We start from the raw sequence: 72,089 nt of genomic DNA on the forward strand, positions 1-72,089 counted from the left end.
CTACGCAGTATTCTCTCCTCTTATTTATGTGATTGCAGATGATATATGCATGGGTGCTATTTTTTATTTTTATTTTAAGAAAAGTGGGTGCTAATGGTTTAAACTTCGAGAGCAGGTGAATGCTAGATTGTTTTCTTAACATCTATGTCTGGCATGTATTTTTCGTTCTCTTATTTGGAAGGTGTCTCCAATGTATTGGCCTATTTTCATCAGAACTCTGGAACTCAACCGCATATATGTCACACTTGGAATTACAGTATATATGGGACTATGACGGAAATTCAAAATGGAACTCGGGTTCAGATGCTCCCTATAATTGGACCAATCGGTTGCTGCCAGATTGGTGTTCGCAGGTGTATTTCCTGCAGTATTTTCAGGTGCAGACAGAATTAGAAACAGTGGGATGCCCCACAACCAGCCCGCATTTATGGCATTGTTGCCCGTTGCAAAGGTTCCATTTCAAATGACAAAGTTTTTCTCCTAATAAAAGAAGGTGAAAATGACACAGAAACATAAAGGGAGATCTGAAGTGCATTGGCATTCAGAAATTCGTACTGTCAAACAATGTACCACCTAAATGACATCGTTCTCCTAAAGAAAAAGAAAAAAAAGGTGAAAATGACACAGTAATGGGGAAGAGATATATGTAGTTGAGTGCATTGACAGCAACAAATCCTTACCATGCTCTCAAAATATATTGTTAACCCACCTCCAACAATTAAGTGTAGCTCAGCATATAGACGACAAAGGCACTGGTTCCTTACATGGCAGCCTGGGGAAATCATTGTTCCAGCCACCTTCAAGGATACATGTAGCTAGCATATATGTGAAATTAATCCGTAACAGTAATATCATTAGGGATTTGAAGCAACATGATTATATCATCACCCTTGTTGATGATATACGAGGTAAAAGAACACGTGCGTTATCTGATTGAATATTGTGACATTCTTGCAAAATACAAAATTCAGCATAATATTACATGTACATCAATATAACCAGATGTTAAATGACTCTTTCTCTGTTCTTGCAGGACATGAAATGTGTATTACAAGTTAGCTTTCCTCTAAAAGCATTGCAATCTACTTTATGTATTATTGAAACAAACCAGTCTAATACTAATGGCACTGTCGTAGTGTAGCAGATAAACTGAAGTATGAACACACCACACCATTTATCAGTTGTCGCCAATTGGCTTGGGAGGGCGTCTCTCTATTGGAACTACTTGTGCAGCACGGTCCTGTTTGGTCTTTGCAATGTCGGTATATATAACTTACCCGTTCAGTACCTGTTACACAATTTAGCATCATATACCTTGACAAGATATGTGAACACTCATGATTATTAAAAAAAAATACCTAGTACAAAGCCCAAAGTGTAGAGAGCTGTAATTAACAAGGTTCTGCCAGATTGTTGTCCTGCCCAGCTCCCATCCTAGAGTAAATGATATTGAAAATAGCATGTGATTTATACAGGCCTTACATGATAATTGTCATATTACAAAACAAATAAAATTATAACTTGCAATTGCGTGATAACTCGAAGATACGTCTCTTAAACAAATCATCCCATTCGCAAAAAAAAAAGTTACTTCCCGCATGGTCGCTAAAATGGTAAACCAATGGTAAACTTCAAATGCTAAATTCTCGATAATACGTATCATTCTACGGAATAAATTAATTAATGGTAAATGTTAAGAGAACTATTAAATAATCAACAGTTATGATGATGTGGAGAAATATTTTCTATAAAAATGTGGAAAAAGAGTCTCCCATAACTGAGAATAAATTAATTAATGGTAAATGTTAAGAATACTATTATAGAATATTGCGCACGAGAAACTTGAGATCCACTGCTGTCGAATAACCAATAATTGTGATCAACATCAGGTTCCCAACATGCCTGACAAACGCATTATAACAGTGTATTTTGCTGAAGTAAAAAAGATCGTCGTAAGCAGAAATACTACCGAGCTCTTGAACTGGCTCGTCTTTGCACCCTTTCAAACCAGAGTAATGTCCAGGTCTATTTTATTAAAGTCCGGACTACGGCAGCACGCCCTTTCCAGCAGTGGCATTCTTCAGGTATGCAATGAGATCAGCACGTTCCTGAGGCTTCTTCAATCCAGGGAACACCATCTTAGTCCCAGGAATGTAATGCATATGAAAACAATAATCAGAGTATCAATGTACTACATTCTGCAAGTTGAGATTTGACAACACATGGCAAAAGTATTATCAAGCATATGGCGGGTAAGGTTCAAGATATACTGATTATTACGCATGCATTATTGTCTCTTAGTAAACGGGCATATAACTGGGAGATACAAAGAGCTCTATGCAGACTGGGTAGAGATCTATTTGCATATATTCAGTTAAATGAAGCAGGTAGACTACCGGCGCATGTACACTACAGTATACTTCGTTAGAAAAAAAAGTTATAGTGTATTGGCTAATTTTTCATTTCTAATCAGGGATCCTCTGCCCAGAAATTAATTATGTTTCATTTATAATGGATATGATCAGTGGATATGATGATAATTGTGGGAACAAAATAGGAAATGGCCAGGCTATTCCTTTTCCTGCACCCTGCACGCATATCTAACAGATCTTCTATTTTTCTGCCCCGTAAGACGCGAGTAGAGAGCCCTGTATTCACTTTCCACCGGCCGAAAACTCGTCCGAGCTAGCAGACCCCGTATCCCCACCCCTTATTTTACCCCGTATTTTAAAAAATGCAAAACCGAGGAGAATCATAGATAGTTCTTCACATAGATCATAGATAGGATATACAAAACTGCGCGACTGCATCGCGACTTCTACAATGCTAGGGATGCGCCTAGTCGTCGAGGATGGTGATCGGAGTGGTGGCGGCGGCGGCCTCCCGAGCATTCAGCTCCTCGACGGCGGCGATGGCCTGTGCTGCCTCCTCCGCGTCGGCCTGCGCCTTGTCGGCGGCGTCCTTCTTGGACGCGGCCACCGCCTCCAAGAAGAGGGAGTCCTTCCCCTCCTCCGCCTCCTCTTCCTCGTCGCCGGCTCGCGGCGCTCCTCCGTTGGAGCTCCCCTCCCACGCGGCCTTCCACGCGCGCTGCTGCTCCCACGCGCTCCGCCACTTCTCGAATTCGCCGTCGCTCATCGGCTTCAACGACGGGTCGACCTTGTGGTAACGGCCGCCCTCCGCGAAGTCCCGGAGCGTCGGCGACATCCACTCGGACCCGACGTACTTGCACGCTGCACACCGACTCCCGGCGGCGGAGAATTTGCAGTGGCAGCGCCACACCTCCTCCACCGTGGCCGGCTCGCGGGAGTGCTTCGATCCGGCGGCGGGTGAGAGGCTGCTCCTACGTTGTGCGCTCATGGCTGGCGGCGGTGGAAATGCGGCGGCGCGCGCGTGCGAATTGCTCGCCGGAGTGGTGGCAGCGCACGGCGGGGCTAGGGTTGCGAGTGAGGGGTTGGACCCCCACTCGCACCTTCACCCTCTATTTGTAGGGGACGGCGGGGTGGGTTTGACGGGCCCCGTATTCTGCCGATACAGGCCGACCCGAATACGGGGCCTGCTAGACGGCCCATTTCACCCTCACCCCCTATCCCGCCGGAATAATACGGGGTACGAGCGTTCTAAGGGGCCTGCTAGACATGCTCTTACATTACTGATGGGGTGATTATGGCTGCACCTACTCCAGAATTGCACATTTCAGTCCAGCGAAAACTGCTCCAGTTCCGCAAGGCCTTGAATTACCCTTATCAACCCAGGTTATTTGTAACACTATAGATGGTTATCAATTGATCGGTGGACTCTTTGCAAAAAAAAAAAACATGATGATGGTTTTTCAATGCCTAAGTTCGTATTGGTGTACGAACTGTGTCTTACAACCGTACATACATGTTTGCTCAACGCACGGTTACTGTATCATGTGCTTAAGAAAATTATAGAGCATTGCTCACGAGATACTTGAGATCTACTGCTCGGTCGAATGACCAAATAACTGATGATCAACAACAGATTCACAACATGCGGACAAACGGTCATTATACAAGTGTATTTTGCTGGAAAAAAGAGACCATCATAGGCAGAAATACTACCGAGCACTTGAACTGGCTCGTCGATGCACTCTGTCAAACCAGAGTAATGTCCACGTCTATTTTATTAACATCGGTACTACAGCAGCACGCCCTTTCAAGCTGTGGCACTCTTCAGGTATGCAATGAGATCAGCACGTTCCTGAGGCTTCTTCAGTCCAGGGAACACCATCTTAGTTCCAGGAATGTACTGCATAAGAAATTAATAATCAGAGTGTTGTCCAGAGATCATACAAATGTATTGCATTCTGCAAGTTGAGATTTGACAAAAACATGGCAAAAGTATCAAGCACATGATGGGTAAGGTTCAAGATATACTGATTATTACAGCATGGGATATAACTTGGAGTAACAGGTTGTTCTGAAGAGACAAAGAGAACTATGCAGACTAGGAGGAGATACATTTGCATATATTCAAGTAAATGGATAAGCAGGTAGATAGAACATATAGAAAAAAAATAGGGAAGAAGTGCACACAAAGAAACAGGTACCAAAGTAAAATGAACTCGAGACATAAACTATCATGAACTGACCTCCTGGACTCGGTAGCTTAAATGCATACGAAGTTCAATCAATCCTACCAAAGGACCTTCCAAAACACTAAATTCAACTGGGGAATCCTACCAAAGGACCTTCCAAAACACTAAATTCAACTGGCACTCCCCACGTAAAACAATGTGATTGGCAACAGGTGCGTTAGAACAATTCCTACTGATGACACTAAATGTGATAACGGAGTGAATGAAACTTTTGATTCCAAATGCAGATGATAGAGGCTATCTGAAATGTACCACCGATGACAAATATGAAACTACAACAGGATATGGAGAGTGAGCATTAACCATACCTTCTTAGGATTAAGCAGGTAGTCATACAACGTCTTCTCCTCCCAAATCACAGCCATGCTCTTGTTGGCCGTAGAGTAAGAGTAACCAGGAGTCGTGCCAGATTGCCTCCCAAACAGACCATTCAGGTTAGGCCCTGGATAATATCAGCATGATGGAGACTCTTAGGTACATCTACGAAATTTGGTTAAACAAGAAACTCGACAGTAGCAAAGGAATTTGGTTCCAACCAGTCATGGAACTGAAAGTGTAGAGAATATTTGTGAGAATAATGTAGAGATATTTGTGAGAATTATTTTCACAAAACTGAAAGTGTAAAGAAGACTGCGGAATAACAAACTACCGCCAAGTCTAATCATAGAACTGAACATACATACGTGCATCCCAGTTTCCTGAACTGCTGCATATAAATTGTTTCGCTAAATCACATACAGAACAATATCAAGACATTGCTTAATTTCAAATTAATCATACCTATAAGACTATAAGAGCAGCATTTCCAGCAGGCCCCCAAACCGTAAACCCTAAATAGGCGTATCCAGGTCACACCAAACGCGTTTTGCGGGCCAATATGCTGTTATGCGAGCCGCGTTTGACGCGTCTGAACTACGCGGCCGTTTTTCAGCCCGCAACAAAGGGTTTTGCAAAATATCACAATCAATCAATAGATACAACAAATATTTCATAAAATACAACAATCCAAATTATTAAAACAAATGTGGCGAACGAGATCTTCCTGCAGCTGTTTTGCTGACTCATCACTCTCAATCAGCCGGTAAGTTTTAAGAAAAGCCTGTATCCGGATTTCTAGAAGGTTTGACCCGAGTGCCAACATTATCAAAGAAAAATGATAAGTTCAAACCCCTCTCATCCTCGATGATCATATTGGGTAGAATCACACAAATGGTCATGATATCGCTGAATGTATCCATATCCCAAAATCGGGTTGGTCCTCGGACTATTGCAAATCTAGCTTGCAAAACACCGAAAGCTCGCTCAATGTCTTTCCGAACTACCTCTTGTGCTTTTGCAAACTCAGAGCTATGTTGCCTAGTGGTTTTCACAAATGTGGCCCAATCCGGGTATACACCGTCGACAAGGTAGTATCCCATTGTGTACTTCCTTCCGTTGACGGTGTAGTTGCAAGCCAGGGCATCACCTTTAGCTAGCCGGGCAAGAAGATGGGATCTATGCAACACATTGATATCATTAAGAAAATCGGGCAAACCAAAAAAAAACTATGTCAAATCCAAAGATCCTATGATGCAACTGCCTCAAGAACGATTGTTGGTTTTATGCTCTGGCCACAGTACAAGTTTTGCCAAGCTTTTGGACAATTTTTTCATGTCCAATGCATACAATCTATGTTGCCTAGCATGTCTGGCCAAACTTCTTGTTCGTTCTCCACCATTAATCTAATGGTATCTTCTTCATTGGGAGCTCGAAGATACGAAGAGGCGTGCGCGACGACGAAGATTCCAGCCGATTGGTTGGGGATTCGCGCGTGCCAGCAAGCGAAACGGACACAGTAGGGCAGCGCGTGTTCCTGCCGATCTGAATCGAATGGGGCGGCCCGCCTAGGCTGGGATCTGCGGCGGCGCATGGTGGTGGGAAGGGGAAAGAAGGAGCACCTGAAACTTCCTTCGCACCAACGGGAAAATGGATGAGGTTCGCGCTCGTACATCCTCTCGAGTCCGGGAACTTGGGTTTCCGCGGCGCGAATCGAGATAGCTCGGATTTTATTTTTTTTGGTTTGGGATCTGATGCGGTGTCTAAACCGTCCCTTCCCCACCCACACCACCCCCCTCCCCCAAAACCGGAAATGGATGGGGTCCAATGCGGGATCTGGTAGAGATGCTCTAACTTCATAAAATGTGGGCTATAAAACACTTGCTAACGGTAGAAAAATCATTCTGGTCCTGATGGATATAATACATCTTACCATCTAGTAATAAGGGGAAAAAAAAGGCACACATCCGGCAAAGTTAGGAATCCAACAACACATTCCGGAAAAACGAATACACCAATTTCGCGAATCCCACAAAACTCGCTCGTGACCAACCAATTCCTCAAATTGCCGCCAACAGAACAACCGGGATCCAAACGCGAACGACCAAAGTTGGGCGATCCTTCCCCCAAGAAACAGCGCCTCGCGTCAGGGCAGGCCAGACCACCGCCGACCAAATCGTAGCCAATCCCCAAACGGAACACCAACGTCGTGATCGCGGCATCGTGCTAAAATGAACGAGGCATAATTGACGTTACCGGCAGATCAGGTCTGGCTCTCACCTTGCTTGTGGCCGGCGCCCTTCTCGACGGTGTGGCACTGGGCGCACTTGGTCTTGAAGATCTTCTCGCCGGAGGCAGCGTTCCCCGGGGGCGCCTCCGCGAACGACGCCATCGTCGCCGCCGATCCCGCGCGAACGGTTGCCGGAATAGGGTTAGGGTTCCCTCGGATGGAGGAGCGACTGGCAGAGGCTGGAGGCGGGCGAGAATGGTGATCGTTCTGGTCTGTTCTGGTTCTGCCTGATTTAAAGCGGTACGAGAGATTACGAGAAGCGTGGAGGACCGCAAAGTACGCCGAACCCTATTCACCGCTTAATGCGGCCCCTATGTGGGGCACCGCACAGGGGCGAGAATGGATGGGCCGGCCCATATGCGAGGTGGACGTTAGTTTCTCGCCGGTTTTCATTTTTTCCTATGGTTTCTACAGGTGTTTTGTCCGGTTTGTGCTGGTTGGTTTCTGCGGTTATCTCTGCTTTTCTATTCGGTTTTCAAAAATGTTCGATTTTTAAAAATGTTTAATTTTAAAATGTTTTATTTCGAAAATGTTCAAATTTAAATATTTAAAAATGAATATTTTTAATTTTGAACAATTTTGAAATATGAGCATTTTAAAATTTTGAACAATTAAAATTTTGAACAATTATATTTTTTGATAAATTTTCAAATTTGTACAATTTTAAATTTTGAACCGTTTTCAAACGAGAACAATTCTAATTTTTGAATAGTTTTAAAATTTAAACAATTTTAAATTTGAACATTTTACAAACAAAAATCAAAATAAAAACCAGCTGAAAACCAAAAAATGTTGGACATCGGTCGCCCGTCAATGTGTGGTCGACCTAAGAGCGATATGTGATTTAAATGGGCCGGTCCCATCTTATTCCGGGATGGCCATCCTCGACGCGGCTCCGATCCTAGTCACCGCTTAAAGCGATAAATTGGAGCCCCGCAAAGTACCGTACTACCCCCTAACTGAGACTTCTGCCGTGGAAGGGTGTTCATTCGATTTTTGCCTGTGGAGAACTTTCTGGTCCACTCAGCCCGTCAGAATGACTCGGTGTCGTGGAAGTGGAACGAAAGCTTTCCGTCAGCAAGAGATTATGGGCTTAGAGCATGGGAAACTTTCATGTCCATCTCTTAAAAACAAATTACATGAATATGCGGATAATTTAAACAAGGGAAACAATTCTTAGATCCAAGTGCTGGCAGTAAAATCGGGAGGTGAAAAGGAACAAATCAGGGAATGAGAGCTTTGTAAGAGGAGACAGAGAGCATGATCGAAGATCAACTGACGAGGGCCTCGTGGAGGACCGGCGAGCTTGAGAGAAGAACACGATATGCAATCGGGCCATGATCCCACGACATGCAACACCCTCGGTACAATGAAAACAAAGGCCATCGGTAGGCAGTGATTTCCACATCAATAGACCATCTTTATTTCTACAAACGAACTAGGTCGTTTTCAGTTACTTTTTCTTACACGTCATTAAATTTCGTATGTGGAGCATATTACAGACGGCTGGGTGTATACCATTGTACATACCCTTAACTAGCACTAAAAAAATAAGTTATGCAGAGCTTGGCTAATTGAGGGTAGCCCGACAAAGGATGAAAAAAACCCAATCCCACCCCACTACTGAAATGGAAGGAACCGAGAGTGATCGATATGGCAAGTAATGATGACATGCATCAAAGAAGGAGTTTAAAGGAGAGTGAACCCAAGGATTATGTTTCACTCTCAGGTACTCTTCCTCCGCAACATAAGCATCCAAAGAAGAATTCTACTTTGAATAGTGCAAGAACAAACACGGGTCGATAGGATTCAATGATGAGAACCACCAGGAATAATGAGGACGTACTTATGGACCTATCGTGGGCTTGGCAACGGCACGACAATTTGGGAGCTTCACGGGGCAGCGGATATTTTCCCTATCCATTCTTTGTATAGTGGAGACACAAATTCGAAAGATTATGGTGGCGAGTTTAGCAGGAACATTAGATCATGACAATGCTTTCGTTGTGAGTAGTTCAGGACGCGTAGTGGAGGTCTAGGTATCTTTTGAAACAATGAAATAAATATACTACCTCTATATGTCCATAAAAGATGTTTTAGGTTTTCTAATTGAAGTATGTAGATACTATTTATTGTATAGATACATACATGTTTAGACAAATCTAGGACATTCTTTTATGGACGAGAAGGAGCAGATGTTTTTGCCTTACTCACGGTACCACATTGATGTGGCCACGATGATAACGCGTGAAGCACACGTTCGTTGGGAATCCCAAGAGGAAGGTGTGATGCATACAACAGCAAGTTTTCGCTCAGTAAGAAACCAAGGTTTATCGAACCAGTAGGAGTCAAGGGTCACGTGAAGGTCGTTGGTGACGGAGTGTAGTGCGGCGCAACACTAGGGATTCCGGCGCCAACGTGGAACCTGCACAACACAATCAAAATACTTTGCCCCAACGTAACAGTGAGGTTGTCAATCTCACCGGCTTGCTGTAAACAAAGGATTAAATGTATAGTGTGGAGAATGATGTTTGCTTGTAAAGAACAGTAGAGAACAGAGTTTGCAGTAGATTGTATTTCGGATGTAAAAGAATGGACCGTGGTCCACAGTTCACTAGTGGTGTCTCTCCCACAAGATAAATAGCATGTTGGGTGAACAAATTACAGTTGGGCAATTGACAAATAGAGATGCATACATATCATGATGATTACTATGAGATTTAATCAGGGCATTACGACAAAGTACATAGACCGCTATCCAGCATGCATCTATGCCTAAAAATTCCACCTTCAGGTTAGCATCCGCACCCCTTCCAGTATTAAGTTGTAAACAACAGACAATTGCATTAAGTATGGTGCGTAATGTAATCAACACAAATATCCTTAGACAAAGCATTGATGTTTTATCCCTAGTGGCAACAACACATCCACAACCTTAGAACTTTCTGTCACTGTCCCAGATTCAATGGAGGCATGAACCCACCATCGAGCATAAATACTCCCTCTTGGAGTCACAAGTATCAACTTGGCTAGAGCCTCTACTAGCAACGGAGAGCATGCAAGAACATAAACAACATATGTATGATAGATTGATAATCAACTTGACATAGTATTCAATATTCATCGGATCCCAACAAACACAACATGTAGCATTACAAATAGATGATCTTGATCATGATAGGTAGCTCACAAGATCTAACATGATAGCACAATGAGAAGAAGACAACCATCTAGCTACTGCTATGGACCCATAGTCCAAGGATGAACTACTCACGCATCAATCCGGAGGCGGGCATGATGATGTAGAGCCCTCCGGTGATGATTCCCCTCTCCGGCAGGGTGCCGGAGGCGATCTCCTGAATCCCCCAAGATGGGATTGGCGGCGGCGGCGTCTCTGGAAGTATTTCCGTATCGTGGCTCTCGGTAATAGGGTTTTCGCGACGGAGAGTTTAAGTAGGCGGAAGGGTAGGGTCGGTGGAGGCACGAGGGCCCCACACCATAGGGCGGCGCGGGCCCCACCCTGGCCGTGCGGCCCTGTGGTCTGGGCGCCTCGTCGCCCCACCTCGTATGCTCTTCGGTCTTCTGGAAGCTCCGTGGAAAAATAAGACCCTGGGCGTTGATTTCGTCCAATTCCGAGAATATTTTCTTTGTAGGATTTTTGAAACCAAAAACAACAGAAAACAGCAACTGGCTCTTCGGCATCTCGTTAATAGGTTAGTGCCGGAAAATGCATAATAAAGATGTAAAGTGTGTATAAAACATGTGAGTATTGTCATAAAAGTAGCATGGAACATAAGAAATTATAGATACGTTTGAGACGTATCACACGACTCCTTCTGATTCAGAACCATGAGGACTAACTGAGGACTCACATGTGTTTACGGAGCGCCACAAGACTTGGATTATGCTAAAAAAAACATTAAAAGCATCATCACTATTACTGTGGCTTTGCATCAGAGATTTCAATGAAGTACTCATATGTAAGGAGCATATCGGTATCAGTGATAGAAGTAATACTCATATCCATACATTCAGGGGAGATATATGTGAGCTGATGGATCTTGGCTACACAGATTTATCATGAACGTTTTTTTTAAGGTAGCTGGAGGAACCTTTTGGAGGGTTCATATAAATCGAGTGTTTGCCTTAGCTAGCTGGGGCAAGCATTATCCTTGGCGACCTTATTCATCACGAGCCACAAGATGATCCTTCTTTGTCAAGAGCCACAAGTTGCATGCACACCGCTAGCACATCTGTTTAGATACGAGGCTATGTGGGAAGCTCATCGGAGCTTTAAACCTTTAATCAAGAAGATGAAGGGTGCATGCACGACCTTGAAAGGAATTTGAAGGACTCTTGCATTACCTCTCATCATGGAAGGACTACCTTTGGGAACGTCCGCAAGGATTGAAGAATGAGATGGCTACATGGCAAGCTTTGCCGGATAGAGTTGGTTCGAATTAGAAAGATACAAAAGATGTGGAGAGGCTTCTTGAGCTATGCCATATATATGAAACGATGTGTTTGAAGCTATCATGTATTCAATGGCTATCTGAGGCTCTCTGAGGCTGACAATAACACCAAGTTCTTTCCATATGAGAGCTGCTAGCAGGAGAAACAAGAAAAAATGCATTAGTCGCCTTGCCCACCACAATGGTTGCTACCAAATTAAGATCAAATGAACTACTAAGCGAGCTAACAAGAGAGTTTCACAACAAATTGTACACCAAGGAAGGGATCTCTCGGGATGAGGAAGCACTAGACTAATTTCCCAGATCTATCACTGATGCCATGAAAGATTGCACCATTTGAGCAGTTGGAAGTAAAACAATATCTTTTTTTTCAAATGTATCTTGTGAGGGCTCCACGGAGTGATGGTTATCAAGCCTAGTTCTTCCAGAAGTATTGGGACGTTTGTTGGGATGAAGTAACAAAAGTCGTGCTATGAATATTGCAGGGGTGTGATAGCTCGGAATCAATTAATAAAACTTTATTGTTTTGATTCGGATGGTGGCTAATACAAAGGTGTTGGGCCAATCCTTTATAGAAACTTTTACAATATTTCTTCTAATGTTTTGGCTAATATGTTGAAAGATTTTTTTTGTCATAAATTATCTCGCAAGGACAGTTAACCTTTATCCCTGAAAGGTTAATTATGGATAATATCATTAAGAAGATGATTGCCTTTATTTCATGATGCTAAATGGTGCTAAGGATCATCAACTCTGTGCGCTGAAGTTGGACATGCGGAAGGCATATAACCGCGGCGAATGGACTTATCTTCATGTGATAATGATCCACATGGGGCTCGCCACTACTTATTACGAGCCTAGTCTCATCAATATCTTTCTTGATGTTATTCAACGGTTCTTCCCTAGCCGAGTTTCGGCTTTCAAGGGGGGTTGTGCCAAGGTGATCCAGTATCCCCTTACCTATTCTTAGTTGCATAGGGACTTTCTAGCCTCGTAAAACAAACTAGTCATTCATCACATCTTTAGGGTTAAAGGTGGCCCCGAACTGCCACTTGTTTGTTGATGATAACTTGATGTTAGTTAAAGCTAGTGAAGAGGGAGATATGTCGACAAATGAACTCTCAGGTAAGTATTGAAATGCTTCATGCCAACGAGATTATTTAGACAAGTCTCATGTGCTCTTTAGCAAGGGTGTCCATACGCACATCGACAAGATGAGAAGTATATTCAAAATGTCCCCGGCGAGACACTCAATCAAAAATATTTCAACATGTCATATGATGTTAGGAGATCCACGAATCATGCATTTAAATATCTCAAGGACCGGATTTTAAAAAGGTACAAGGGTGGATAGCTAGCACAAACCCTTGCGCCTGTTAATTAGCAAGAAAGCTCTTATTAAAGTGGCATAGGCAATTCCCACATTTTCAATGCCTTGCTTCAAATTACCAAGGGGTCTATGTTTGGCTATTAATTCAATGATGTGCAGTTTCTGATGGGGCGGTAAGAATGGTAGCCGAAATTCTAAGGAGTTATGGGACTTTGCGACATTGAATAATTCAACTTGGAAATGGTGGCTAGGAATGCTTGGAGTATCCTCTGAAACCCCGAGTCACTGATCGCAAAAAATTCTTGAAGGCATTATATTTTCCAAACATGGATTTTCTTGAGACATCACTTGTCTCCTCACCATCACAACTTTGGTTGTGCTCTCATGGAATGTCATGATGCCATGAAGCAAGGTCTGATCCGGTGGATCGTTGTTGGGGAGTACATGCATTCTTGGAACCGCACGTGGTTACCTCACGATTTCATGCTACGACCACTAACCTGCCCCAAGGAGGGTCCAACAATGAGTGTGGCATCTTTCATCAACAATACATTAGCATCATCTTGGAAGCACAAGATGCCTAGAAAAAACCTTCTACTCATGGATGCTGAAATGATCTACTCAATTCGCTAAAAAATCACATGGCGGATGAATGACTTCTGGGTCTGGCATTACTAGAATAATGGGATATACTCACAGTTGATCGGCATATCACCTCTTAGTATAAATGGAGAAGAGGGGGGACTGGTTATAGGGACGATCTACGGGCTAAAATATAGTTGGGGAGAGAAAATCTTGACAACGATTGTAGAGATTTCATGTTCCGTCTAAGCTCCTTGTTTTCCTTCCGCGGTTGGCACAACAAACCTTACCAACTGGACATGTTTTACTCTGTAGACATATGGAATAATCAATACATTCTCAATTTGTGGTGAAGTTGATTCATGGAGACACTCATCAATTAACTACCTGATCTCAAGGTGTGCGTGGGCGCTAACGGACAAGAGATTCACGGAGCATATGTGGTGAATGAAGATCCATCGTCGAAATAATGGTAGTTTGAAATGATGGAGACAATATCTCATGATGAATTCGCAAGAGTGGTAGTGACTATGTGAGCTATCTGGTATGCTAGGAGGAATATCATAAGAAAACAAATATGAGAGCCCAATGTCTACTCATTTGTTCATCCAAAATTACCTCCACGGCCTCTCCATCAGAAAGGGCGCAGGAGAAGGGAGGTATGCAGCAGACACATCCTAGGTGGACCCCCCGAGTAGGTTGCACGAAGATTAGTGTCGATGCCATTGTGGCGAAGATCAGCACCGATGAAATGGTAGGTGAAGTTTGCAGGAGGGTTGTTTCTAGTAGTATTGGATGTCAAGTTTGTCTCATTCAACCTCCTCCTGATGGTCTTTGTATGATAAAGTGCCATGTTTCCCTAAAAAGGGGGGCATACAAGGAAGGTGGAAGGGAAGCATAGCCCATGGGAAGCCAATGAAAGCGGCTCATGTCATAGCTAGATTTAATACTATAATACTATATATTTGTATTTGGGTCGATGACCCTGACTTTCTCTTTAAAACTCTTATGGACGATGTTACTTTTATGCGTAATTAATAAAGAAGTCATGTTGGACTTTCCTAAAACAAATGTTTCCATTTGCTTGCCCTAAAAAAATGGGGCTCATTCCACACCTCCAAATAAGAAAATTTTCCATAACTCGAAATGCGCAAAGCTATTTCAGTTTTTTTCACTATTTATTTGTCTTGGACTTTTCTTATGTATTTTAGTCCATATATTTGTTTGCTCTAGAATTGTTTTACTTTTCTTCGTGAAATCCGTTGTTGCTTTTTTCTCCGCGACTGCACTTTCAATATAAACCAATTGGAAATTTTGAAAATGCGCAACCTTTTTTGGGTTGTTTTTCTTGTAGCTGTTGTTATTTTTAAGCAATTTGTTTTGTTGTGCACTTAAAATGCGCAAAATACTTCTTTGGTGCTCATAAGTATGTTTTTATGATTCATTTTAGATTTTAAAAGTTGTTGATCGTTTGCACTTGATATATGTGCTAGTTGCACATTTGCACAATGCGTAAATATATATTTGTCACTGAATACGAATTTCATAAAAAAAAGTTGCATTTTACTTTTCCACTTTTAAACTAAAAGTTTGCACTTTCACAATGATTTTTTTTGTTAATGAAAGTAGTAGGCAAAATGTTTGATCAAATGGGAGTTGAGAGTATGTGCTGAGTTACAGACTGTGAACAAAAAAACAAAGCATTGAGCACCACGGGCTCGTCATCCGCCGCATCCCGAGAATTGCATGCACGAAAAAGTCTTCAGGGTGAGTCTCGAAGGAACAAACGAAAGAGCCCTGCAAGGCTAGCTGCGAGCGCGGCGACAACACGACGAAGTAGGGGCAACGGACGCCTCACCACCACCACCAACACCACCACCACCAGAGCATGGCGTATAGCTGTATCTTGTAGCGCGCGACGACGAGCTAGCCCCCAGCCACGCGCTGCCGCCGCGTTGCGGTGCACGAGACCGGCGCTCCGATGCCGCTGTCGCCACCCGGCCGGGCCGGTGCGGCAAGTTTGGCGCGGCAAGCTGGCGCTGGTTAAGACAAGATTTGCTGTTCTCGAAGAAAAAGAACGAGAAGATTTGCTACACAGGTTTCCGGTGCAAGAGAAGATGTGCGTGCGTCCGACTAGGAAGATTCAGCCGGGACCACAGTAGATCGCCAACACAATCGCTCTAATTTTATTCATGGAGTAGTACTGTAGTAGTACTACTGTACAATGGATTTACACTTGTTCAGGCGCATTTACTGGACACACAAAAAATCTCTGATCACGGTACAGCCAGGCCGTGGTGAACTGTTGAGAGCTGAAGGCGCAAGTGAATGTCAGGTTGGCAGCAGCACGCGGAAGCACATCATTTCCGCTGAGAAAGTTTAATCAGAGAATGGGCATCACGAGATGGAGTACCAGAAGTCTACCGTCCCCTTCTTCTCCTGATGAAGCTGGCCAAACGTATGGTTCCGAGAAAAAATCATCATAAAAAACCCCAGAACAAGGCAGCAGCCCCACTGATAATAATAACCGGGCGATCCCTCCATGCCCCAGCTCACATGCATTGCTGTACTAACAGCAAGTGTCAGCATGTAAACACACACCCACTAGCGACCCCAACTTGAGGGGAATCCTATGTGCTGCTGGTACGTACAAGCAGCACACGTTCTCAAGAGAAGCTGTGGAACAGAGGGCAGTAATCTTGGCAGAAAATGGGACAAAATGGTAGCCACTAAAAAATATCAGAGACAACATCCTCCCAGTTGACTGTGTGCAGCACACAGATGCTTTGGATACCAGGCAGCAAGCATCTAGATCACGCATGGTGAACCAAAATACTAGTATAAACATATATATGTGAACACCTGCCCACAGGTGTATTTTATATGGAATATCCGCAGACCTACGCATTGTTGTCAAAGCATAAAAAGACAGGCGAGCAGCAAAACAAAATCAAATATATCCAGGGTTAGCTAGTGACAAAACCCACCAACAGGACGGACAAGCTGTCTGCGGCTAGCAGCCACAAGAAGTCTCTGTAGACATCTAGGAGCAGTAGATTTCAAGTGACAGATCCAGGTGAAAGTGAAACATCCTGGGATGGAAGATGAAGAATCAAATTTCTGATCAAACATTTCATGGGTGCTACTGCATTCCGCCCATGCCATTTATATCAGACAGCTTCTTTACAGACGGTTGATTCAAATACATGCTATGCATAGCTGTCATGGAGAGAAGCAACAAAGGCATAGACGACAAGATGAGCCCCATTCCAGCCTAGGCCACGGTGGAGCGTATTAGCTAAGATACTCTTGTGGGGTCAAGCAAACCAACCAAAAGTGAACTCCAACTCATCCTTTGCCAGCCAATGCCAGGTGCACGCACAGCTGCTTGCTTAGCATTTTTTTGCAAGATCTAGCTACTTGCTACATTCATAAGTTGGAACTAGACAAACTGATCTAAATGGATGAGTCTTGCTACTTGAAAACTTTACAAAAAACCTTTTGATTGCCACAAAACTGTTATCATTAAGGTAGGTGAGAGGAAGAAGAAGAAGAAAGGAAGATCACATAGTAGAAGGGGCCAAAGCCACATGTGAACACTACTTAGTATCTAGGGACTTCCTTGAGAGGTAGCATGGCGGCACTTGGTGAAGAACCTGAAGGTGAGGATGATCCAATTTGGATGCCGCTGCGGGAAGAGAACCCGATATCATCCACACCATCCTGCGGAAGTTGGTCTTCCCTGATCATTGTGCGGAAGGATATGGAGCCACGCTTTGTTGACGTGTCAGAGTTCCGCTCGATTTCTCGGAAGCTCTGGTGCGCCACAAGCGACGAGCCCTCATAGTAGTAATCATCATATGGCACCATCTCTACTGGCATTTCCCTGTTGCGTATCTTCCGGAGTGCCAATGAATCTGCGACTGGGAAGTATACCAGCAAGAGTATCCCAACTGTTGTGCAGGACAGCATCATCAAGAATGACAAGAAGATGATGACCTCGAACGCTATATCTCCTGGATGGGGCATGACTGAAAACCCAAGAAGGATCACCCTGATTGGGAGGAAGAAAAGCACCGATATTATCAGCAAAGAAACCCTCCTTCGCAGCGCCTTGTTGATGACCAAGGATAAGACCCGAGATCCAACATAGGAGACATAGCTCATCAGGATGACATCTATAAGCCCCAGAAAAATGGTGCCAAACAACGGATAGGTGCAGACATTGGTGTCCCCAACCGGCATGGACGTCCGTATGAAGTACTTGGCAATCTTCCTCCTTCCATTCTCACTGTTCTCATCCTTAACAAAGGTAGGGCCGACAAACACGAGAAGGGCCTGGACGAAGAAAACCGGGACGCAGAAAACCAGCATGTAGCCAATGGTCTTCAAGTTCCATCTTTGGTTCAGAGTGCCCGACTCCCTCTTCTGTAACGAGCCATGCAGGAGGAAAGCAAACACGAAGAAGATGCATGGTTCCGCAAACCCTAGATTGGAAAGGATGTAGGCGTCACATGCGATCTTCTGCCACTCGGCGGTGGCGAACAGCTTCCGCTTCAAGAAGCTGGACCTCACGATCTCCCCCAGTCCCCACCAGATGGTGATGAGGATGAGGGCAATGCGAGTGACCCAGGGGCCGTTAAAGTAGCCGAGCGGGAGCAAGACCCCTCTCCGGATCCGAAACCAGAAGTAGATGGAGAGGCAGATGCAGAAGAGGCCGAGAGCAGCGAGGAGCGCAAACAGTGCAATGGTGACGACACCGAATGCATCGGCAGCTACTCTGGTCAGGTGCATCACCCGAAGAACAGCTGCCACGCATGCTCTCTGCTCGCATCGATAGCACGGCGGCCCGCAAGCACCATAGACTCGGCCGCCTTCCAAGTTTGAACCGCGTCCAGCTTCTACAGCACTGCAATCGCAAAACCATAGTAATCGCGTGAGTGAGGCAACGATCCAAATTTGGTAAATACTGGTAGGGGCTAAGAAAAGGAAAATACAGTTGAACAGCAAAACAGGTTTTGTTTGATTGCACCCTAAACCTCTGGCCAAGCATAGGAAGCCAGTAGGTTCCATTTAGTTACTGGCACATCCGCACACCCGCAGTTAATACAGACATGGGGTAGTCCAACATGCCCTAAGCCCCCGCAACACTATCGCTTAATCACCTAATTAGCAAGCATGTAAAGCAGTAGTTGCATCCGCTAACCAGAAGCTTACCATTCCGGCACCGAAAGACAGCAACATGTAACCACTAAACACTTGGAAAACAGCAAGCATAGCACTTCTGGAGCAACGTATCTATCTACCGACTACACGGGTAAATAAAATCAGTCCCCTAGTAGTAAGCAGCAAGCTAAGCAGAGATCACCGAGAGAGTCGGCAGCAGTATGCATAGAATAAACGAAAGGTCAGCGCGAATCACCTTAGCGAGGGGCGGGCGGGCGGTGGCGGGGAGCGGTGTCCCCGGCGGCGGATGCTGCGGCAGCCCGGACCCCCGATGGGATCCGGCGATTTTCCGAGGGCGAACGGGCGGCGACGGCGGGAAGCGGTGGGATCCGGCGGGCGGAGCGGAATGGGAGGCCTGGCGGTGGAGATTGGTAGGCGTGGGGAATGGAATGGGGGAGGTGGAGGAGGAGAGAGAGAGAGTCGAGGCAGAGCGAAGAAGAGAGAGGAGAGGCGGGGGTGGGAGACAGGCTGTCTCCAGTTGTCCTGCGGCTCGGTTCGGTTGGTGCCGAGCCTCACGCCGCGGCCGTCCCCACCCGAGCCTACGTGGGGGCTTATATAGGCGCATATTGTTAGGTGCACACCAACGCAGCACAACAGGTCAAACCAAAGGCTAGTTTTTACTCTCTGCTATCTATCTCTTGGATGGATATTAATTGCCAACCCGTGTTTAAATGCCTTAATTTTTTCTTCCAAATATTTGATATCCATCTCCACCGAACATTGGATATCCACTATCATTTATCAACCGCCATTTAAACGGCATATTTTCCTTCCGAACAATTTTGCATATTAATTGTTAGCCAAGCCTATTTTACTTATTAATTATCAACCTACCTCAACAGACATATTTTCCTGTTTTTTCATACATTTGGAAAATAGATATACTACTCCTACATAAAATATGTGTGATTACAAAGAAAACACACATAAAGTTCAAAAGAAAATACAAAGAAGACACACATCAGCACGCAAACTCTAAACTAAACACAAGAATATATCACAACATGAAGATAGTATATCTCGAATGCATTGTGGTGTGCCAAAACACTAAATGACACAATATACCAAAACACTAAAAGAGAGTGTATCTCTAGTACGTAGTGTGATATGATATCTCATATATTTAGCATATCCTCCATATATATAGCATATCTCGCACATCTGAGTATATCTAGCAGGATGTGCTAACTATCTGCAGGATATGCTGAATATATGAGCTATCATATTACACTATCTATTAGATTATATATGTTTATGTTTTTCATTAATTAGTTTGCTTATATTTTAAATATAAATGTGTCATGATATAACATGTATCTCCCAAATAAATATGCAAGGACATGACTGAATCTTCTTGTGAAAAAATTACGAATCTTGAAAATTGTGCATGGTTCGCTACTTAAATTGCACCAGTTTCAGTTCTATAGAACAAATATGGTCATCGCATTTTTTTTGCAATGTACTTACATGTTATACCACGTCATGATCCAAGCCCATAAAATCTTGAAAATTCCACAACCTTTTGGATTGGAGAACTGTACTTGAAATATTAGGTGGATATCCATCATGTTATAAAATGCATTGTTATGGGTGTTAAATCTTGTTTATGAGGTCTTGTTCTTTCATGTTATGCTCATGGTGATCAAACATTGATGTGACAAGAGGTTGCAAGGTAACATGGTTGGTGTAGCCATTGGTCTAGAAATGATTGGGTCACTAGTGGAAATTTTTCTTTGGCACGGAGGTGAGTAGTGTATATAGAGCATGTGTTGATTACCTCAAGGGAACGAGATTGTTCGACGTGAGAAACAAAAAAAGTGTGGACAGTATGCATGGTAACGGTTAAGATTAATTAACTACCGTTTAGGGTTAGAAAGGGTTTCTCTAGTTGTCTGGCTCGAACGGTGTCGGGCCTCGCACCCATCCATCCCCCACCCGAGCCTACGTGGGATACAACTATACGTTGGGGGGAACCAACCTAGTCTAGCAGGTCAACCCATGCCGCTCCACCCGAGCCTACGTGGGATAGGGCTATATGTTGGGGTGCACCGACCTAGTCCAGTGCATCAACCCATGGCTATTTTTTTACCACCAATTGGATAGCAATTTTCAACTAGCGTTAAAAAGGCATGGTTTTTCTTCAAACCATTTGTGTTCCATTTGGAACAAGGGACGTGATGGCGTGTATTTCACACGTTCGTTGGGCAACCCCAAGAGGAAGGTATGATGCGCACAGCAGCAAGTTTTCCCTCAGAAAGAAACCAAGGTTTATCGAACCAGGAGGAGCCAAGAAGCACGTTGAAGGTTGATGGCGGCGGGATGTAGTGCGGCGCAACACCACCAGAGATTCCGGCGCCAACGTGGAACCTGCACAACACAACCAAAGTACTTTGCCCCAACGAAACAGTGAGGTTGTCAATCTCACCGGCTTGCTGTAACAAAGGATTAACCGTATTGTGTGGAAGATGATTGTTTGCAGAAAACAGTAGAACAAGATTGCAAGAGATTGTATTTCAGTAAAGAGAATTGGACCGGGGTCCACAGTTCACTAGAGGTGTCTCTCCCATAAGACGAACAGCATGTTGGGTGAACAAATTACAGTTGGGCAATTGACAAATAAAGAGAGCATGACCATGCACATACATATCATGATGAGTATAGTGAGATTTAATTGGGCATTACGACAAAGTACATAGACCGTCATCCAACTGCATCTATGCCTAAAAAGTCCACCTTCAGGTTATCATCCGAACCCCCTCCAGTATTAAGTTGCTAACAACAGACAATTGCATTAAGTATTGCGCGTAATGTAACTAGTGACTACATCCTTGAACATAGCACTAATGTTTTATCCCTAGTGGCAACAGCACATCCATAACCTTAGTGGTTCTTGTCACTCCTCCAGATTCACAGAGGCATGAACCCACTATCGAGCATAAATACTCCCTCTTGGAGTTACTAGCATCAACTTGGCCAGAGCATCTACTAATAACGGAGAGCATGCAAGATCATAAACAACACATAAGCATAGCTTTGATAATCAACATAACAAGTATTCTCTATTCATCGGATCCCAACAAACGCAACATATAGAATTATAGATAGATGATCTTGATCATGTTAGGCAGCTCACAAGATCCGACAATGATAGCACAATGGGGAGAAGACAACCATCTAGCTACTGCTATGGACCCATAGTCCAGGGGTAGACTACTCACACATCACACCGGAGGCGACCATGGCGGCGTAGAGTCCTCCGGGAGATGATTCCCCTCTCCGGCAGGGTGCCGGAGGCGATCTCTGGATCCCCCGAGATGGGATCGGCGGCGGCGGCGTCTCCGGGAAGGTTTTCCGTATCGTGGTTCTCGATCCGGGGTTTCGTCACGAGAGACTTTTTATAGGCGAAAGGGCAGGTCAAGAGGCGGCACGGGGGCCCCACACCACAGGGCCGCGCGGCCAAGGGGGCCGCGCCGCCCTAGGGTGTGGCCCCTCCGTGGCCCCTCTTCGTCTCTCCTTCGGACTTCCGGGAAGCTTCGTGAGAAAATAGGCCCCTGGGCTTTGATTTCGTCCAATTCCGAGAATATTTCCTTACTAGGATTTCGAAACCAAAAACAGCAGAAAACAAAGAATCGGCACTTCGGCATCTTGTTAATAGGTTAGTTCCAGAAAATGCACGAATATGACATAAAGTGTGCATAAAACATGTAGATAACATCAATAATGTGGCATGGAACATAAGAAATTATCGATACGTCGGAGACGTATCAGCATCCCCAAGCTTAGTTCTGCTCGTCCCGAGCGGGTAAAACGATAACACGTATAATTTACGGAGTGACATGCCATCATAATCTTGATCATACTATTTGTAAAGCATATGTAGTGAATGCGGCGATCAAAACAATGTATATGACATGAGTAAACAAGTGAATCATAAAGCAAAGACTTTTCATGAATAGCACTTCAAGACAAGCATCAATAAGTCTTGCATAAGAGTTAACTCATAAAGCAATAATTCAAAGTAAAGGTATTGAAGCAACACAAAAGAAGATTAAGTTTCAGCGGTTGCTTTCAACTTGTAACATGTATATCTCATGGATATTGTCAACATAGAGTAATATAATAAGTGCAATAAGCAAGTATGTAGGAATAAATGCATAGTTCACACAAGTGTTTGCTTCTTGAGGTGGAGAGAAATAGGTGAACTGACTCAACATTGAAAGTAAAAGAATGGTCCTCCATAGAGGAAAAGCATCGATTGCTATATTTGTGCTAGAGCTTTGATTTTGAAAACATGAAACAATTTTGTCAACGGTAGTAATAAAGCATATGTATCATGTAAATTATATCTTACAAGTTGCAAGCCTCATGCATAGTATACTAATAGTGCCCGCACCTTGTCCTAATTAGCTTGGACTACCGGATCATCACAATGCATTGTTTTTACCAAGTGTCACAAAGGGGTACCTCTATGCCGCACTTTGTACAAAGGTCTAAGGAGAAAGCTCGCATTGGATTTCTCGCTATTGATTATTCTTCAACTTAGACATCCATACCGGGACAACATAGACAACGAGATAATGGACTCCTCTTTTATGCATAAGCATATAACAACAATTAATAATTTTCTCATTTGAGATTTGAGGATTGTTGTCCAAAACTGAAACTTCCACCATGGAACATGGCTTTAGTTAGCGGCCCAATGTTCTTCTCTAACATATGCATGCTTAACCATATGGTGGTAGATCTCTCTTACTTCAGACAAGACGAACATGCATAGCAACTCACATGAAATTCAACAAAGAGTAGTTGATGGCGTCCCCGATAAACATGGTTATCGCACAACAAGCAACTTAATAAGAGATAAAGTGCATAATTACATATTCAATACCACAATAGTTTAAAGCTATTTGTCCCATGAGCTATATATTGCAAAGGTGAATGATGGAATTTTAAAGGTAGCACTCAAGCAATTTACTTTGGAATGGCGGAAAATACCATGTAGTAGGTAGGTATGGTGGACACAAATGGCATAGTGGTTGGCTCAAGTATTTTGGATGCATGAGAAGTATTCCCTCTCGATACAAGGTTTAGGCTAGCAAGGCTTATTTGAAACAAACACAAGGATGAACCGGTGCAGCAAAACTCACATAAAAGACATATTGAAAACATTATAAGACTCTACACCGTCTTCCTTGTTGTTCAAACTCAATACTAGAAATTATCTAGACCTTAGAGAAACCAAACATGCAAACCAAATTTTAGCATGCTCTATGTATTTCTTCATTAATGGGTGCAAAGCATATGATGCAAGAGCTTAATCATGAGCACAACAATTGCCAAGTATCACATTACCCAAGACATTTATAGCAATTACTACATGTATCATTTTCCAATTCCAACCATATAACAATTTAACGAAGGAGAAACTTCGCCATGAATACTATGAGTAGAAACCAAGGACATACTTGTCCATATGCTACAGCGGAGCGTGTCTCTCTCCCATAAAGTGAATGCTAGGATCCATTTTATTCAAACAAAACAAAAAAAAAACAAACCGACGCTCCAAGAAAAAGCACATAAGATGTGATGGAATAAAAATATAGTTTCAGGAGGAACACGATAATGTTGTCGATGAAGAAGGGGATGCCTTGGGCATCCCCAAGCTTAGACGCTTGAGTCTTCTTGATATATGCAGGGGTGAACCACCGGGTGCATCCCCAAGCTTAGAGCTTTCACTCTCCTTGATCATGTTGCATCATACTCCTCTCTTGATCCTTGAAAACTTCCTCCACACCAAACTCGAAACAACTCATTAGAGGGTTAGTGCACATTATAAATTGACATATTCAGAGGTGACACAATCATTCTTAACACTTCTGGACATTGCATAATGCTACTGGACATTAGTGGATCAAAGAAATTCATCCAACATAGCGAAAGAGGCAATGCGAAATAAAAGGCAGAATCTGTCAAAACAGAACAGTTCGTATTGACGAATTTTAAAATGGCACCAGACTTGCTCAAATGAAAATGCTCAAATTGAATGAAAGTTGCGTACATATCTGAGGATCATGCACGTAAATTGGCTTAATTTTCTGAGTTACCTACAGGGAGGTGGACCCAGATTCGTGACAGCAAAGAAATCTGGAACTGTGCAGTAATCCAAATCTAGTACTTACTTTTCTATCAACGGCTTAACTTGGCACAAAAAAACACAAAACTAAGATAAGGAGAGGTTGCTACAGTAGTAAACAACTTCCAAGACACAAAATAAAAACAAAGTACTGTAGGTAAAATAACACATAGGTTATCTCCCAAGAAGTTCTTTCTTTATAGCCATTAAGATGGGCTCAGCAGTTTTGATGATGCACTCGCAAGAAATAGTATTTGAAGCAAAAGAGAGCTTCAAGAGGCAAATTCAAAACACATTTAAGTCTAACATGCTTCCTATGAAGAGGAATCTTGTAAATAAACAAGTTCAAGAAGCATAATGCAACAAGCGTAGAAAGATAAAACAAGTGTAGCTTCAAAAATTTCAGCACATAGAGAGGTGTTTTAGTAACATGAAAATTTCTACAACCATATTTTCCTCTCTCATAATAACTTTCAGTAGTGTCATGAGCAAACTCAACAATATAACTATCACATAAAGCATTCTTATCATGAGTCTCATGCATAAAATTATTACTACTCCCAACATAAGCATAGTTATTCTTATTAATTGTAGTAGGAGCAAATTCAACAAAGTAGCTATCATTATTATTCTCATCAAGTGTAGGAGGCATAGTATTATCATCATAAAAATTACTCTCCATAGTAGGTGGCACTAAAAGACCAATATCATTATAATCATCATACATAGGAGGCAAAGTATCATCAAAGAAAATTTTCTCCTCAATGCTTGGGGGACTAAAAAGATCATGCTCATCAAAGCCAGCTTCTCCAAGCTTAGAATTTTCCATATCATTAGCAACAATGGTGTTCAAAGCGTTCATACTAATATCATTGCTACTAGCATGCAAATAAGATTCCATAGGTTTTTTAATTTTCGCATTAAACCATTCATGTTTTGACTCAGGAAATAGAATAAAAAGCTCACAGATGTTTTCCATTATGCCAAACTAGTGTAATAAAAACATGCATGATATTAAGTAAAGTAAAACAAGTAACTAATTTTTTGTGTGTTTTTGATATAGCAAACAAGATAGCAAATAAAGTAAAACTAGCAACTAATTTTTTTGTATTTTGATTTAGTGCAGCAAACAAAGTAATAAATAAAATAAAGCAAGACAAAAACAAAGTAAAGAGATTGAGAAGTGGAGACTCCCCTTGCAGCGTGTCTTGATCTCCCCGGCAACGGCGCCAGAAAATATGCTTGATGGCGTGTATTTCACACGTTCGTTGGGCAACCCCAAGAGGAAGGTATGATGCGCACAGCAGCAAGTTTTCCCTCAGAAAGAAACCAAGGTTTATCGAACCAGGAGGAGCCAAGAAGCACGTTGAAGGTTGATGGCGGTGGGATGTAGTGCGGCGCAACACCAGAGATTCCAGCGCCAACGTGGAACCTGCACAACACAACCAAAGTACTTTGCCCCAACGAAACAGTGAGGTTGTCAATCTCACCGGCTTGCTGTAACAAAGGATTAACCGTATTGTGTGGAAGATGATTGTTTGCAGAAAACAGTAGAACAGTATTGCAGTAGATTGTATTTCAGTAAAGAGAATTGGACCGGGGTCCACAGTTCACTAGAGGTGTCTCTCCCATAAGACGAACAGCATGTTGGGTGAACAAATTACAGTTGGGCAATTGACAAATAAAGAGAGCATGACCATGCACATACATATCATGATGAGTATAGTGAGATTTAATTGGGCATTACGACAAAGTACATAGACCGTCATCCAACTGCATCTATGCCTAAAAAGTCCACCTTCAGGTTATCATCCGAACCCCCTCCAGTATTAAGTTGCTAACAACAGACAATTGCATTAAGTATTGCGCGTAATGTAACTAGTGACTACATCCTTGAACATAGCACTAATGTTTTATCCCTAGTGGCAACAAAGACATCCATAACCTTAGTGGTTCTTGTCACTCCTCCAGTTCACGGAGGCATGAACCCACTATCGAGCATAACAACTCCCTCTTGGAGTTACTAGCATCAACATGTCCCGAGCATCTACTAATAACGGAGAGCATGCAAGATCATAAACAACACATAAGCATAGCTTTGATAATCAACATAACAAGTATTCTCTATTCATCGGATCCCAACAAACGCAACATATAGAATTACAGATAGATGATCTTGATCATGTTAGGCAGCTCACAAGATCCGACAATGATAGCACAATGGGGAGAAGACAACCATCTAGCTACTGCTATGGACCCATAGTCCAGGGGTAGACTACTCACACATCACACCGGAGGCGACCATGGCGGCGTAGAGTCCTCCGGGAGATGATTCCCCTCTCCGGCAGGGTGCCGGAGGCGATCTCCTGGATCCCCCGAGATGGGATCGGCGGCGGCGGCGTCTCTGGAAGGTTTTCCGTATCGTGGTTCTCAGATGCTGGGGTTTCGTCACGGAGACTTTTTATAGGCGAAAGGGCAGGTCAAGAGGCGGCACGGGGGCCCCACACCACAGGGCCGCGCGGCCAAGGGGGGGGCCGCGCCGCCCTAGGGTGTGGCCCCTCCGTGGCCCCTCTTCGTCTCTCCTTCGGACTTCTGGAAGCTTCGTGAGAAAATAGGCCCCTGGGCTTTGATTTCGTCCAATTCCGAGAATATTTCCTTACTAGGATTTCTGAAACCAAAAACAGCAGAAACAAAGAATCGGCACTTCGGCATCTTGTTAATAGGTTAGTTCCAGAAAATGCACGAATATGACATAAAGTGTGCATAAAACATGTAGATAACATCAATAATGTGGCATGGAACATAAGAAATTATCGATACGTCGGAGACGTATCAGGACGCATATTTTTTACGGTCACAGCAAAGATACATGTAAGTGCACAAATCATTAGTTAAACACGAGAATTTAATTAAACATGCAGAGATTATATCTAGTATGCATGACGGTGAGTCGAAACGTCACGATGAAAAATGTGTGTACATAAATGTGAGTATGTCTAGCAAGTTGTGTTAGAATATTAAAAGGATCTAGATGCCTCCTAGTGTGAGGAATTCATAGGTGTTTGAAAACAACTATAAAATTTGGTTTGATGAAAACACAAAACTAAACTTGTTGGGTTATTTCCAAGCATAAAAAGTATGCTTACTAAGTGCACCAATTAACATACAACTAAACAGGATTTGCAATTTACAGGAACAAGCAAGCAATTCCAACTCTGTATGAGATGTAAAAACAATAGCAAGCATGATCCATGTCCATGAAATCTTAAAAATCAACAGCATTTTGGATTGCAGAATAGTATTTAAAATATCAGGTAAAGATCCATGATGGGATAAAACGCATTATGGGTATTAAATCATTCTTATCTTATATGATGTCGTGTTCTTGCATGTTACACTCAGAGTGTTCAGATTTTGATATGACAAGGGATTGCAAGGTGACATGATTGGTGTAGCCATTGGTCTACAAATGGTTGGGTCATTAGTGCAAATTTTTATTTGGCAACGAAGTGCATAGTGTATGTAGAGCATGTGTTGATTACAATTCATACTTACCAATCGAAAGATGGGGAACCTATGAAAGGCTCGGCGAGAAAGAGATTGTTCGACATGAAAATAAAGTAGGGAAAGTATGCATGGTTACGGTTTAAGATTAACTACCATTTAGGGTTACAAAGGATGCCTTTAGCTAATTGTCTTGTGAGTTGGACAGTGTCAAACCTCGCAACCAGGCCGCCCCTACCCGAGCCTACGTGGAATAGGGCTATATTTTAGGAGCACCTACCTAGTCCAACATGTCAATCCAGGCCACCTTCACCCAAGCCTACGTGGGATAGGGTTACGTGCACCGACAGAGTCGAGTAAGTCAACCAATGCCTATTTTTTACCAACTATTGGATACCAATTGTCATCTAGGGTTAGAAGGTGTGTTTTTTCCTCCAAACATTTTTGTTCCATTAATTTGGAGCAAGATTCGCATATTTATGACGGTCACAGAGAAGACACACATAAGTGCACAAACCATTAGTTAAACACAAGAATTTGATAAAACATGGGGAGAGTATATCTAGTATGCATGGCGATGAGTCAAAATGTCACAATGCAAAATGTGTGTACATAAATGTGAGTATGTATAACAAGTTGTGTTAGAATATTAAAAGAATCTAGATGTCGCCTAGTGTGAGAAATTAATAGGTGTTTAAAAACAACTATAAAATGGGTTTAATCAAAACACAAAACTAAATTAGTCGGGTTATTTCCAAGCATAAAACCCTAATATGTTATGCTTACTAAGCACACCAATAACCTACAACTTAATAGGATTTTCAATTTACAAGACCAAGCAAGCAATTTCGACTCTATATGAGATGTAAAGATTATAGCAAGCATGCTGCAGAAAAAATAAAGGTGGTAAGGGATCATTGTTGTATTCCCTAGAGCTCAAATACTTTCCAATGTCATTCAGACTCCTTGAAATTCTCTAGCTTGAATCATTATCCTCTCGGGGTTCTTCTCATCTATCCATTATAGATAGATTATTCACACACCGTGGATAGCAAACTACACAACCACTTCACAAAGCACTCTAATATATTCAATTTCTTCTACAACGGGATCACTGAGCTAGCTAAGACCACCAAACATCTAGGATGTTGTTTCCTCCAAGACAAACAAGCATGTGTTCTCTCATTACAACCCAATTTGAATGGAGATGTCAATCTGATGCAACAAGTTCAGTCACTAAAGTAACTTATGTTGAAATCCCTCTATCAACTCTCACGAAATGTAGCTCGTCTAATAGATCTATTAAAGAGGAGGGAAAATGATGAGGTTAAAAGATGGCTCATAAGTCAATGTGTAACCCTTCCTCGACCAGCCAAGATGGCTACTTATAGCAACACTTCACAAACTATCCATGGGTGTTTTTTTTTATGGAAAATCTAGACCCAACGACCATTCCAAAAATAAAATTGGATAAGCTTGAGAAAAATATGGAATCCAATCATTGGTTTCATCTTGGTAAACATTTATATTTACTTCACATTCTATTTGATCTATAAAAAGTTCAAAACCATAATTAATAAACTATCCACTTCACACAATCACTTAAAGACTTGATCACCAATAAGTCAATTCGATCACAAAAATTCTGGAGTTCCACCATGAATATCATTTTGACAATCCTATCTTCTTATTGCACCATCATAATACCTAGAGATACATGTTGATTTGTTTAATTTCTCAATAGTATTTAGTGGTCTCACTACATCACTTGTGAGATTGGTTCTTCTCTCATCAAGTGTTCATCCGGCTAGACTGAAAGCAGGCTCCGATGATATATTGAGACGGGTATACATCCCGCGCTAAGATGTAAACCATCATATATGTATAATCTTGTCGTCATGCCACCACTAATATATACTAAGTCCTCATCAGCCTATTCCCTATAGCTGCTTTTGACATTGTCGAGGTACGTATTTCGCTAACTCCCCACCTAGTGTCAAGAATGAATAGGTGTTTGAAAACAACTACAAAATTGGTTTAATCAAAACACAAAACTAAACTAATTGGGTTATTTCCAAGCATAAAACCTCAATATGGTATGCTTACTAAGTGCACCAATTAGCATACAACTAAATAGGATTTGCAATTTACAAGAACAAGCAAGCAATTCCAACTCTGTATGAGATGTAAATACAATAGCAATCATGATCTATGTCCATGAAATCTGAAAAAATCAACATCATTTTGAATTGCAGAATTGTACTTGAAATATCAGGTGAAGATCCACCATGGGATAAAATGCATTATGGGTATTAAATCATTCTTATCTTATACGATGTCGTGTTCTTGCATGTTACGCTCACAGTGTTCAAAAATAGATATGACAAGGGGTTGCAAGGTGACATGCATCTTTGGTGTAGCCAATTGTCTAGAAATGGTTGGGTCATTATTGTAAATTTTTCTTTAGCAAGGAAGTGCGTAGTGTATATAGAGCATGTGTTGATTACAATTCATACTTACCAATCGAAAGATGGGTAACTTGTGAAAGGCTTGAAGAGAAAGAGATTGTTCGACATGAGAAGAATAAAGTGGGGAAAGTATGCATGGTTATGATTTAAGATTAACTACCATTTAGGGTTACAAAGGATGCCTCTAGCTAGTTGTCTTGTGGGTTGGACAGTGTCGAGCCTCTCACCCAAGCCGCCCCTACCCGAGCCTACGTGGGATATGGCTATATGTTGGGAGCACCTACATAGTCCAACAGGTCAACCCAGGCCGCCTCCACCCAAGCCTACGTGGGATAGGGCTATATGCTAGGTGCACGGACCGAGCCATGCAAGTCAACACAGGCCTATTTTTTACCACCTATTGGATACCAATTGTCCGCTAGCGTTAAAAGGTGTGTTTTCCTTCCAAACATTTGTGTTCCATTTGGAGCAAGATTCGCATATTTATGGTGGTCACAGAGAAGACACGCATACGTGCACAAGTCGTTAGTTAAACACAAGAGTTTAATAAAACATGTAGAGAGTATATCTTGTATGCATGGCGGTGAGTCAAAATGTCACAATGCAGAATGAGTGTACATAAATGTGAGTATGTCTAGCAAGTTGTGTTATAATATTAAAAGAATCTAGATGTCGTCTAGTGTGAGAAATTAATAGATGTTTAAAAATAACTATAAATTTGGTTTAATGAAAACACAAAACTAAATTTGTCGGGTTATTTCCAAGCATAAAACCTCAATATGTTACGCTACTAAGCACACCAATAACCTACAACTATATAGGATTTCCAATTTACATGAAGAAGCAAGCAATTCTGACTCTATATGAGATGTAAAGATTATAGCAAGCATGCTGCAGAAATTAAATTTGGCAAGGGATCGTTGTTGTATTCCCTAGAGCTTAGATACTTTCCAATATTTACATCTCCATTCAGTCTCCTTGAAATTATTTAGCTTGAGTCATTATCCTATTGAGGTTTTGCTCAATAATCCATTATATATAGCTTCTTCACACACCGTGGATAGCAAACTACACAACCACTTCACAAAGCACTCTGACATATTCAATTTCTTCTACAATGGGATCATTGAGCTAAGACCACCAAACATCGAGGATGATGTATCCTCCAAGACAAACAAGCATGTGTTCTCTCATTATAACTCAATTTAAATGGAGATGTTAATCTGATGCAACAAGTTCAGTCACTAAAGTAACTTATGCTGAAACCCCTCTATCAACTCTCGTGAGATGTAGCTCATGTAATAGATCTATTAAAAAGGAGATGAGGTTAAAAAATGGCTCATAAGTCAATGTGTAACCCTTCCTCGGCCAGCCAAGATGGATACTTATAGCAACGCTTCACAAACTAGCCATGGGTGTATACTTTTCTTTGAAAAATCTAGACCCAACGACAATTCCAATTTTTTTTGGATTGGAGAACTGTACTTGAATTTCACAACCTCTTGGATTTGAGAATTGTACTTGAAATGTCAGGTGGATACGCATCATGGGATAAAATGCATTACGGGTGTTAAATCATTCTTATCTTGTATATGATGTCTTTTCTTTCATGTTACGCTCATGGTGATCAAACATTGATGTGACAAGAGGTTGCAAGGTGACATGGTTGGTGTAGCCATTGGTCTAGAAATGACTGGGACATTAGTGGAAATTTTTCTTTGGCAAGGAGGTGAGTAGTGTATATAAAGCATGTGTTGATTACCTCGGAGAACGAGTAACAAACAAGAAAGTGTGGACAATATGTCTGGTAATGGTTTAAGATTAATTAACTACCGTTTAGGGTTAGAAAGGGTGTCTCTAGTTGTCTGGCTCGAACGGTGTCGGGCCTCACACCTATCCATTCCCCACCCGAGCCTACGTGGGATACAACTATATGTTGGGGGGCACCAACCTAGTCTAGCGGGTCAACCCATGCTGCCCCCACCCGAGTCTACATGGGATAGGGCTATATGTTTCGGTGCACCGATCTAGTCCAGTGGATCAACTCATGCCTATATTTTACCACCTATTGGATACCAATTGTCAACTAGCGTTAAAAAGGCATGGTTTTTTTTTTCAAAACATTTTGTGTTCCATTTGGAGCAAGGGACACATTTTTTTGCGGTCACAACAAAGATACATTTAAGTGCACAAATCATTACTTAAACATGATAATTTAATTAAACATGCAGAGAGTATATCTAGTATGCATGACGGTGAGTCGAAACGTCACCATAAAAAATGTGTGTACATAAATGCGAGTATGTCTTGCAAGTTGTGTTAGAATATTAAAAGGATCTAGATGCCTCCTAGTGTGAGGAATTAATAGGTGTTCAAAATTGGTTTGATCAAAGCACAAAACTAAACTGATTGGATTATTTCCAAGCATAAAACCTCAATATGGTATGCTTACTAATGCACCAATTAACATACAACTAAATAGGATTTGCAATTTGCATGAACAAGCAAGCAATTCCAACTCTGTATGAGATGTAAAGACAATAGAAAGCATGATTCATGTGCATGAAATCTTAAAAATCAACAACATTTTGGATTCGGAATTGTATTTGAAATATCAGGTGAAGATCCATCATGGGATAATATGCATTATGGATATTAAATCATTCTTACCTTTTATGATGTCTTGTTCTTGCATGTTATGCTCACATTGTTCAAAATTTGATATGACAAGGGGTTGCAAGGTGACATGGTTGGTGTAGCCATTGGTCTAGAAATGGTTGGATCATTACTGTAAGTTTTTCTTTGATAAGGAAGTGCGTAGTGTATGTAGAGCATGTGTTGATTACGATTCATACTTACCAATCGAAAGATGGAGAACCTATGAAAGGCTAAACGAGAAAGAGATTGTTCGACATGAGAATAAAGTGGGAAAGTATTCATGGTTACGATTTAAGATTAACTACCATTTAGGGTTACAAAGAATGCCTTTAGCTAGTCGTCTTGTGGGTTGGACAGTGCCGAGCCTCATAACCAGGCCGCCCCTACCTGAGCCTACGTGGGATAGGGCTATATGTTGGGAGCACCTTCCTAGTCTAACATGTCAATCCCGACCGCCTCCACCCAAGCCTACGTGGGATACGGCTATATGCTATGTGCATCGACAGAGTTAAGCGAGTAAACCGATGCTTATTTTTTACCACCTATTGGATACCGATTGTCGTCTAGCTTTAAAAGGTGTGTTTTTTCCTCCAAACATTTGTGTTCCGTTAATTTGAAGCAAGATTCGTATATTTTATGGCGGTCACGGAGAAGACACACATAAGTGCACAAATCATTAGTTAAAACACAAGAATTTAATGAAACATGTGGAGAGTATATCTAGAATGTCACAATGCAAAATATGTGTACATAAATGTGAGTATGTCTAGCAAGTTGTGTTAGAATATTAAAATAATCTGGATGTCGCCTAGTATGAGAAATTAATAGGTGTTTAAAAACAACTATAAAATTGGTTTAATCAAAACACAAAACTAAATTGGTCGGGTTATTTCCAAGCATAAAACTTAAATATGTTATGCTTACTAAGCACACCAATAACCTGCAACTTATGCAATTAACAAGAACAAGCAAGCAATTCTATCTATATGAGATGTAAATATTATAGCAAGCATGTTACAGAAAATAAAGGTGGCAAGGGACCATTGTTGTATTCCCTAGAGCTCAAATACTTTCCAATGTTTGCATCTCCATTCAGGCTCCTTGGCATTCTCTAGCTTGAATCATTATCCTCTGGAGGTTTTTCTCATCTATCCATTATAGATAGCTTCTTCACACACCGTGGATAGAAAACTACACAACCACTTCACAAAGCACACTAACATATTCAGTTTCTTCTACAATGGGATCAATGAGCTAGCTAAGACCACCAAACATCTAGGATGTTGTTTCCTCCAAGATAAATAAGCATGTGTTCTCTCATTACAACCCAATTAGAACAGAGATGTCAATCTGATGCAACGAGTTTAGTCACTAAAGTAACTTATGTTAAAACCCCTCTATCAACTCTCACGAAATGTATCTCGTGTAATAGATCTATTAAAGAGGAGGGAAAATGACGAGGTTAAAAAATGTCTCATAAGTCAATGTGCAACCCTTCCCCTGGCCAGCCAAGATGGCTACTATGGGAGCACTTCACAAACAAGCCATGTGTGTTTATTTTTCTATGGAAAATCTAGACCCAGCGACCATTCCAAAAATAAAATTGGATAATCTTGATAAAAATATGGAATCCAATCATTAGGGTTCATCTTGGTAAACATTTATATTTACTTCACAGTCCATTTGATCTATCACAAGTTCAAAACCACAATTAATGAACTATCCGCTTAACACAATCACTTAAAGACTTCATCACCAATAAGTCAATTTGATCACGAAAATTCTAGAGTTCGACCATGAATATTATTTTGACAATCATATATTCTTATTGCACTATCATAATACCTAGAGATACATATTGATTTGTTTACTTTCTTCACAGTATTTAGTGATCTCACTACATCACTTGTGAGATTGGTTCTTCTCTCATCAAGTGTTCATCCGGCTAGACTGAAAGCAGGCTTCGATGATATATTAAGACGGGTATACATCCCGCGCTAAGATGGAAACCATCATATGTGTATAAGCTTGTGGTCATGCCACCACTAATATATACTAAGTCATCATCAGCCTATTCCCTATAGCTGATGTTGACATTGTCGAGGTACGCACTTCGCTAACTCCCCTCCTAGTGTCAGGAATTATTAGGTGTTTGAAAACAACTACAAAATTGGTTTAATCAAAACACAAAACTAAACTGGTTAGGTTATTTCCAAGCATAAAATCTCAATATGGTATGCTTACTAAGTGCACCAGTTAACATACAACTAAATAGGATTTGGAATTTGCATGAACAAACAAGCAATTCCAACTCTGTATGAGATGTAAAGACAGTAGCAAGCATGATCAATGTCCATGAAATCTGAAAAAAGTAAGAAAATTTTGGATTACATATTTAATATCAAGTGAAGATCCACCATGGGATAAAATGCATTATGGGTATTAATTAAATCATTCTTATATTATATGATGTCGTGTTCTTGCTTGTTACGCTCACAGTGTTAAAAAATTGATACGACAAGGGGTTGTAAGGTGACATGTATGGTTGGTGTAGCCATTGGTCTAGAAATGCTTGGGTCATTAGTGTAAATTTTTCTTTACCAAGGAAGTGCATAGTGTATATAGAGCATGTGTTGATTACAATTCATACTTACCAATCGAAAGATGGGGAACCTGTGAAAGGCTCAACGAGAAATATTATTCGACATGAGAATAATAAAATGGGAAAGTACGCATGATTACGATTTAAGATTAACTACCATTTAGTGTTACAAAGGATGCCTCTAGCTAGTTGTCTTGTGGGTTGGACAGTGCCGAGCCACTCACCCAAGCCACCCCTACCCGAGCCTACGTGAGATAGAGCTATATGTTGGGAGCGCCTACCTAGTCCAACAAGTCAACCCAGGCCGCCTCCACCCGAGCCTACGTGGGATCGGGCTATATGCTAGGTGCACCGGCCGAGCCGAGCATGTCAACCCGTGCCTATTTTTTACCACCTATTGGATACCAATTGTCGGCTAGCGTTAAAAGGCGTGTTTTTCCTTCAAAACATTTGTGCTCCATTTGGAGGAAGATTCGCATATTTATGGCGTTCACAGATAAGACACACATACGTGCACAAATCATTAGTTAAACACAAGAGTTTAATAAAACATGTAGAGAGTATAACTAGTGCGTGGCGGTAAGTCAAAATGTCAAAATGCAGAATGTGTGTACATAAATGTGAGTATGTCTAACAAGTTGTGTTAGAATATTAAAAGAATCTAGATGTCGCTTAGTGTGAGAAATTAATAGGTGTTTAAAACAACTATAAATTTGGTTTAATCAAAACACAAAACTAAATTTGTTGGGTTATTTTCAAGCAGAAAATCTCAATGTTATGCTTACTAAGAACACCAATAACCAACAACTATATAGGATTTGCTATTTATAGGAACAATCAAACAATTCCGACTCTATATGAGATGTAAAGATTATAGCAAGCATGCTGCAGAAAATAAAGGTGGCAAGGGACCATTGTTGTATTCCCTAGAGCTTAGATACTTTCCGATATTTACATCTCCATTCAGGATCTATGACATTCTTTAGCTTGAGTCATTATCCTCTTGAGGTTTTGCTCATCAATCCATTATAGATAGCTTCTTCACACGCCGTGAATAGCAAACTACACAACCACTTCACAAAGCACTCTGGCATATTCAATTTCTTCTACAATGGGATCATTGAGCTAAGACCACCAAACATCTAGGATGTTGTATCCTCCAAGACAAACAACCATGTTTTCTCTCATTATAACTCAATTTAAACGGAGATGCCAATCTGATGCAACAAGTTCAGTCACTACAGTAACTTATGTTGAAACCCCTCTATCAACTCTCATGAGATGTAGATCATGTAATAGACCTATTAAAGAGGAGGGAAAATGATGAGGTTAAAAAATAGCTCATAAGTCAATGTGTAACCCTTCCCCGGCCGGCCAAGATGGCTACTTATAGCACCGTTTCACAAACTAGCCATGGGTATTTATTTTTCTATGGAAACTCTAGACCCGGCGACAATTCCAAACGAATTTTTTTGGATAAGCATGAGAAAAATATAGAGTCCAATCATTGGGTTCATCTTGGTAAACATTTATATTTATTTCACAGTCCATTTGATCTATCAAAAGTTCAAAACCACAATTAGTGAACTATCTGCTTCACATAATCACATAAAGACTTGATCACTAATAAATCAATTTGATCACAAAATTCTAGAGTTCCACCATGAATATCATTTTGTCAATCATATCTTCTTATTGCAGTATCATAATACCTAGAGAGACATGTTGATTTTCTATACTTTTTTCATAGTCTTTAGTGGTCTCACTTCTGAGATTGGTTCTTCTCTCATCAAGTATTCTTCCAGCTAGACTGAAAGCAGGCTCCGACGATACATTGAGACAGGTACACATCTCACGCTAAGATGGAAACCATCATATATGTATAAGCTTGTGGTTATGCCACCACTAATATACACCAAGTCCTCATCAACCTACTCCCTATAGACGCTTTTGACATTTTCGAGGTACATACTACGCTAACTCACTGGAACCTAAAAGTACAACTGGTGTTGTTTTTTACATGGAAGTGATCGAACTAGAAGAGGAAGAACCAGATATCTTTCCCCACGCTCCTTTCATTTTGGATGTACTTGGTGCTGGTGGAGGTCGCTGCAGCCAAACTCATGCATACTTTAGATTGTAATTACCGTAAATTTTAGAAAGCTTGTCATAAACATTAGTGAAATATTCGTAATAATTTAAATTTACGGTATCACTTAAGAGCGCAAGAAAATTACCAAACGCGGCAAGCTTAGTCCTACGATCCAAAATAAATGAAACTTCATATAACATAGGAATTTCTCTCCAATATTAGTTTTCATGTCAACAACACCGTGTAAAATGGGATCACTTTCATATGCTTTCAGTTGAGTAGAAATATATAAAATATGATGCACCATTAAAGGATATGTAAGATAATAATAATCCCCTAGCCAAAGAAACAATTGCATCATAAACATCTCCAAAACACTAGTTAATACTTCAATAACATTCCAATTTGCACGAGTGGGTAGGGGCTTTCTTGGCATGGTAATTGCATTAATAAAATACGAGAAAGTAACTTCATATGGTATAAGTTCCTTAAGTATCATATGTGAAGAGTTCCATCCAACATGCGCATCTAAATTAAACTTGCGAGGGTGTACTGATGTAGCAATGTAGTACCTCTTGTAGCTTCCAAGTCATAGACTGGAAACACCAACGTGACATCCTGGCCTAAGACTTAATATGATTGATAGAATACTCACCAAAAAGTTGTTACTTTTTTCTTGGAAGCTCATCTCCAAGGAATCTCCAGGTTAAGCGTGATTGATCTGGGGCGATTTGACATTTGAGGATGGGTAAACGGTCGGGAAGTTAATACCGGGTGTTCACGAGTGAGGACTAAGTGCATAAAAAATATTAGTGTTGGTCTATGAGATCAGGCTAGAGATCCTAGAGAGTTGTCATAGGTATCAGGCCTAGCTAGGGGTGGCTGGGGTGATACAACCAAGAATCAGAACTGTAGTTCACACATTTTCAATATGCATTTTCAAAATCTTTAGAGCACATTTAGCAGTTAGATCAATTATATGGAAAGCACAACCTTGATGAAGTAATTAATAAAGATGCAACATGTGAGTTAAACAAGGGAGTGATGATATTCATTGCATTAGTATTTGATGAAGCATTATCTAAAGTTAACTTAAAAGTCTCATCGGTGTGACCAAAATCTTCCACAAATTTAACTATAGCTAGCTAGATTCGACAATGTTCTCACTAGTATGTGACTATCTGTACGTCAACTAATTTGAACCCTACAATTCCTTTTTCAAGTTGCCACTTTTGTCAACATAATGATCAACGGTACTAATGTAGACTTCCTTAGCCTTAACACACTAGATAGCATATGTTAAAGAAACTTAAAAGGTGCATGTGTAGTAAAGTTTCCGTTTATTTTGTGAAGACTACGTACTTTCGCATAATTTTTTCATATCCCAAGTTGTAGTTTTCTAGAAACTTTAATGAAAATAAGATTATGAGAGGTTTGTATCACCAAAATTTGGTGCTAAATTATTAGAAGCAACTAAATGACAAATAGATTACCAGCACCAACATGATCATAGTTGAAATTATGCACCTAACCATCGGAGTTGTAGTTCAACGCAGTCTATCCTATCGTTGACTCTCCCACCTTCTTGATGTGGCTGCCAATGCGCCTCTGTAGGTGTCCGATTCCTCCCCCGGAGTTCTTGGTTAGCATATTCTTGCATGTTTTTCAGATACCTCTCTTCACTTTTGAACACCATCATCCTCATATGCTTATTGATATAATTTAGACAACATCTTATAGGTCTAGTGACAAAATATTTTTGCGCCAGTGGCGGAGAAGTGTTGGGACTAGTGTAAGGGTATGTTGCCCCTATGTGTGGTTTTGGTAATTAATGATAATCCTTATGAACTAATGTTTTTATTGAGTTTTATATGAAGGATTATTACATAAGTATTGCTTGAAGACCATGTGATGGATTCAAGTATGGACGTCATGATGATAAAGATATACTTTGAGTCTTGGCATCAAGATCATCGATTTGAAGAGAAGAATAAGCTATGATCAAGAAGAGTAATTAAGATGGAGCTCTTGTGTGGAAATCAATTTAGCTATGCTCTGGCTTACGTTGTAAGCAATGGATGATCAATATATTATGATAGATCACAAGGAAATACAAGATTTACCAAGACTAAGAGCGAAGATTGGATTTAACTTGGTCAACACATGAAGCATAAAGAATATACCAAATGGATCATGTGATCCTTGTGGTATGGTAAGACTTGTCAATTATGCTTTGTGAACTACATCATCATATATGTGTCTTTGTGTTGTTTATGTGGCTGGGTTAGGTATATTTCCATGGGTATGCATCAAAAGTAAGATCTCACACAACCCATGAGAGGATGACATCAAGTGGTGATCGTAATCAAGGTTGAAAAGGGAAATTTCAAGATGAGCATATCAAGAAGATCAAGCTTCAAACTTCCCGTCCCTTTGGTAATAATAGACATGTGAAGATGTGCCTTAATGAAGCTATTCCAGAGTGGTGTATGGGAGACCAAACTACGAGTCTTCATGAAGCAACAATGATCAAGTGAAGAATTCCGTCTTAAATGAAGCATGCAACATCATCATCAAGTTAAAGCGGGATACTCAAGGCAAAGGTATGACCGTGCTAGGTTTTCCTTTAACCGATCTCAAGGTGGTTGTTGGGACACCAGATTATAGGATAGATAGTCGCAATATCAAGAGGGGCTTTCAGTTGAGTAACTTAATCACATCATCTTAGGGAGCTCAATCATTTCCATAAGTTTCATCCCCTTATTATTCTTACTTATTAGCGTTTCTTTGTGTGAGTTTATGTAGCTTGTTCCTAGCTTTGCAACAAGCTCAAGTTCATTGAAAACGGAACTTGCATGCATCTTCTATTTGCGTTTTTTAGTTTGGAGTTTTTACCAGTTCTTAGTGTAGAGAGGTTCCACCTCTAAATTCATGGTAAAATAACCTTTGTTGTTTCCTCACATTTCCACTTTTCGTTCGGTTATAATTCTAATTATCTTTCCAATAAAATTGATTTCATCTTAATCGGATTTCGGGAACAATGTGAGGGGTGCATAGTTAAAAGGAGAAAATTGCAGTTTGGGAAGCCTCGGGGAAACTGACGATTAAATAACCAGTGCTGGGCTCCCGTCAGTCCATTCTGTGGGCTTCCAGGATGTATGCTGATGTGTGTCAAAAGGGTGTACTGAGTAGGTTATCGGCGCTGGTTGTGGCTGTGGCTACGACCCATCCTACCAAAATGATTGGCCTAGGCCCCAACCTCACCTGCCGACTTGTTTGGCCACCAGCTTTGTGTGATGGTGATCAGTTTAGTGAGAGATCTAGCATGTCGGTATGGTTGTCGGTTAGTCCGGTGCATGGTCTAGCGCGCACTACCGACTTGCTGTCGGATGAAATCGCGGAGATTTCCCAAATGGTTAGTTTCTCTTCCTTGGACTATATAAAGCCTTTCTTTCTCCTTGAGGAGGTTAGGTCAACCATTCATCTCTCTCTCATACTCCATTGTTGAAACACAAAAACTTGTTTCCTCTCCCTTACCTCCTATGATTCTTGCATCTCTTCGAGGTCTTTGGAAGACGAGATCTAGATCTGAAATATCCACAATCAATTCCTTCTCCAAATGACACGCATACCGGTACACCTCTATCTCGAGGCGATCAAGAGGCGGTCGGTTTTTAGTCTACCTCCCATCGATGTTGCCGCCGCCGATCTGCTCCAATATGTGGCCTTTGGCCCATGGAGGCGTGGTGGATCTCGGCTCCCGTCTGTAGTAGGGCTCCATTTTCTAGTTTTTGGGTCAAGGTTTGGCGGGGCGGCGCTCAGATGGTGCCGGCGGCGTATTCTAAAATAAAGTATCCCTGGCTTCAGTCCCATCTTGGCGGCAACGTCGAGAAGCTTGTAGGAGTGGTATGGTTCTCAAGGACTTCTTCTGGCAGGGGGATCTCTGGATCGTCATGGAGCTTCATTGGCAGTTACTCCTTCTTCATCTCTGGAACGGATGCGGTCTTCTTGACCCTTTCAACGACTTCCCGTACGCAACCAACAATGTCAGGCCGAATCTGGGAGGAGCGGCAGCGGAGACGCGCTGTAGACACGGTTTGGAGGTTGAAGAAAAAGGGCATCTCAAGAACTTTGTTCTAATTTTCTTTTGTTGTTAAGGTGCTTTATACTGTTCGATGTTTCTCTTAATGCAAGGGTTATTTTCGCAAAAATATCTTTCTCTAAGTGAGGTGAACCCATTAGATCAGTATCCTGGAGTCGTTTGTTGGTTTCCACCTTTGTACTTCGTCTCTAATTCCTCCCTACCACTTGTTGCTTTGCTGTGATTTTAGTGTGAAGGATTTGAACATCTTCGGTGTTCTTGCTTTGCATCCTTGCATAGTTTTGAGCTCTTCATTATGATTTTTTCGAGTGAGAGACCGTGAGCTTGTTACTCTTGGAGGGTGATGCGGTGACCCAGCATACCACTACATGGTGTAGTACGCAAGTCGTTGACATAACACAAGTGAAACACCGTTCCACTCATATTACATCCTCATAGTGGTAAACATATGTGAGTCCAAGGCATGTCTATAGAAGGATACACGAACTGTTTACAGAAGATCAACATAGCCTCCTATTTTATAGTGAGGTAAAACTGCAAATAAAGCTTCAGAAGAACGACTCGTAGTCTAACTTATTGCTAACTCTAGCTCTAGAGCTACTTGGCTTGCTATAGAACCCTAACTACTTAGGTGCTAGGATTAGGGAAATGGTTCCCTTCTATTACTAGTATAGGTTTCCACTCTAACTGATGTAGAAGTTGACTCCACTGACTTCATTATTTGGGTTCTTCATCTTGTTGCAGTTGACTCCTTTGTCTTCGAGTTCCATGGTAGTTTCTCCTTTGGTGACTTCGATCTAAGAAGGGGGTTCAAAAGGGAGGGAATGAGTACGAGCATACTCATCAAGTTCATTATAGGAAATAGGTGTATCATGCACTAGCTACAACCATAGACTAGAAAGTCATAGGCGAATGCAAGTTTTCGTAAACATTTCTTCAAAAGGTTTATTTTAATCTGAAAACTATGCCCATCGGTCTTCACAGGTTGACCGGAACTTCATGGAGTTCCTTTCCTGCCGTGTTCGTAGTTCCCTTCCCGGAACAGGGAGTGATAGTCACAATCCAATACACTCTGCAGAGGTGTGTTACTTTTCCCATAAGAGAACTTATCCTTGTTGCCAACCGGGCGTATACTTTCCCGTCCACACTTCCTTGGTGTGAGGCCCAGTATAAGAATCAAGCCAATCACTGCCTTCTCTGCGACCCTGCATACCCACCCTTTTGTCCATCCGTACATCCCCGGTAGACTTCTCCCGATCATACGGCTTTACCCCCGATGTACTATGGACAATCCATCATAGACGGTAGAACGCATTCATCCTCAAGGATGGGGATTTAAAGGATTTCCCAACCACTGCAGTGTTATCGCAACACCCAGCCAGGCTCTATCAAGTCCGTTGATATGCAGAAGGAAAAAGATACAACTGACTTCCCTAGAGCCATTATAGATATCATGGTTAACGCGATATGTACGACGCTAGAATCACTAAACGGCATTGGTGATTAGTCCTAGATGAGTAGAACTCTTGCAATGGAATCTCCACCATCAACACATACCATGGTTCCATTGCCCACCACAGAGTCATATTCATAGTTGTAAAGTAATATTTTGATTTTCAATGTAGGAGTGATAAGTATAGTATTTTGCATATAATTTGATAAAAATAATCAAATGACATGAGCAAGCGATGAACTTACCTTTCTTGATTGTAAGATTATGCAGGCAAAAGCTTCGATACGTGATAACTCCAAATTCTGAAATACCATCATAATCTGGTAAGGACAATGTTTAAAGAACTGGCAAAGATGCTACAATTCATAGTATGAGATGCAATTGCCCCGAGCGTAACCTAACCCCGATGATTTAGGATTGGTGAGTTGTCAAGATTTCTTTAGAGTGTGTTGCACTTTTAGAATGGTTCTCAAACAAAGTTCTTATTAGGGTTAAGTTGTATTAGCATCATAAACAAGTGGTACAATGAATCATATACACACACAATGAATAGTAGTTGAGATAATCTTAATATGCAAGAAGCAGTTGTCAGTTTTAAGTCTTATAGTGCATGGTTGATGATTACTTATATTAGACTTCAAAAGAATAACTTTTGAAGAACATATTAATTAAGAAATAGGGATTTCTATTTTCGTGCCCTCGGTTCCTTAGTTGTGCTCAGTTTTCCCCAGCCCCTTAGTTTTTCCTCAGTTTTCCCCAAGTCCTTGTTTGAAACCCGCAGAAGCAGCTCAGATGGCAGGATTCCCGTTAAGTTGACCGTTCCGTGTTGTGCTGACGTGTGGGGCCGCGTCGTGTGGGCCCTCGTCGCATGGAGCTGGTAGAAAGGGACCGCGTGGGACAGGACGAGATAGCGTTTGGTTGCACGTGAGCAGGAGCTCAGTTTTGTCTCTCTCGGCCCAAATTGGCATATTCCCTTTTAAGAGCACCTTTTCCCCTCTTTCTCTCTCTGTCTTTTTCACCAAATTAGTATCAAATCTAGAGAAGCTTCTCTATTTCTGCCTTTTGACCCTCGTTTTTTGCCCAATATGGCAGCAAATCTAGAAGCTAGTATATGATAAATTCACAACAGCATAATCAGAAAACGTATAATACATAAGCGCATACACAGCCAAAAAAGCAGCCGATAACATTGTTAATGTTCACGACAAACTAAGATGAAAAAAATACAAGACGCACGCAATGTATGGCCAGCTAGAAGATTCCTCATTGCTCATATATTTCTTCGTCGTCCCATCCGTGCATTATCCCAAGGAAATATTCATTGAACTCCTTCCGTCTGCAGTATGCGGCCAATACATCCTCCAGACGGTATGGCCTGTGTTTATTTCTCAGACCGTAGTTTCCCATTCTATTCACATATCGTGGCCACTCATCCCAGGCCTTTGTATCATGAATGTACTCTCTGATATAACCCAAATCGGCGTAGTAGATGCAGCTAGGTAGAAGTGTCGGGTGCACTGTGGTGTCGATGGAGATACACCGGATATAATGCACGAAGAAGGCATGACTGCCAATGTTACTGACCGGATGGAGAGAGCGGCTCTGAGTGTCCACACGGTACACCAATGGTTGGTCCTCCAAAAGCATGTTGTCCAACAACACAAGCAGCAGATCACCATCCGACTTCACAAGATAGAACTTGTCATTTCCAAGTTGTGGAAATAATTAGTGTCTCCATCTTGACAGTGCTCGCGCGCTGCTGCAACTGTACATTGGTGCACACTATTCTTCTGGACTCAAAATTATCCACAGCTATTGCATACAGTTCACCATTGAACGGGGTAATGCAACGCAAACTATGGTTCTCCATCGAAAAACTACCATCTCCCCAATCTTCATATATATCCTTAGTTGGAGTGCTCTCATCGACCCAACTAATTTTGTTCGGGTAATGTGAGCAAACTAAGACCATAGTCGGGGATTTGATCACAGCAACTGAATTCACAAAAATAGATGGCATCTGCGCCTCAAACATAGTGTTCGATGCCTTTGTGAGTGGGTTCAGAAGCCGTATCTTGTGCGGCGGGTTCTTCTGGGCAAGCATGATGACACCACGGCAAAAGCCGACGAAGTAGTATCTAAAATATATTGATGAAGATAACATTCAACACTAAGATTGAAAATAAGAATATATTAACCCTATAGATATGGAGGAATTTGGAGGAATTTGAACCTTGCACGAACTTCCGATAGATCTATGGTGACGTAGCGGGATGTGCCGAGTTGGAGGAAGGTGAACTCAGCGGCGCGTGGAAGGGCGTGGTCTACCATGATCCATTCGTGCAGGTGCACGTCGGGCTCAGGTAAACCTGAGCGCCAATTTCTACAGACTTGCCTCATAGCAGAGTAGGCGTCCATGTACTCCTCATTCGCCAGTAAGCATTCACCGATCTTGTGAAGTGGTCCGTCACCCACGAGAGAGGCTCAGCTCACGGAGGCGCCGCGCTTGGATGCGCCGGGCTCGGCGGCGACGGGCTTGGAGGCGACGGGCTCGGCGGCGACGGGCTCAGAGGCGACGGGCTCGGCGGCGATGGGCTCGGATGCGACGGGCTCAGATGCGACGGGCTCGGCGGCGACGGGCTCGGATGCGACGGGCTCGGAGGCGACGGGCTCGGGGGTGATGGCCGCCGGCGCATTCTTCTTCTCCATCGCCGGCAGGGCTCGTATGGCGGTTGGGGTTTTTCCTTCGATTTGGAGAAGTTGATGGGACGTGAGAGGCATGGTTTCGTGCGTGAGCGAGAATGAGACGTACTGTGTGCAGAGGGAGGGAGAGAGGGGCTTACGCGTCCTAAATGCGACCCGCGTCCACTAGTGCACGTTTGCACCGCGACACGCGTCAACAATGGCACGTCTTCCACTTCTGCACCGCAACACGTCCTCGAGTCTAACCTTGGAAATTTAGATATACTCAGGTTTACCCTCGAGTCATATACTAGCATTATTTGTATGATCAGCTTTCCCATTGGGTGCTAATACTGGCTAGTGCAATATACTCAGTTTTACCCTCAAGTGGCTGGTCAACAGAGAGTCAACAAATGGGATTAACCAGTTAAATGAGTTATTTAATGTGCAAAAAATTACGAAAAAGAGTGGCACTTACTCATGGAGTCTTTACCACAAGTTGCCAATTCTCAAATCATAGATAAATCGTAGATAAATCAAGTTTTACCACAAATTGCCACTTCTCAAATCACCTAGTAGCTATGAAGGTGCATGGTTTTCCACAATAAGCCCTACCCAAAACAGCTTTCCCCAAAACATACTCTGTCTGAATGAGGCCATAATTTTCACACTCATGTATATTTGTATTGCAAATAGTTTGAGGTAGGCCAAGATGGGTTTCATTGTACAAAACACACATTTTTCATTTTTTAAATCTCATATTTGAATTCCTTAGTCTGTTTACTACTCACTTGCCCTTGGTTTCTTGATACTACTCAGTTTTGCCCTCTCCCTTCACAAATTCTCACAGACGCCCAACATTGCCCTAATTGGTCTAGCCCATGTCACGTGGATCGTGCCCGCCGACCGTTGATCGTATGATTTAACGGGCAGGATAACCCCTATCTCTCTCTAGTCGGGGCCACCACCCTCTCTCTCTCTCTCTGTCGGCGGTTAGCTTCCACCCTCTATGTATGCTAAAGGGCGGTTACCCAGTACGCTAAAGTTTGGTTTTCTGCATTATTTTTCACGAGATAAATTATAAACTCTTTTAGGTATTATTTTTCACGCAAAAAATGATAAACCATCACCGATTTATACTTTTCACGCAAAAAATGATACACCATCACCCATTTGTTGTAGCCATTACTTTTCACGCAAAAAATGATACACCATCACCAATTTATTGTAGCCATTACTTTCCACGCAAAAAATGATACACCATCACCCATTTCTTGTAGCCATTACTTTCCACACAAAAAATGATGAACAATCACCGATTTCTTGTAGCCATTACGGTAAAATGATAAACTATCATGAATTACCATTTCTTTTAGGCATTACTTTTCACGGTAAAATGATGAACAATCACCCATTTCTTGTAGCCATTACGGCAAAATGATAAACTATCATGAATTACCATTTGAAGGGATCTCGGGATACTAAATTAGTGTCATAAATGCTACTACTTTTTCATATATATGTGGTCAAAGTTTAAAGGGAAGTTTGACTAAACACAAAACCTAGATGACTACCCCACAACGATCATGTCCTCCTTAGGCTGGCCATAGTGCTAGTATCTAAATAGATCTTGTACACACATTTTGTATTGAGATTCTACAAAACAATAAATTTAGAAGATTATAATATTACCCTATAATACCACCCACTATAGTGATAGTATCATAGGCAAATACCATATGCATGATACAACAATATGATACTATGCACTATGACTAGCCTTAATTTATTGTGTAAACCCCCACAAGGCCACAACGGTCACCTCCTCCTTAATTTATTGTGTAAACCCCTACAACGGTCATCTCTCCCTTATAAACACCCACAACGGCCATCCCTTGTGTCAATAGGTTCTGCCTCTCTCTTCTTCGTTCACATACACTTGATCCATTGCCATGGCTTCCACGTGGATTATCATCATTTCCACCACCACCGTCAACACTGCCATTGATCATAGAGGAGTTCTTCATCGTCGTCTATGAAGATCCTTTGGTCAAGAAGGTACGTCCGCGTTCCCACATATATGATGCATGTGATTAATTATGGGGGCTACATGTATTTCGCCCTCCGTTTCGTTTCCAGACTATGTTACTATTGCATAATATCAGTGGTGGAGCTAATAACTAATAAACATGGTGCCAACACATATGGTGAAAATTTGCTATTTTGCAAATAAAACAAAAATTACCACCCTGCAGGTTGCACTTGCATCTGATCTGCCAGTGCATAATACCAGACACTATGATAGCCTTAGACATCTTGCATGAAAATTCCACCTAAATTTTTCCATGAAAGAATTAGGCAATAAATGGACTCTATTAATATTACATGTACTACTACTCGGACGACGAAGATACTGACGATGAAAGCGACGATGACGTGAAGCCATGCATCCCCATCCCCTTTAGATAAGGGAATTATGACCAAGAATATATATGTAGCTTCATATGCATCGATTTAGAGATCTAGCTATATATTATGCATTTAAAAAATTATATCGCAATTTCCACCATGATTCGAGCACCACAGCCTCCAAACGATGCCGATATCGGCATGGTCAGAACGGCTATGCTCGCCGCCACTGCTAGGTCACCGTCGGGAAGCACCATGTTTAGCATAAGATTCACTTTAGATTAAGCTGCGAAAATAGTCACCTGCCATTGGCTGAGGCGGCCCCACAGAGCGGCTCTATATGATATTCTCTAAATAAATAGACGACCCCAGCGGTCAATTGCTGCGGAGGCCCCACAGAGCGGGAATATATAATTTTCTCTAAATAAATAGAAGACCCCACTGGTCATTGGCTGCGGCAGCCCCACAGAGCGGTAATATGTGTCTTTTCCTGAAAAATAGACGACCCCACTGGTCATTGGCTGCGGCAGCCACACAGAGCGGTTATATATGTATTTTCTTGAAAAATAGATGACCCCACTGGTCATTGGCTGCGGCAGCCCTATAGAGCGGCCCCATTTGTCATTGGCAGCACCGCGTATACAATCAGGAAATAAAACGGCCCACGTGTCAGCGACAAATGGATGGCTACCCGTCAGCACGAGACGGTCAGAGAGGAACTGCCCTCTGTGCAGCCCCACCTCGATCTGTGCAGCCCCACCCGTCAGAATGGTAACGGTAAGGCCTCTGACCTGATGGCAGCCCTCCCGTCCGAGGGGTTTCAAACTAGAGGGAGGAGAAAACTGAGGAAAAGTTAAGAGGTTGGGGAAAACTGAGCACAACTAAGGAACCAGTGGCACGAAAATAGAAATCCCTAAGAAATAATAAGTATTTCAAGTAAGAACTATTGGCTTCTATGGTTTGCTTGATATTTACTTCAAAATAATAACTTTTGAAGAACATGTTTAATAAAGAACAATAATCACTGCAAAGAGGAACTATGTGCTTCTATTGTTTACTATTGGATTCATTTAGTTTACTAATAGGGACTAGTTTGTTCTTAGGTAGAATGGGTCGGTATGCAGCAAGTATTGTCATGTTTATTACCATGGTTGATCATAGATATCATATCAAAGGATGATAATCAAGGTGGTGCCATGAGTTGAACATTAGGGTTTACTATGACTTCTCATTTGTTTCACAAAATAATCAATAATGGGTTCCTAAACTAAGTGGTTTATTATCCTCAAGTAAGGTTTAGTTGAGTAGAAGCATGTAAAGTGAATTATTATACAAGGTTGGTGTAGTAGTTGATCACCATGGTTCTACTAAGTTATGGGGTTAAGGTTGAGGACATGCAATTAACAAGTTAATTAGGGTTTGCCACTACTTGATCATATAAAGTCTTATTCAAAATGAATACATCAATAATAACTATTTTATAAGAGACTTATATAATCCTGATAGGACATGAGAATGCCTTTATTTGTTTAATATAGGTCTAGGGTAAGGTTAAGATAACATGATCACATTTCATAGTTTCTAGGATTTTAGAGTTTCACATAAAATCATAGAATTATCGTTTCACTCATAATGGCATTGGGTTTCATTCATGATTTTATTAGGGTTTCCTATTTGTTATGTAATATTTAAGTGATAATTTGTTTAGTAAAGTTGAAGGTTAAGAAATGATTGATTTCTTTTAACACAAGTTAATAATGGTTTAACATTTTTCTTAGTTCTTATCATTTAAAGAAAATGATATTTAAGCTAAATACTGATTTGGTTTAATTGACAACATTAGTGTTTTCTTCATCTATTAAATGGTCAGTGTTTATTTTAATTTACTTTGTTTTAAAAAATTGTTTATAAGTTTTTTTATTTGGCTTTTCTTATCACTTTATTTATTTAAAGAATTTTTCAAAAAATACATCCCAAAAGGATTGTTGAGTATTTACTTGATGTTTATTTGTATTTATTTTGAGGATTTTCTTATTGTTGAAATGGTTTGGGGAATTTGTTTTATTCTTTAATCTTTTGACTAAAAACCAAAATAGAATAAATAGACACTTGGGCTGAGCCCAGCTCGTCTGAAACAACCTGGCCCAACTGGCCGAGCCGGTCAGGCATGGATTGGGTCGATCTCCCCGCACCCGACCACCTCTCTCGCTCCCGTCTCTCACACACGCTCACTCCAGAGGCTCCCCAAATCGTCACCGACGAGGGCGCCGCTCCGATTGGTTGCCGGCCGTCTCCGGTACTGACGCCGGTCGCCACCGGCCGCCGATACCCTCGCCTTGATATCCCATGCGATTTCCCCTCTGTTGCGGTGCTCGACCTCGCCCGCACGCGCCTCTCTGGGAAACCCTAACTCCGCCTCCTGTGAGCCCGCTATCGCCGGTCGATTCCGGCGCCACCTCTCCCCGACTTGACGCCGCCACGGAACTCTCTTCCATTGCACGCCTCCCCGGTGCCATCCTGCGCCCGTGCGTGCGGCCTGGTCCTCATGGCTGCCCCGCCGCCTGGCATGGCTCCGGCTGATTTTGGCCTTCCCCGCCGCCACTGCTCTCCATTGGCGACCCCGCCTCCTCGTCAACCACGTGCCCCAGCTCGAGCTCGCCATTTCGGTGGTGTCTGGTGGTTTGATGTGCTATTCATGGTGATGTGCTACTGTTGCGATGTATTAGTGATGTTCTGGTGGGGGTGGTGTTGTGGTGGTGATACTGGTGAGGTTGCTGTGGTGCTGTGACCTCCACTTCGACCTTGATACCGGTGGGGAGGTGCTACGATGCAACTCAGACATCAACTATGTGCTTATTTCTCTAATGCAATCACTGTGAGCTAATTCAGTCCTCTCACACTATATCTATGGCCATATATTGATGTGAGCATGTGTTGTAAGCCTGCGACGATATTGCTTAATATTCTAGTGCTAAATGAACCATGTCCTGGTAGTTGATGCAAGTGTTATGGCTCTCTGTGAGGTGTAGATTTTATGCCCCTTTTTGGATGATTCATTCATCCAGGCATATTATCTTGTTGTGATAATTTGATGCTCCGTTTAACTCATGATTAAATTTAAGCAACAAGACAAATGTATTGTTGATTGATGATTTACTTGATGGCTGCTAATTGTTGTGATCATCGATGCCTAACCTAGATGATCTACTAGAGATATATCGATGCTATTTTCCCTGCCAATGATGCAAAAGTCTGAGGCTAAATGTTTTATTAGGAACAAATACTATTTGTTTTGGTTTGTTCAATTCTATGATGAACTAGCATAACACTTCTATGCTACTATGAGAATCACCCCTCCCACCAATTTTCCCGTGAGCTATTATTGATAAGAACATATGCTTTCTTGATGTTGTAGCCTTGCCTATGATGCAAAGACTGAGGCTCCACTTTTATAAGAACATATACTATTTGTTGCCTCTCTAATCTCTGTGATGAACATGCATAGCATTTCTAAGCAGTCCTGAGAGAAATGACTCCTCCCAATCCTCCTAGACCAGATCTAGTTGTAGGGTAGTTGGAGTTATGAGATTTGTATTCTACCCTTTTATTTCCCTTGTTGTAACTATGCATAAGTTAAGAACATATGCTGCAAGATCTAGCCTATGAGTTGCTACCTGCTATACTTGGTAGCTTGATATTCTTGATGTTGAAACGAACTTCCCCTTCTGGCATACCATCTTCACTCTCCGCTTCTACTTCTTCATAGTTAGGCGTGTTCTTGTAGTTCCTAGAGAACTGTAACACCCCAAAATTTCAAAACAAAGAAAAACTCAATTTCCCTATTTCCAAAATTTGGAGTCAACAATTGTTTTTGAATCACACTCCCTTATGTGCACAGTATCATGCATGGATGTGGTGAGCTTTGACATGATTGTTTGTTTGGAGTGTTGAACATGTTATAAACTCTAAACCCTACCCCATTTCAAAATCAAGGAGAAACAAAGCAAAACAAAAATAAAAGAAAATAAAAGAAAAACATTATGTGGGCATATAGCCATAATTGCAAATCTTGACCTATGCAATATTTACTTTACCAAAATGGTTGTGAACCATTATTAAACTTAACCTAACACTTAATAAACACAAAACAATGACCTTGGGTTAAAGAAAAGAAAATAAAAAATGGAATTCACATATGAGCCTATGGACACTTTTGCAAATCTTTAACCTAGGCCATTTTACCTTGTGTTGGTGGTTTAGAAACATTACTAAACTCAAAAGAATAATATTTGAATCAAAGAAATGCAAAACAAATCAAAAGAAAAATCAAAATCAAGTCACATATGATAATGGTCATATGTGACAATTTTAACATCTTACCTACTTTGAGCCACGGTATTAAGAGATTTATAAACTAAACTTGCTCAACTCTTTGCACCTCATCCAAGAACACATCAAAGTAAACCAAATGGTGTTGACCAACCTTGCTGACTCATTTTCAAATTCTTATAAATGGCATTCAAAGTTGCAACTTTGAATCAGATTTAAGATCAACCCAAATTTGAATTTCACCAAATTAACTCCAATTTTCAAACCAAGGACATCAATGTGTGCCAAACATTATTAGAATCACACCCAAGTATTGTTTTGGCAAATTTCAAAATAAAATCTCTTTCGGCCATTAACACAAACACCTTGTGTGCAAGAATTGGACAAGTGCATACATGCTAATAACCGGTGTGTATTAGCCTAAACCAGAGACCATTTGTGATCATCATTGTACTTCTTCATCCCCTCGATCAAACCGTGCCCTTTGCACCATTGTTCATGGAGAGAAATGATCAATGCCATGCCATGTCAACCATCATGCCAACCACCATGCCACTCTCTTCTCCTCTCTTCCCTGGCTCACATCACTATGTCAAATAAGTTGACCTCACTCCACTAAGCACGACCATGCACGCCCTGGGCACAGGAGACGCTGGCATTGGCCAGAACGCGACGCGCCCAGGACACCCAGAACGCACCAGGATGCGCATGGTGATGTCCCTGAACACGCCAGAGCACGACCTGCCCCCGACAATGCTGACCTCCTCTCGCCCTCTCCTCTCTCACACCCACTCACCACGATGCCAGGTACCTCCCAGACATGACCACTCGCGCCGGAGACCCTTGTCGCCGTCGATCTCGTCGACATCATCCGCCTCGAGACTACAAGGACACGACGATGCTGACGATGCTACCGTCCAACATTTTCAACGCCATGACGCGCGTCGTGCCCGCCCTGACCTAGTGAACAGCGCAACGTTCTTACCTTGCCCCTTCGCGGCTCAGACCGTCGTCGCCATGGACGACCCGAGCATGCCCCGCAGCACCCCCTCGCCGCTATAAATAGAGCACGCCCCAACACAATCTCTGCACACCACTCCACTCCCCTCCTTCCTCTCGCTCTCCTCGACCCCTTCGCCTCCACATTATCGCCGGAGCCGCCCCAATTTCTCGCCGGAGCCCCGCCAGCACCCTGCAAGCTCGCCGTCGATTGGAGCTGTCCCAGGAGAAGCCACCGGTACCAGGAGCCTCGCCATCGTCTTCCACATCACACACCGCAAACGCCGACCCTCGCCGGAGTCCAGGTGAGCCGCCGACCCCCTGGTCTCGCCGCCAGTAGAGTTGGGTCTCGTCGGAGACGATGACACACCTCACCTGTTGGATCTGATTCTAATCCTACAGCTCACCTCACGCATACCGTTTCGGTGTGACACGCTGACAGTGGGATCCCTTGTCAGACGGCCCGCATGTGCGAGACGCACTGCTGGGACGGCCTGCTTCTCTCTCTGGCCCATTTCAGTTTCCCGCGCGAGCCCACATATTCAAATTAGTTTATTTCGTTTAAATAGAAATTCAATACTGGTGCCCAATTCAAAATTCAATAGAACAAAATCTACTTAGCCAAAATTGGTGAATTTTATATTTCTGGAAAGCTTATGAAATTCTCTATCCAGCCCAATTAGTCTCAAACCTTGATTCATTGTAGATCACTGGCACTAAAAATAACAAGCAGTAGGTTTTCAAATTTCAAACAAGTATTAAAAATCAACCATAATGAATTTTGAGGTGATTCAAATTCTCATAACTCACATTTCAAAAACTCTAATTGTTTATGCAAAAAATATGACATAGTTGTTTCATATGATCATGGGCTAGAGCAAAATAATGGCTATGTGGCCATTTCTAGTCCATTTAAACTACCCAAATTATTTATTAAATGGTATGAGAGGTATCCCCTCATTTAAATCAATGTCCCAAGTAATTCAATATGAGATAAAGACCTTGGTATATAGAACCTAATATTTGATTACTTAGTGATATTAAATTGTTTCTAAAGTAGTGATTAAAATGGTATGAGATATTTTATCTCATTTAAATCATTTTCCCAAATGGTAAATATGAAGTGGTGAATTAGGTCAACATGATATCATACTTACTATTTGAGGAGATTAAATCTTAATAGAATTCAATGAGAGGAATTGATTTCTCAAAGGAAATAAATAGATACCCTAATAAATATTTCAATGAGAGGAATTTATTTTTCTTAAAAGAAAACAAAGCCAACCACCATGTTAATGATGTTGCGATGATAGATTAGCTTGTGTGATCACTTTGAGTGTTAAGTCTAGTACTTAAGCATTGTTTGGTGATTGTTACCTCGTATCCGTTTATAGACGCCAGTACCGAAGGCTACAGGAGGAAGATGTCTTCTACGAAGAAGAAGAGGAACACTTTGACAACTATACCACTCAAGGCAAGCTATTACCAATACAAGATATTACTATGAGCAAGCTCTACTAGAGCAAGCCACCCTTGCAATACTCTTTGGTTTAAAGATTTGTCCCAACCCAAGTTTTTATCTTGCAATCATTTACTTTGTTTACCAAAGCTTTTCTTATAATTGATATTGGTCTAGAGATAGAATACTACAAGATCATCACACTTAGCCTAGCTAAAATTTAGTTAGCACCCCTCATGACTAGTTGCTAGTGCTAAGGATAAAATCTTGATCACTTCTAGATGGGAACACTTGAGTCAAGTGATTTTTGAAAACCTTGGAATGATGAGTCATTCTTTTGAAAGTTTTAAAGGTGAATATGACTTTTGGTGAATAAGGTGGCTCTTTGACAAAAACTGATGGTTGGGTTCGGATGCGATACCATTCCAATTTTTAAGTACCCCCACAATACCTGAATCTAGGTATGGCTTAACTGGAAACTTATGTATTTTAGTATGGGTTCCCTCTGAACAAGCGTCATAGGGGTTATGCCGGGGGTGCCTCCGTTGAAAGTGAAATGACGTGAATGTCCGACCCAAACCCTTTGCAGTTCCCAGGATGGCGGTTTGCCATGGCTGGGAGGCCAAACTCATAGGGAGAGGTGCCTGTACTAGGGTATGTAATTGAAAGGTTATGATTGGTAGTCCGCACACTGAGTGTGATAAATCAGGGCCAGTTACCCCTGACGGATTATTGCAATTATTGTGGCACAATTGTACAACCTCTGCAGAGTGTTAAACTATTCGAATAGCCGCGTCCGCGGTCATGGACAGTTGGAAAGGCCATACTGTTCCGTCATCAGAACTTTTCAAAATGTGACTGGTGACTTGTGACTTGAACTTGAAAGGTGACTTTGACTTGAATCACAACAGAGTTGTGGAAATGACACTAATGTTCCCACTTGAGTAATTTTTGGCAAATAAAGAGTCTTTGACTATTAAAGTGTTTATGAAATAAAACTTTCTTTGTGCAAATGAACCTAGAAGCTTAGAACTATGATTAGAGCTATTAGTACTTCTATTAGTATTAGTTTGCGAGAATTTTAAAGTACTCATGGCTTTGTCCCTGGCTATTCAAATGACCACACTATGAAGAGGAGAATCAGTACCAGGAGGATGGACAGCAGGACGTCTATGATAACTAGGACTACTGTAACATCCCAAATTTCAATAAAAAGAAAGTTAGAGAATTCCAGAGAGCAAAATTTCAAACCACAAAAACTTTTTAAATTGCATATAGTACCCTGCATAGGACTTGTGCATTTGAGTGATATGCCATGATGATTGTTATTACTTGTATGTGCTATACTCTAAAACCCTAAAGTGATCATAATAAGATCATAAACTAAATAAATCAAAAAGAGGAAGAAAATCCAATAAATGAAAAACCCTAAAACCCCTCACATATGCTCTATGGCATTTTTATAAATTTTGACCCTAGACCATTTTGGTCATCACCATTAGTTGAATAATGTTACTAAACACTTATTACCACTTTTGGAATCAAAGAATCACAATTCAAATGAATTTCAAACACAAATCTTGCTCACATATGATAATGGTAAAAACTGCAAATTATAGTCTGATCACTACTTTGAGCCATTGCAATTCAATTTTCTCAAACCAAACCTTGCTAAATCTTTGCACCACATCCAAGTCAACATCAAGGTGAACACTTTTTGTAAAGATCACCATGCCAAATTGTTTCTAGATCAATAGCTATGCTCAACCAAAGTTGCAACTTTTTAACATATTCAACAATCTCCCACTTATCAAATTTTGCAAAACTTTGAATTCAACAATTCCACCACCACCTCTCATCATCTCTGGTCATTTAGAATTCAACCAAACACACACAATTCAAATTGGTCAACCATTTGAATTCAATCAAATTTGGACAAATTTGCAAATTTCCAATTATGTAACTATTTGACACTATTTGAAATAGTGTTCTACACAAACCTAATCTACACTACACTACCCTAAATGGTTCCCCTGCCCCCTCTAACCCATTCAATGCCAAATAGCAACCCTAGGAGAGGGCTAACAAGGCATGGACATGGCCATGCCGGCCATGTCGCCACCTTGCCGCACCATCTCCTCTCCCCTTGCTTCTCTGCCCTGGCCACCGTGCCAAAGCTCGCCACCGCACACTCCTACACCTCCCTAGCCACGCCACTGTCAAGCTCGACGACGACCAACGCCGGAGGACGCGCGCCCAGAACGCGCCCGGATGCCGCTCGTGTCGCGCGAGTGCACGCCGTGGACGTGCACTGGCCACGCGCCGCGCCACCACTTCGAGCCCTCCCTGGACCCCCTGTGAACGAGTTGAGTGCCTGCTTGCCACCGCGACGCCGCCAGACACGCGCCCAACACCAACCCGTGCCCACCGCCGCCGGAGAAGGAGACCCCGATCCGCCGCGGACGCGGCAGACATGGAAGCAATGCGACCCATCAAGGCACCGCCCGACCAAGCTGTCGCCACCGTTCGCTTCGCCTGGACAAGGAGAATGTTGCCACACCCTCGCCTAGCTCGACCGCTCGCCGGAAATGCCGCGCCATGGTCGACCACCTCACTGCCCCGCCACCCTCACTCGATTCTATAAATAGGGAGTTCCCTGGAAGCAACTGAGCACACCATCTCACTCCCCACCTCTCACTGCTTCTCAACCACCACTCCACTCACTCGATCGTCACCGGAGCAAGCTCAATCGGGAAATCACCGCCGCGGAAGCTCTGTAGCAATCGCCGGCGATCCCGACCACCTCAGGCGACGCCACCTGTACCAGGAGAACCGCCGTCGTCCACAACTTCACCGAGCACACTGCCCACCCTAGCTGGTGCCACGGTGAGCTCTCCGACCCCCTACCCTCGCCGCGCCAGTGAGCTTCTCTCGCCGGCGATGACGATGAACCAGAGCCGTTAGATCACCATCTAATCCTACGCTCCATGTTGAAACATACCGCTTCGGGTTTAAATAGCCGCTGACATGCGGGACCCCCTGGTCAGGCAGCCCACGCGGGCACAAACGCGTGGTGGGCTGGCTTGGGCCGTTTTTAAACCATTTCGGCCCGTTAGTTTTCCCGCCGGCCTTTTAATTCAAATTCGATTTAAACAATTTCAAATGAGTTTCAATACTGCCCAAACTTTGAAATTCAATAGATTCAAATTGGCTTAACCAAATTCAATGAATTTTATGTTGTTGGAAAGCTAAGGAAATTATCTACACAATGCCACTGGTCCCATGCCAAGATTTGTTGTAGAATTAATTTGATAAAAGGAAGAAGGCAGGGACTTTTCCATATTCAAACAATTATTAAAAATCAACCAAAATAGATATTAAGTTAATTCCAACTCTAATAGCTCACATTTGACTTACACTAATTGATTATGCAATAAAATGGTGTGGTCACTTTGCATGATCATGCCCTAGCTAAATTGATGGACAATATGGCTAGTTTACTTAGTTGATATTGTCCAAAACTATTAAGTAAATCATATGAAGTATTATACTTCATTTAAATCTTGTCTCACATGAATTCATGGGATGTTTGGACCCCTGGCCCAAACTCTCTTATATGAATTACTTAGAGATTTAAATCCTATGTAGTGTTATTAAATGATATGAGGTGATCTACCTCATTTAAATCATTTTCTCAAATGATGATGATGAACATTTGACTTAGGTCAATATAAGTTCATATATGATTGTTTGAGAAATTAAATCTTAAGAAGATTTCAATGAGAGGAAATTATTTCTCAAGAACCCTATGGAAACTATCATTTACATGTTAAATGCAAAGAAGTAAATTCTCCTCAAACAACACAACTCATGCACTCTAATTAGATTATTTGTGTGCATAGAATAGTTTGTGTGTTTATATGTGATACATGGAATAGCCATTGAATTAGTGAGTAATTATACTCGTATTCAAATTTAGACGCTAGCACCGGAGAGTACACCGAAGAAGAAGGTTGCTACCAAGAGGAGGAGGAGGAGAATTTTGAGAACTACCAAGGCAAGCTAATATTATTGTAAAGTGCAAAGCCCAGGGCAAGGCACCATGAATCTTACCTTTTCTTACATAAGCCTATCCCAAGTTTATACATTACAAGTTTTTTACTTGTTTTCTTAAAGAGTTACTTTTATAGTTAACCTTGGTCAAGGTAAAGAAGTTTACTAGAGTAGTAAAGTTAGTCTCCATAAAGCAAAGCAAGATAGCACCCCTCATGATTTAGAGCTAGTGCTAATGAATAAAACTTGACTACTCTAGATGGGAACAATGTGGCTTGAAATGAATTTGAAACCTTGGAATGATGAGGCATTCCATTGAATGATTCTTGAAAGTGAATATGACAAAGAGAAGATGGTGATTTTTGATAAACATGTGTTATCGTCAGAAACCCACCGACGGGCAGCGACGGGCAACACCGTAGAGCCGGGAACAACCTAGAGCTGCGGCTGGCTGAGGTCCCTCCGAGCGACGGCCCGCAAAGCGTTCTGGTCACACGTCCGATGCTGATGCAAGGGCGTGCCACCTGACCTATACAGTCGGGAAGGTGATGGAGATGCCTCGCTTAGTTTCCTGCATGGCATACACGTAAACATTAAATACGAGCCTCGATCGGCTCTCAGGTTATCCTGTGAATCGGCTCAGGGAGCCGATCCACCCATGATTCGTACGAGGTGCACGAATATATGGTGGTCCTGCTTGATCAAGATAAAGCTAATGAGATCTACGACGATTTAGGGTTTTCACCGCATAATCGGATCATCCTACTCACGGTTGGGCCTCGCGGCCACGCACGGTGATCGTAAGCTGATCCTAAACAAGGCCTAAAAACCAACACAAGGTTGATCCCCGGAACATCCTGTTTAGGGCCAGCGAACGACACCCTACGTGCCGCTGGATCCTCCACCCCTTTGTAAGGCCTAACTATTGCAGATATTAAACTAATCCTTGTAGAACAAGGAGCAATCGTAACGGATCAGATCTACTCAATAACGATCAAGCGGGGTGCCGCCCCCACACCTAAGATAGGTGTGAGGGCGGCTAGACATGCAAGGGTTGCACTACGATAGCATGTTACGCGAAGAACTATGCTAACCCTAACACATCTATGATAACTACGTTGCTCGCCATCAACAAGGCTTCAGTACGAGCAACGCATGAACAACGTGGAGCTTGTGCTGCCTAGATCGCAAGATGCGATCTAGGCAGCATGTTGCTTACCGGTAGAAACCCTCGAGATGAAGGAGTTGGCGATGCGCCGAGATTGATTTGTTGGTTGAACGTTGGTTGTTGCTTATTCCATAAACCCTAGATACATATTTATAGTCCAGGGGACTTTCTAACGTGGGAATAATCCCCACCGTGCACAATACAAACTCTAACTTTTAATCTAAGATATAATCTACCATAATTGAAGATACACGGGCCATCTAGCCCAAACTCTTCGTGCGAGGCCGCTTCAAAGATCTCCCACGTGTAATCTTCTAAGCCCATCTCTCTTACGGCCCACCTCCTGATTTGACCAAAATCTGGTGATAACACATGCCCCCCTGGTTTTGGCAATGATAATTTCAAAACCACTCTGTTTTTCCTTCGAAGGGTCATGTCATGGCAGGGCAGACCTGTCGCAGTATTCCTCATCATGATGCCTTGTCTTTCCAGCTTCTCTGCAAAATTTGATAACCTTGGCATCATTTCCTCAGCGCAATGGCATTAAATTTCCACCAGGCTTCTCATTATTTAACTGTGCCGATTGATTAACTCTCTTCATCCCCTTCCTCTGTTCCGTCCATCGGCACCAAAAAACCCTCTTCTCCCTCAGCCATGTCGTCTTCTTCCTCGTCTTCCGTCTCTCTCCAATCCTCTTCCTCAAGCGAGTTGGTCCCAGAGCACGACAAGATGGAGGCGTACAACCGCCGGGCTCCCAAACATTGGGACAAGCAGGAGTGGGACTTCGACTTCGTGCCGGAGGGTGAGGACCTCGTCTGGTCAGATGGGGCCATGCCCCTAACCGACGGGGAAGATGACCTCCGGTACCTGGTTGACGGAGCACTGGAGGCGGAGAGCGGCGACGACGACCCTCCCTTCCGGGGTAAATTCACATCCGTCACCAAAAGAGAAGAAGAGGATGTCGAAGACGAAGACATCTCCTCCGACATGAAGAAGGAACAGGAGGACGACACCTCCTCCGACGAACCGCCGGCGAAACGCATCCGGGGTTGGGCTTGGTCAGACGAGGACGATGATGATGACGAGGAAGAAGCCTCCGCTGAAGGTCACAGTAGCAGCACCGAGGGATTCGTCGACAGCAGCAATAAGGGCAGCTACCTCAGCGACGGCGAAGACGGCAACAGTCCTTAGAATAGGGACCTACTAGCATAAGATTAGCAGTAGCAATCTGTCCCTTTTGCTGAACAATCGGCTCCTCTTTGTAAGAAATCTTATTATCAATGAAAAATTTCTTTTGATTTTGCCGATGTTCTTTATGCCGACTCAGCCGATTTTCCTCATCTGACCTTGACGGTTGCTAACCAATGCTTAATGACCAGCGAGACAAGCTAATTCAGTCATCCTTCCAAGTCAACTTCCAAGTTAACTAGCCCTGCCGATGACGGTAGCACTGGGTGCAGCCGATCGCAGCAGACCGGCTTCCTTTGATTTTGAGCGGACGTTCCCAAGAGAGTCCCGGAACTGTTGCTGAATCAGCTTGGATGCTGAAACTGATGACTCTGTAACCAAGCATCATTCTCCAGAACAGCTGCAACATAGAACCAGCTGATTCCAACAAAATCGGCTCCCAAAGCCAAGAACCTCTCGGGCGAGTCGCCCTCCGAGCCCCATCCAAAACGAGCCAACTGCATCGCCATTGGTTTCCACGTTGTAATGCAGAAACAGCCGATTCCAACAAAATCGGCTCTCTAAAGATATTTTAGGGCGAGCTGCCCCCCGAGCCTTAATCAAGGCGAGAATACCGGCGAGGATGCACAGATCGTTGATCAGCTCTTTGAGCATATAGCCAGTGGGTCTTGGTCTTGTGTAACCGTACTAGGGTCGATGGCTACGCATCGGCTTCCAATGTTGGTTATTCACACGTAGGGTCGACCATCACCTTAGGCCTCCATCACAGTAGGTCTTAATTCTAAAGTCGATGCCCTTGCATCGGCTGTAAAATTTTTTTTTTACTGGCCGATTTTCCCTAATCGGCCCTTAATGTTTATCTGCACATGTTTATCTGCACATGTACATGTTCATCTGACTATATGCCCCCCGAGCCGAATCTGCCAGATGACTGCAGATATCGGCTTTTATGGTTAGCCAGGGCACTGCACTTGTACGTCGGCTCCGCGAGGATTCGTGCTGACTTTCATCCGCCGACGTGGCTGCTGCCCAATAGATTGATGTTAAACACAAGCAGCAATACGTGGTGAAGATAATTTTGGCCGATTGCTGGAATCGGCCTCCATATCCATTGAAGCGCTGACTGAAGGTTTTATAATGCTCCTTCACAATTTCTGGGGCCGATCACAAAGATCAGCCTCGCCCCGTTTGCTCATCGGTTTAATCTTGCTACTCGGTCAGGCTGGTGGATAAAACCAGCCCAACCTCTGACTTGATGCGCCTGCTGTCGTCCACCTTGAGCGCATCGTAGAATCGTGGAGCACTAAGCTCCGTCGGAAGGACGAGCACCATGTTTGTGCCAGCCGATGTTTCATCATCGGCTTTCCTTTGCTTGGGGCGCCACTCCATTTTCCGTGGACGACCCTCTTCGTTCAGGGTTCGCTGAACTTTCGCAGCCAGATCAGGTCGTGCCTTCCTTAACGTATGCAAGTATAACCTTTCGGCTTCCTCCAGGCCGCGCAATCGCTGAACCCTGCGCTTTTGTGAACGGCTGAGTCCATCAGGGCACCACCTTGGCCGGTGGTACCTGTCTTCTTCTTCTTCTTGTCCCTCATCTTCGGACTCCTCGAGATCTGCCCACCGAGGGGACTCAGCGCGTTTGCTTTGTGGCGGGAGAGGCCCTAAGCGCTTGAACACAGACACGTTGGCTGCCTCCTTCTTCTTCTGGTTGCATTCTGGGCAATTGCCGATTGTGGGCAATCGGCTCATTCCTGAATCCCAGCAGTGTCTGAAGAAGGGGCAGTCCCAGTGCCTGTCGTTGTCATCTTGCTCCCTTGATTTTTCCGTGGCACGGCGCTCGTGCTCCTCCTCATAGCGATCGTGCCGACGATGTCTTCTGGCTTCTCTAGCCAGACGATTTCTCTCATCACCATCGCTGGATCGTCGGCGTTGGTCATACTGACTCACATACTTGTTGAGGAGGTGATCAGAGAGGGGTCTTTGATATCTCATGTTCTTCACTTCTCCCTCTGTGACGTAGCGCTTGCCATCATGCCGGAGCCGATCGCGTGGAGCGGCCTCTTCTGTGTCCTTGCTATGAGAGCAGCTGCCCTCGTCTCCATCTTTGCCAGAGTGGTTCCCAGGTCCTACCATGTTGATGCTGAACAAGGATCCTGGCTGGCAACCTTCAGGGTAAGTGCACTCTACCATGTTAACGGCGGGGAAGGGCTGGGTGTCGACCTTCATAGCATACTGGTTGAAAATTAGACGCCCTTTTTCTATCGCCGCTTGGATGTCTTTGACGCCATACCACTGCGGTCGTTGGTGGCATGGGAGAGCGAGTTATGCCATTTGCGGTATGGCTTTCCGTTCAGCTCTTGCACCGTGGGGAATTTGAGACCTTCGGGAATCGTCAACTGCTTCTCCTTGAGCAGGAGATCGAAGATTTGCTCAGTCTTGGTCACGTCAAAATCAAATCCCCTGGGCGGGCCTGGTGGCTTTACCCATTTGCAGGATACGGGGGTTCCTCCCCGAGTCCATTCAGCCACTGCTACCTCTTGGTCTCCCGCAGGAACTTCGTCTTCCTCTGCATCGACCAGGACTACTGCACGCTTGAACTTGTCTTGGTACAGGTCCGGGTGGCGCTGTTCATATGTCGATAGTTTCGAACCATGTGCGCCGAGTGAGGGATAATACGCTTGGGAGGCCATGTCCTTGAGCTGTGTTGCAAGGCCTGCTACGCCAACTCGATCGCTTCTTTTTCGATTATACGAACCGAATAACATCGGTTCCTAAGATTCCTGAAGCGCTGGATGTATTCTGTCACGGTTTCTTCGCGCTTCGACGTAGTTGTGCTAGATCGGCAATGCCGGACTCGGAAGCCTCACGAATGGTGCGCATATGGAACTGCTCTTCCAATCGCTTCCAAGTCCGGATGGAGTCCGGTGGCAAAGAGGTGTACCATCCGAAAGCCGATCCCGTGAGGGACCGTGAGAAGAGCCTCACGCGTAGTTGATCCGACACTGAAGCCGGTCCTAGTTGCGCCAAATATCGGCCCACGTGCTCGATGGAGCTGGAACCATCGATCCACTTGAATTTGGAGAAGTCGGGGAGCCGATATTTAGGTGGTAGCGGGATCATCTCGTAGTCGTCGGGGTACGGCTTGGAATAGCCGATGGCCCTTCTTTCGGCACCATGCCGAACTGGTCTCGCATGGTACTGATCTGATCCATTGTCTTGGCTGCAGGAGTTGAATTACGAAGATTCGCCGGGGTGGCGTACTTAGCCAGCCATGTTTGCTTTTCCAGCTGCGAGCCAAGCTGCAGGAGCTGAGCTGCGGAGGTTCGTCGGGGTGGCGTACTTAGTTAGCCACGTACGCTTCTCAAGCTCGTCGGCGACGTCCCTCCTGTTTTCCCGAAGTCCCCGATGTTGTGGCCTGGTTTGTGAGTGCCCAGCTGCCACAACTGGCACATACGTGCACGTGTACCCATGAGGGATCTCCTTAGGCGCCTCGGGCAAGAACCGGTAGTCACTAGGGTCACCACCGATCTTGTAGGCAGCGAATGCCGGTGTAGCCGGCACTTCTGTGCTGCCAACGCATATGGCAGCGGTGGACGGGACTGGAGTGGCAACTCTCCTTGATGCGTCCCGAGAGCTGGTCTGACGGCGAGTACCGGTGCCTCATGATCTCTGGATCACGCGAAGAGCGACACGCTCCAACGTGTTGACCAGGTTCTCGAGTGGCGGTGTAGCGAGTGAGCCACCAAGTAGTTGATCTCTGCCGTCGCAGGGACCTGGTGCGTTCTTCCGACGGGCGAGAGGTCTATCCCATCTAGTGCACCATTAGGCGAGAACCCCTTCCACCTCGATGCCATGTGAACGGGTTCTGTGGAAAGAGCCGATGAGGTCGGCTTCGAGGATGACTTTGATCTCGTCATACTTCTTCTTGAGCTCGTCCGTCGGATCCTCGTACGTGGATCGGCGTGCCGTCCGCCATCTCAGATGTAGATGGCGATGTGGTTGATGTAGAAGCTTGTCCCACCGGGCGTGCCAGAATGTGTTGTCGTCAGAAACCCACCGACGGGCAGCGACGGGCAACACCGTAGAGCCGGGAACAACCTAGAGCTGCGGCTGGCTGAGGTCCCTCCGAGCGACGGCCCGCAAAGCGTTCTGGTCACACGTCCGATGCTGATGCAAGGGCGTGCCACCTGACCTATACCTGGTCAGGAAGGTGATGGAGATGCCTCGCTTAGTTTCCTACATGGCATACACGTAAACATTAAATACGAGCCTCGATCGGCTCTCAGGTTATCCTGTGAATCGGCTCAGGGAGCCGATCCACCCATGATTCGTACGAGGTGCACGAATATATGGTGGTCCTGCTTGATCAAGATAAAGCTAATGAGATCTCCGACGATTTAGGGTTTTCACCGCATAATCGGATCATCCTACTCACGGTTGGGCCTCGCGGCCACGCACGGTGATCGTAAGCCGATCCTAAACAAGGCCTAAAAACCAACACAAGGTTGATCCCCGGAACATCCTGTTTAGGGCCAGCGAACGACACCCTACGTGCCGCTGGATCCTCCACCCCTTTGTAAGGCCTAACTATTGCAGATATTAAACTAATCCTTGTAGAACAAGGAGCAATCGTAACGGATCAGATCTACTCAATAACGATCAAGCGGGGTGCCGCCCCCACACCTAAGATAGGTGTGAGGGCGGCTAGACATGCAAGGGTTGCACTACGATAGCATGTTACGCGAAGAACTATGCTAACCCTAACACATCTATGATAACTACGTTGCTCGCCATCAACAAGGCTTCAGTACGAGCAACGCATGAACAACGTGGAGCTTGTGCTGCCTAGATCGCAAGATGCGATCTAGGCAGCATGTTGCTTACCGGTAGAAACCCTCGAGACGAAGGAGTTGGCGATGCGCCGAGATTGATTTGTTGGTTGAACGTTGGTTGTTGCTTATTCCATAAACCCTAGATACATATTTATAGTCCAGGGGACTTTCTAACGTGGGAATAATCCCCACCGTGCACAATACAAACTCTAACTTTTAATCTAAGATATAATCTACCATAATTGAAGATACACGGGCCATCTAGCCCAAACTCTTCGTGCGAGGCCGCTTCAAAGATCTCCCACGTGTAATCTTCTAAGCCCATCTCTCTTACGGCCCACCTCCTGATTTGACCAAAATCTGGTGATAACAACATGATGTTGGTTTGAATGCGATACCTTTCCAATTAGTAAGTACCCCCACAATACCTGATTATGGGTAGGGCTTAACTGGAAGTTTATGCATCTTAGTATGGGTTCCCTCTGAACACACGTCATAGGGGTTACGCTTGAGGCTGCCTCCGTTGTTGAGAAATGATGTGAAATTGAAGTGAATTGTATGGCCAAGCCCTGTGCAGTTCCCAGGTTGACAGTTGGTCTTCACTGGGAGGCCAAGCTCATGGGGAGAGGTGCTCATACTAGGATTTGTAAGTGAAAGGTTATGGTTGATGATCCGCGTACTGTGTTACGATGATTCGGGGTAATCCCGACGGATGAAATCAAATGTTGTGGCACAAGTGTGCAACCTCTGCAGAGTGTCAATCTATTCGAATAGCCGCGTCCACGGTTACGGACGGTTGGAAAGGCCATACAGTTTCCGATGTCATATTTTTGAAAATGATGTTGAAAGAAGATGGTGAAATGACTTGTGGTGAATTGAATTGAAATCACCACTCGTATGTGGGAATGACACTAATGTTCCCACTTGAGTTAGTTAGCACTTGAATAAGCTTTTCTCAAATACTTGTGAACTAAAATTGGCTTTATGCAAATAAACTAGAGCTTAGCCAACCTTACTAGAATGTCTAGTACTTACATTAGTATTAGTTTGCGAGTACTTGAAGTACTCACGGCTTTGTCCCTGGCTATTCAAATGGCCAGAGTATGAAGACGAACAAGGAGATGACCAGCAGGACGCCTACGACAACTAGGAGTCTTCCGACGTCAAGCGTTGGCCTGTGGACTAGAGAGTCCTTGTATCTTACGCTTCCGCTATTGAACTTGTGTTTGTTCATTGATCAATAGATCAACTATTCGTGTAATATGGATCATGTGATTCCAATTTGTAAGACTTATGGTTTGTAATGAATGATGACTGTGATACTTAACTATTATGCCTCGCACCAACAATATTCCTGGGATTGCGATGTATGACATAATAGGCATCCGGACTTAAAAATCCAGGTGTTGGCAAGTTGGTATCAGAGCCATTGTTTGACCTTAGAAGACCTTAGTTAGAATGGGCGTTCTGAAAAACTTAACTTTGAAAACAAATGAAGAAATATTTGTGAAAATTTACTTACACTCTTGTCTTTGAGACTTTGCCAAAATTTGATGAATCATGTTCTATCTTATTTGAATCAACTTAAAATTTTGCCACACTTTGCACTCTCTAACTTACTCATCCAATTCTCTTTCAGATGGAGCCGAATGAACCCATCAACACCAAGTTTTACCAGCTTGGGAACGGAGGGAGCTTGATCTTCGAGCACGACCTCAACGCCGTCTCTAACTTCCTTGGGCACTGATGACGCGTAAAGCACACGCTCGTTGGGAACCCCAAGTGGAAGGTGTGATGCGTACAGCAGCAAGTTTCCCTCAGTAAGAAACCAAGGTTTATCGAACCAGTAGGAGTCAAGAAGCACGTTGAAGGTTGATGGCGGCGGGATGTAGTGCGGCGCAACACCAGGGATTCCGGCGCCAACGTGGAACCTGCACAACACAACCAAAGTACTTTGCCCCAACGAAACAGTGAGGTTGTCAATCTCACCGGCTTGCTGTAACAAAGGATTAACCGTATTGTGTGGAAGATGATTGTTTGCAGAAAACAGTAGAACAAGTATTGCAGTAGATTGTATTTCAGTAAAGAGAATTGGACCGGGGTCCACCGTTCACTAGAGGTGTCTCTCCCATAAGACAAACAACATGTTGGGTGAACAAATTACAGTTCGGCAATTGACAAATAAAGAGAGCATGACCATGCACATACATATCATGATGAGTATAGTGAGATTTAATTGGGCATTACGACAAAGTACATAGACCGCCATCCAACTGCATCTATGCCTAAAAAGTCCACCTTCAGGTTATCATCCGAACCCCCTCCAGTATTAAGTTGCAAAGCAACAGACAATTGCATTAAGTATGGTGCGTAATGTAATCAACAACTACATCCTTAGACATAGCATCAATGTTTTATCCCTAGTGGCAACAGCACAACACAACCTTAGAACTTTCTGTCACTGTCCCAGGTGTCAATGCAAGCATGAACCCACTATCGAGCATAAGTACTCCCTCTTGGAGTTACAAGCATCTACTTGGCCAGAGCATCTACTAGTAACGGAGAGCATGCAAGATCATAAACAACACGTAGATATAACTTTGATAATCAACATAACAAGTATTCTCTATTCATCGGATCCCAACAAACGCAACATATAGAATTACAGATAGATGATCTTGATCATGTTAGGCAGCTCACAAGATCCGACAATGATAGCACAATGGGGAGAAGACAACCATCTAGCTACTGCTATGGACCCATAGTCCAGGGGTAGACTACTCACTCATCACACCGGAGGCGACCATGGCGGCCTAGAGTCCTCCGGGAGATGATTCCCCTCTCCGGCAGGGTGCCGGAGGCGATCTCCTGGATCCCCCGAGATGGGATCGGCGTTGGCGGCGTCTCTGGAAGGTTTTCCGTATCGTGGCTCTCTGTACTGGGGGTTTCGTCACGGAGGCTTTAAGTAGGCGGAAGGGTAGGTCAAGAGGCGGCGCGAGGGGCCCAGACCATAGGCCGGCGCGGCCAGGGGTGGGGCCGCGCCGCCCTAGGGTTTGGCCACCCCGTGGCCCCTCTTCGTTTCATCTTCGGACTTCTGGAAGCTTCGTGGAAAAATAGGCCGCTGGGCTTTGATTTCGTCCAATTCCGAGAATATTTCCTTACTAGGATTTCTGAAACCAAAAACAAGCAGACAAAGAATCGGCACTTCGGCATCTTGTTAATAGGTTAGTTCCAGAAAATGCACGAATATGACATAAAGTGTGCATAAAACATCTAGATAACATCAATAATGTGGCATGGAACATAAGAAATTATCGATACGTCGGAGACGTATCAGCATCCCCAAGCTTAGTTACGCTCGTCCCGAGCAGTAAAACGATAACACGAGATAATTTACGGAGTGACATGCCATCATAATCTTGATCATACTATTTGTAAAGCATATGTAGTGAATGCAGCGATCAAAACAATGTATATGACATGAGTAAACAAGTGAATCATAAAGCAAAGACTTTTCATGAATAGCACTTCAAGACAAGCATCAATTAAGTCTTGCATAAGAGTTAACTCATAAAGCAATAATTCAAAGTAAAGGCATTGAAGCAACACAAAAGAAGATTAAGTTTCAGCGGTTGCTTTCAACTTGTAACATGTATATCTCATGGATATTGTCAACATAGAGTAATATAATAAGTGCAATAAGCAAGTATGTAGGAATCAATGCACAGTTCACACAAGTGTTTGCTTCTTAAGGTGGAGAGAAATAGGTGAACTGACTCAACAATGAAAGTAAAAGAATGGTCCTCCATAGAGGAAAAAGCATCGATTGCTATATTTGTGCTAGAGCTTTGATTTTGAAAACATGAAACAATTTTGTCAACGGTAGTAATAAAGCATATGCATCATGTAAATTATATCTTATAAGTTGCAAGCCTCATGCATAGTGTACTAATAGTGCCCGCACCTTGTCCTAATTAGCTTGGACTACCGGATCATCACAATGCACATGTTTTGACCAAGTGTCACAAAGGGGTACCTCTATGCCGCCTGTACAAAGGTCTAAGGAGAAAGCTCGCATTGGATTTCTCGCTATTGATTATTCTTCAACTTAGACATCCATACCGGGACAACATAGACAACAGATAATGGACTCCTCTTTTATGCATAAGCATGTAACAACAATTAATAATTTTCTCATTTGAGATTGAGGATATATGTCCAAAACTGAAACTTCCACCATGGATCATGGCTTTAGTTAGCGGCCCAATGTTCTTCTCTAACAATATGCATGCTTAACCATAAGGTGGTAGATCTCTCTTACTTCAGACATGACGGACATGCATAGCAACTCACATGAAATTCAACAATGAATAGTTGATGGCGTCCCCAGTGAACATGGTTATCGCACAACAAGCAACTTAATAAGAGATAAAGTGCATAATTACATATTCAATACCACAATAGTTTTTAAGCTATTTGTCCCATGAGCTATATATTGCAAAGGTGAATGATGGAATTTTAAAGGTAGCACTCAAGCAATTTACTTTGGAATGGCGGAAAATACCATGTAGTAGGTAGGTATGGTGGACACAAATGGCATAGTGGTTGGCTCAAGTATTTTGGATGCATGAGAAGTATTCCCTCTCGATACAAGGTTTAGGCTAGCAAGGCTTATTTGAAACAAACACAAGGATGAACCGGTGCAGTAAAACTCACATAAAAGACATATTGAAAACATTATAAGACTCTACACCGTCTTCCTTGTTGTTCAAACTCAATACTAGAAATTATCTAGACCTTAGAGAAACCAAATATGCAAACCAAATTTAGCATGCTCTATGTATTTCTTCATTAATGGGTGCAAAGCATATGATGCAAGAGCTTAATCATGAGCACAACAATTGCCAAGTATCACATTACCCAAGACATTTATAGCAATTACTACATGTATCATTTTTCAATTCCAACCATATAACAATTTAACGAAGGAGAAACTTCGCCATGAATACTATGAGTAGAAACCAAAGACATACTTGTCCATATGCTACAGAGGAGCGTGTCTCTCTCCCATAAAGTGAATGCTAGGATCCATTTTATTCAAACAAAACAAAAACAAAAACAAACC

General features: G+C 42.8%; 2 protein-coding genes and 1 long non-coding RNA gene across 4 annotated transcripts in view; 1 reads left to right on the top strand and 2 right to left on the bottom strand.

Moving 5' to 3' along the window:
* The window catches only part of LOC127345157 (uncharacterized), a 1,966-nt gene extending 1,794 nt beyond the window's left edge, over positions 1-172 (top strand). For both annotated transcript variants that reach the window (XR_011756127.1, XR_007878468.2), the window contains one exon: positions 1-172. This exon is cut by the window's left edge. This is a non-coding gene — a long non-coding RNA (uncharacterized lncRNA).
* A 3,787-nt stretch (positions 173-3,959) lies between these two features.
* LOC127345156 (cytochrome c) lies at positions 3,960-7,442 on the bottom strand. The gene is made up of 3 exons (XM_051371591.2): positions 7,214-7,442; positions 4,927-5,060; positions 3,960-4,269 (listed from the first exon to the last, which is right to left on the bottom strand). Exons 1-3 carry the CDS (start codon positions 7,323-7,325, stop codon positions 4,177-4,179), a joined length of 339 nt encoding a protein of 112 aa, XP_051227551.1. The 5' UTR covers positions 7,326-7,442; the 3' UTR covers positions 3,960-4,176.
* Positions 7,443-16,944: 9,502 nt separating this feature from the next.
* Positions 16,945-19,225, bottom strand: LOC127345155 (uncharacterized). The gene is made up of 2 exons (XM_051371590.2): positions 19,030-19,225; positions 16,945-18,516 (listed from the first exon to the last, which is right to left on the bottom strand). Exon 2 carries the CDS (start codon positions 18,399-18,401, stop codon positions 17,211-17,213), a length of 1,191 nt encoding a protein of 396 aa, XP_051227550.1. The 5' UTR covers positions 18,402-18,516; positions 19,030-19,225; the 3' UTR covers positions 16,945-17,210.
* Positions 19,226-72,089: the final 52,864 nt, after the last annotated feature.

This window comes from Lolium perenne, chromosome 3 (genome assembly GCF_019359855.2).
Source record: "Lolium perenne isolate Kyuss_39 chromosome 3, Kyuss_2.0, whole genome shotgun sequence".
Lineage (NCBI taxonomy): Eukaryota > Viridiplantae > Streptophyta > Magnoliopsida > Poales > Poaceae > Lolium > Lolium perenne.

Excerpts from the sequence above, each read along its gene's own strand:
- LOC127345156 (XM_051371591.2), bottom strand. The coding sequence starts at position 7,325 with ATGGCGTCGTTCGCGGAGGCGCCCCCGGGGAACGCTGCCTCCGGCGAG. Across the intron at positions 5,061-7,213 it reads GGGCGCCGGCCACAAGCAAG|GGCCTAACCTGAATGGTCTG; the intron begins GTGAGAGCCAGA and ends GATATTATCCAG. Across the intron at positions 4,270-4,926 it reads ACCTGCTTAATCCTAAGAAG|TACATTCCTGGAACTAAGAT; the intron begins GTATGGTTAATG and ends TTTCTTATGCAG.
- LOC127345155 (XM_051371590.2), bottom strand. The coding sequence starts at position 18,401 with ATGCACCTGACCAGAGTAGCTGCCGATGCATTCGGTGTCGTCACCATT.